At 48.4% G+C, this 69,943-nt stretch overlaps 4 protein-coding genes and 1 pseudogene across 6 annotated transcripts; 2 read left to right on the top strand and 3 right to left on the bottom strand.

Moving 5' to 3' along the window:
- The first annotated feature begins 16,238 nt into the window (after window positions 1-16,238).
- On the top strand, window positions 16,239-17,305 carry LOC120654232 (protein NOI4-like). Its single transcript, XM_039931753.1, has 3 exons — window positions 16,239-16,381; window positions 16,756-16,971; window positions 17,067-17,305. Exons 1-3 carry the CDS (start codon window positions 16,376-16,378, stop codon window positions 17,109-17,111), a joined length of 267 nt encoding a protein of 88 aa, XP_039787687.1. The 5' UTR covers window positions 16,239-16,375; the 3' UTR covers window positions 17,112-17,305.
- Window positions 17,306-33,237: 15,932 nt separating this feature from the next.
- On the bottom strand, window positions 33,238-37,441 carry LOC120657087 (annotated as a pseudogene).
- A 633-nt stretch (window positions 37,442-38,074) lies between these two features.
- Window positions 38,075-44,985, bottom strand: LOC120657085 (ribulose-1,5 bisphosphate carboxylase/oxygenase large subunit N-methyltransferase, chloroplastic-like). 3 transcript variants are annotated; one of them, XR_005668080.1, is made up of 13 exons: window positions 44,553-44,985; window positions 44,296-44,459; window positions 44,102-44,185; window positions 43,942-43,999; window positions 43,454-43,507; window positions 43,237-43,308; window positions 42,988-43,068; window positions 42,416-42,588; window positions 41,788-41,890; window positions 39,035-39,166; window positions 38,735-38,857; window positions 38,498-38,642; window positions 38,075-38,415 (listed from the first exon to the last, which is right to left on the bottom strand). XR_005668080.1 is itself a non-coding variant. In XM_039935339.1 (12 exons), the coding sequence occupies exons 1-12, from the start codon at window positions 44,931-44,933 to the stop codon at window positions 38,556-38,558; spliced, it is 1,512 nt and encodes a 503-aa protein (XP_039791273.1). In that variant the 5' UTR covers window positions 44,934-44,985; the 3' UTR covers window positions 38,075-38,555. The 3 variants fall into 3 exon arrangements, 1 of the variants encoding a protein (XP_039791273.1); XR_005668081.1 differs by having other exon boundaries at window positions 38,075-38,409; XM_039935339.1 differs by having other exon boundaries at window positions 38,075-38,642.
- A 539-nt stretch (window positions 44,986-45,524) lies between these two features.
- LOC120657086 lies at window positions 45,525-50,717 on the top strand. Its single transcript, XM_039935340.1, has 5 exons — window positions 45,525-45,972; window positions 48,213-48,298; window positions 48,388-48,693; window positions 48,821-48,904; window positions 49,947-50,717. Exons 1-5 carry the CDS (start codon window positions 45,565-45,567, stop codon window positions 50,353-50,355), a joined length of 1,293 nt encoding a protein of 430 aa, XP_039791274.1. The 5' UTR covers window positions 45,525-45,564; the 3' UTR covers window positions 50,356-50,717.
- Window positions 50,718-51,284: 567 nt separating this feature from the next.
- On the bottom strand, window positions 51,285-55,135 carry LOC120657084 (protein kinase G11A-like). Its single transcript, XM_039935338.1, has 3 exons — window positions 54,839-55,135; window positions 52,479-53,415; window positions 51,285-52,355 (listed from the first exon to the last, which is right to left on the bottom strand). The coding sequence occupies exons 2-3, from the start codon at window positions 53,285-53,287 to the stop codon at window positions 51,479-51,481; spliced, it is 1,686 nt and encodes a 561-aa protein (XP_039791272.1). The 5' UTR covers window positions 53,288-53,415; window positions 54,839-55,135; the 3' UTR covers window positions 51,285-51,478.
- Window positions 55,136-69,943: the final 14,808 nt, after the last annotated feature.

Here is a 69,943-nt window from a genome sequence, read left to right as displayed (position 1 = left end):
CATTGCCATTATGAAAAATTAAATATAAAATACTATTTAGCTATGTATTAGGGGCAAACATATACTATTAATAAAAAATTAAAGTAACAACAATCAATTAAAATAAAAAATAAGAATAATTATATGCATAATATTATTAAAGCTCGACAAATCAAATTATTATTATAGCTAAATCATATTTGAATTGTTTTAATTAACGATAAGGCAAAATTTATGATAATGAATAGGGTGATATATGATAAAAAAATAGTAGAATCCTTAAGTAAGGATACAACGACATGCAAATTTTTGAATTTTCAATACTAGCCGCGCAAATGCGCGGGCTATACGCCTAGTTATACAAATTTGAGATGACAGCTTCAGTTTAAACTTTAAAGTAAACAGAGGCATAACAAAATTTTCTTGTTCATAACGGCATGTCCAGTTATTCGGGTAGTCAGAAACTTTGATTGCTCTTGGATTTGACCGTCTTTTGCTTTCTTGGATGACATTTGGTATTCTCTAAATTTTTTCCTTGATTAGTTCAATCACAAAATTAGCATTTCTTTTTGAATTTTTTCATTGCTTGTTCCAGGTAACCAAATGATGGTTACTTTCTGAACTCTGGAACAGCAAATATTCTGAAACTGGATAGCTTAGGGTGTGTTTAGTTGGTGAAAAAGTTTGGGTTTTGTTACAGTAGCACACTTCATTGTTACTTGACAAATAATGTATAATTATAAACTAATTAGGTTTAAAAAATTCAGCTCGTGCTAATCAGTTAGACTGTGTAATTAGTTATTTTTTTCAACTACATTTAATGCTCCATGCATATGTCCGAAAATTCGATTTGACAAGTACTGTGCAAAATTTTTTGGGAACTAAACATGGCCTTAGTTTTCAAGGAGGTCAACTCAATAAGCCATCTTTCCAGTTACAATATGAGATGAAAGATCTTCTACCCAAGAAAAGAAAATCCAGAAGCAAAAACTGAACTCCAACTTTCTACAGCACTAGCCTATCAACTCATGCTGCCGCCCGAGCTAATTAGAAATAATATAGAAATAAAAATTATAGCTAATAATTATAATTATCTATCTCACATACTCTTTCATCTATTAAATATTCTAACACATACTCTAAAATACATATTTATTATTATCTAGTTACAATATATTTTATTTTACATCACACCTCCAGTGTGTTTAGTATACATTTAATTGCACCATTTATTTATAAATTGCTATCCTTATCTTTTTCATCATACATGACTACATGGTGACACATATCGTGGGCAATATCTTTATATAAGCAATAATATAAATAATATATTAATAATGATAGAATAGTAATTTAAAATTTTCTATTGATGCACTTTAATATTTTGTTATAATTATATAATTTAGATTCGAATTTAGGTGTTACTTTAAATTTAATAATGCTATAATTGAATAATTTATATATAAATTTAGGGAGTTATTTGTATTATTTTTATAATGACATAGTAGCTAATTTACACGAAGATTAGGGGATACTTTAGACTTTGTTTTATAGTCGCGGAGGTGGGTAATTTAGATACATATTTAGGAGTTACTTTAGTGTATTTTCATAATGATAGAGGTGAGTAATTTATTAGAAAAAATAATAGATCTTTTAGCTATTATTATGATTAAAGTTTTCAGATTGACGGTCAGATGTTTTTATTTTTATTAGAATTTCTAGGTGTCGTGGTGCTGCAAACCACAGCCGGGTGGCGGAAGGCACCCGCCCTAGCCCAGAGGATGTGTACTCGGGGGTTAGCTAGTCTTAGATCAATCTTCCTCAAGAACTCGATGAACACAGCAAGATTTAGAGTGGTTCGGGCCGCCGGAGCGTAATACCCTACGTCCACTGTGTGTTGTATTGCCTTCCCACGAGAGTGAGAAGGTGCGAGAGTTTCAGCCTGTCTGGATTGTGGAGCTTGTCCTGTGCACAGCGGGCACCTCCCTTTTATATCTCAAGGGGGCGCGTACACGGCTGTTGGACCCCCGACAGGTGGGTCCAACGATGCGATATAAAATAACGGGGTGTTCATACATTATGGCGTTGCAGGCGAAGGAGATCTCTCTCTTGGATTCGCTCGCCTGCTCCCGGAGCCCTCCGTCCATCATGTCTTGGCGCTGTCTTGTCGAGACGGAGCCCGACGCAGCTAGTAGCATCGCCTGTTACGTAGCTGAGCGGCTGTGTAGGGAGCGGCGTAGGTGGCATGATGGAAAAGTGCCGAGCCGTCGTATCCATTTAACGCGGCAGACGGGCTCTGCGCGGGCGCGGCTCAGGCGGCTCCACTGTGCTCCTTGGTAATACGCGGCGCGCAGCGGGGCCTGACAAAAGGCTGTCTTGTGTACCGCGGCGGCAGAGCACGCCTTGTCCATCGCATTAAATGCGGTAGGTGGGCGAGGCTTCCTGCGGAAGACTCGCGCACAACCCCACGTCTCCGGGACACGCGGCGGCTCCGGACCCCTACACGGTGAGGGGCGTCCGGACGGGCGCAGGAGGTCCCGGACCCTTCTGGGGGTCCGAGGCCTCGGCGGTCAGCTCGGAGCTTCCCTTTTGTGTAGACACGTGGCGTCACCGGACCCATCCTCAGGCGGGGAACGGTCCGGGGCCGTTGGCCTGGTGAGGGAAAAACCTGGCCTGTGGGGCCTGGCTACTCCATCTTTCCCGCGCAGCTACGGGTAACTACGCGGGTCCTGCCTTGCTGCAGTAAGAGTGGGTATCCCTGTCACAGGGTACCGACAGTGGCTCCCGGGCCCACCTTGGGAGAGGTACGAACCCACAGGTGGGGCCACTTCAGCGATTTAGCTCTGTATAGCTTGAAGCCCCTTTCCGCAGGGGTCTTGACCGGCTTTGACCACTCATTGGGTTGGTTGCTGCTTCATCACGTCGCAACGGATTACTGACTATGGGCCCCACGATCAATGGTTCACCTAGTCACACGCGCGACGTTCGGCATTGCTGCGGCCGGAGTAAACGGGTCATTTACCACCGGCGCAGCTCCCGAAAAGCTCGGCCACGCCTGCGATTAATGCGCGCACGTCAGCTCGGCTTTCGCCTTGCTTCACGCGCGCAGGCGACGGTTCGGATCCCGCCTTCTCGCACCCTCGTTGATTACCCACCCTCCCTGACATGTGGGCCTGGGCCCCCACGTCATGGACTGGGCGGCCAACTCCGGGTGCAGGCGTCGCTTGAGTTCCGGCGACGGTTCCGGGGCGCGCCGGTTGAGTCAGGCTTTATAACGGGGCATACCGCATTCCACGGTTGCTTTCCCGCATTCGTCTTCTTCCTCCAGCCTTTGCGCCCCTTTGCCTCCGAGCTTTCCTCGCCCTTCTCTCCCCCTTACACAGGCTCCTTCCTCACCCACCAAGAGATGGCATCCCTTGTTCATCCCCGTCGCTTCCAGACCGAGGGAGAGCTGAACACAGTGCGTCGCCTGCTTGGGTGGAGTGCTCAGGAGACCGGCTGGGGGGTGCGAGCAGGCTCGGTTCCCCTTAGCAACCTCCGCGCCGGGGAGTTCGTGCTATTCACCTCGCATGTCTCCGCCGGCGTGGGACTGCCGATTTCTTCATTCTTGCTGCTGCTGCTGGAAGACTTCGGCCTCCAACTTCAGCATCTGACGCCGCACTCCCTCCTCCTGACGTCCATCTTCGTGCACCTATGCGAGATGTTCGTAGGAGTTCGGCCCTGCGTCATCCTCTTCCGCTACTTCTTCATTCTGGTGAGGTCCGGAAGGAGCAGGGATGAAGTGGGAGGGTACATCCAGATAAGGAGCGACCTGCCGACTCCTTACATTCCCGGCCTTGCTGGCGGAAGGTGGGAGGAGTGGCGCAGGGATTGGGTGATCGCCACCACCGAAGCCAACGAGCGCCTTGCCCTGCCGATCGCGGGGCCCGCCTCCGACAAAGCATCCTGGAGGGCCAAGCCGTCGCTGCAGCCGGAGTTCGACTCCGTGCTGGACAAGATCAGGTCGCTGGCGGAGAGCGGCCTCACCTCATGGCACGTGCTCGGCGACTTCGTGAAGCGGCGGATCGCCCCCCTGAAGCAGCGGCCACGACCGGCGTGGAGCTTCACCGGCCTCAACGATTGCAGCAGGACCCACCGCGGGGAGGGAAGCGACCTGACCCAGGAGGCCTTGGAGGTCCTGGTGCGGAACGTGACGGGAGACACCTTCATCCCGGAGAACCTGATCCTCCCGCAGGGCATAGTCCCCCTCTGCGAGGACTCCGCGAGGGTGGCGGTGCTGGCAACCCTGCCGACTCTGGACGACGGGGGACTGGCCCCACGCCAGACCGGGGGCGACGCGAACCGCGGGCTCCGGATCCCTGGCACGTCCGGGGATCAGGCTACGCTGGGCGCTGCGGGGTCCGGCGTCACTACGAAGGGGAAACAGGCCGCGGCTAGCAGCGCGGCCGCGGCCGGTTCTAGCCGGGCTCAGAGCAGCTCCGGTGCGTCGTCGGGGGACGCAGGCCGGCGGAGGCTACTCCGGGGCGACGGGACCCTGGTCTCGGAGCCCGCCGCGAAGCGCCAGAGGTCTTCTGAGGGCGCAGGCCAAGGTAGCTCCCGGGCTGCCGGCCCCCACGGGTCCTCTGGCGCAACTGGACCACCACCATCGCCGCCGAGGAACTCATCGCGCCGGCAGCAAGAGCAGCAGCAGCAGGAGCAGCCGCAAGAGCAGCGGCAGCAGGCACGCGGACGGCAGCAGCAACAACAGGTGCGACCCCGGGTTGCGCCCATGCCGCAGCCGCAGGAACAGCAGCAACTGGTGCAGGCCCGGGTTGCGCCTGCATCGCAGCTGCACGGGCAACAACAGCAACAGCAACAGCAGCAGCCACAAGAGAAGAGGCCCGGGCTCCGGGGACGCTGGGTACCCGGTACTGCTGGGTTAGTGTCATCCTGCTCTCCTTGCCTGCGCCGGTGTTCTGTTTGTTTTTGTTGATGGCTTTTCTGCTTTGCTACCAGGGCTTCCCGCCCCAGCGGTTCTTCTACCACCGTTGGCACATCAGCAGGTGCCCGGGCGGCGGCGATCTCGGCATCGACAGCGACGGTGGCAGCAGGTGCGGGACCCACAGGTACGGCGTCCTGCTGCTTACTCCGTGGCACATGATGCGATGCTGACTGTCATGCCATTTCCAGACTCTGCAGTGCTCAGTGCAGCAGCGGCGGCGGCGGTGGCGCCGGTGCTGGGTGCAGCCGCACCCGACACGGTGGTGGAGGTGCCAGTGCAAGGCGCAACCGCTCCTGACGCATCGGTGGAGGGGGCACCCGATGCGGCCGCGTCCGCTACGGCGGCAGCGGGAGTGCCGGAGTTAGGCTCGGCCGCGCCCGACTCGGCGGCAGCGGGGGCACCGGAGCTGGGCCCCGCCGTGCCCGACTCGGCGGCAGCGGGGGGCGCCAGAGCTGGGTCCGGCCGCGCCCAACTCGGCAGCAGCAGCGGGGGCGCCGGAGCTGGGTCCAGCCGCGCCCGACTCGGCAGCAGCAGGGGCGCCGGAGCTGGGCTCGGCCGCTCCCGACTCGGCGGCATCGGGGGCGCCGGAGCTGAGCTCGGCCGCTCCCGACTCGGCAGCAGCGGGGGCGCCGGAGCTGAGCTCGGCCGCTCCCGACTCGGCAGCAGCGGGGGCGCCGGAGCTGGGTCCGGCCGCGCCCGACTCGGCGGCGGCGGAGGCGCCCGACTCGGGAGCTTCCGCAGCTCGGTCGAAGCTCAAGTCGGACCAAGAGGCCTACCGAGCCAGCCTTAAGAAGGTGTTTGACCGAGAGCTCGCAGTGTCGAACCGGGAGAAATCCTTGGCGCAGCGGGAGCAGGACTTCACCCTGGAGGTTGTTGGCTTCGCTGCTCAGCGGTCCGACCTCGAGGCTCACCTCGCAGTTCAACAGTCCGAGCTGGAGAGTCGCAGCGAGGACCTCGAGTTCCGGAGGCAGGAGCTCGACGTCTTCTCTGCGACTCTGCAGGGATGCCGCGAGCAACTGCAGGAGAGAGCCAGCCAGCTGGCTGCCGACGAGGCGGATCTGGAGGAGGGCCGGAAGTCCCTCGCCAAGCAGGAGGCCCACGCCACCGGCATAGAGAAGGAGCTCGGGCGCCAGCGAGAGTCGCTCAAGAAGCTGAAGGGATATGCGGAGCAGAAGGAGGCCAAGCTGGAGGAGCGGTCCCGCCTGCTCGAGGAGAGATCCCGCGAGCTCGAGGAGAGGTCCCGCGAGGTGGAGGCGGCCAAGGCGGCCTTGGACACCCGGGTGCAGGAGGCTGTCCGGGAGGCGGTCCAGAAGCAGCAGGAAGACCAGCGCGCTGGAGCCCAGCGGATCGCTGACTGGGCGGCCGAAGCGAGCCTCGCACTGGTGCCATTTGGAATGAGCCCGATCCAGGTGGCGGAGCCGCCAGCTTCGATAGCTGACGCCCTCCCAGTGTTGAGCTCTGCTTCGGATAGGCTCCAGCGCCTGGGGCCGGTCCTTACTGGACAGCTCGAAACCGAGGGCCGCGAGCTGATCCGGATGGTGGCGGAGCACATCCTGACCTGCCTCCGGAGCCACGACCCGGCCATCTCGCTGGCGCCCGTGGTCGATGGCCCTGTAGCAGAGACGGAGGCCGCCGCTCGGGACAGCGTGCGGGAGGTCGTTGACTTCATCGCCGCCTACTTCAAGCGAGAGCCTGCGGACCCTTAGGCTGGGGATTGTATCCTTTTTCCTTTGCATTATGTAACAAATATTGTATTAGTTGAAAGTTTTTGAAATAGAAGAAACTTCAACTTAGCTGTTTGTCGGTTGTTGATTTGCGGTATGCGGCACCCTGGCGCCCTGGCCCCCTGGCGGATAGGTTCAGTTGTTTGGACTTGTCTGCCACGTGAGCCGTAGAAGATACTTCGGACCTCCTTGGGCATGGGTGTCACATAGTTTGTAAGACGAGCAAGCGTCTTGTTCCCTGCATAGCATATAGAACTACAGAGAGAAGAATCAAATTTGCTTATATGGTAGCAATGATACTGCAACTTAGCTGTTTGGCGCATGCAGAATCCATTCATGGTGTCTGGGACAAGGTGGATGCTCGGGCCCCCTGGGAGATAGACTCAGTTGTTTTGAGTCTGTCTACCATTGAAACCGGACCTTGGTCTGCATGAAGGCTTTGAAGCGGATGCCAGGACCCCCTGGTAGGTAGGCTCAATGGTTTGAGGCTGGCTACCACCCTAGAGGCGGCTTAACCTGTGTACCACTTCAAATTCACAGCTTAGTAGCAGGCCCGCGGGACTCATCCCTGACCAGTGCCAGGCTGGTACAGGATCCGGGGCTCAAGATGCGCAGGCCCAGGTTGGTCAGTGCTTGTTACAGAGTGGTGGAGTGCGTAGGCTTAGGGTCGGAACCAGGCTAAAGCGCTACGCAGGGCTCCGGACCATTCCAGGAGACAGCACGATCTTTCCGGACCTGGCTTCACCGTCACAGACCCTTCGCAGCAGTGGGTGAGGTCACTTTGCTGTGCTCGATCCTTTGAGATATAGTGCTGGACATGCCGTGTTGGACTTAGGAAGCCAGCTCTTGAGTTGGGACGAGGTCCGGGCCCCTAATTACCCGGCTCCAGGTACTAGAGCACTCGTTACAGGGTGGTGGAGAGTGCAGGCTTTTGGGTACGGAACCAGCTAAGCGGCTACACTGGGCTCCGAACCGCCCCAGGAAACAAGTACCCGCTCCCCAGAGTAGGTCTCTAGGGGTCCGGACCCCTCTCCAGCAGCAAGAGGGTCCGGACCTGTACGGTAGTCCAGCAGCTCAATGCGGATCTTAGTTGCAGCAACAAGAGTGGAGGTCCCGCGGGGGTTAGAAAAAGGCGAAAATTCCGAGAATCGAAATGCGTAATTTAGCTTTGACACAAAGATAGAACTAGGAGAAATTCTTTCCTTTGCAATCTCGATGTACATGGCTTGCACGATGGATGTCAGAGGCCGGGTTTACGAGGTCGGACCTCTACCGCTTTGAGCCGCGCGTTAGCCGACAGTGCGATGGATGCCAGAGGTCGGGTTTACGAGGGTGGCCCTCGACCGCTCTGGGCCGCACGCTGACTCTATCTTATTACAAAGGAATAGTTATTTCCCTGCTCTGCCTAGGTGTAAAACTTACGCAGATGCTCTATATTCCACGGGTTGGGCAGCGGCACTCCGTCTTCTGTGGCGAGGCGAACGCATCCGGGCCGGCATACCTCCGTAACCTTGAAAGGCCCCTCCCAGCTGGGGGAGAGTTTGTGGAGCCCCGCTCGGTTCAGGATCCGCCTGAGGACGAGGTCGCCAGCCCGGAGCTCCCTACTGTGCACGAACCGTTGATGATAGCGCCGGAGCGCCTGGTTGTAACGTGCATTTCGGATTGCTGCTCGCCACCTTCGCTCGTCAACGAAGTCCACGTCATCGCACCGCAGCTGCTCCTGCATGGATTCGTCAAAGGCCTGGACCCGTGGGGAGCCTAGGTGAATTTCTGGGGGAAGGCATGCTTCGGCCCCGTAGACCAGGAAGAACGGAGTCTCCCCGGTAGCTCGGCTGGGTGTGGTCCGGTTGCCCCATAGTACACTCGGAAGCTCGTCAACCCATTTGGCTCCATGCTTTTTCAAGCAGTTGTAGGTGCGGGTCTTGAGTCCCCTGAGGATCTCTGCATTCGCTCTCTCAACCTGTCCATTGCTGCGGGGATGTGCCACGGACGCAAAGCATAGCTGGATGCCGATGTCCTCACAGTACTCTTGGAAGATTCTGCTTTTGAATTGGGTCCCGTTGTCCGCGATGATGCGGTTTGGGACGTCAAATCTGCACACAATGGACCTGAGGAATGCGACTGCAAATTTCTTAGTAATATTCACCACAGGAGTAACTTCCGGCCACTTGGTGAACTTGTCGATGGCGACATAGAGGAACCGGTACCCGCCGACAGCCCGGGGGAAAGGCCCCAGGATATCCACACCCCACACAGCGAATGGCCATGAGGGTGGAATCATCTGCAGGGCTTGAGCTGGGGTGTGTATTTGCTTTGCATGGAACTGGCATGCTTTGCAGGACCTTACCAGCTCAGCCGCATCCTGGAGTGCTGTTGGCCAGTAGAAGCCATGCCGAAAGGCCTTGCCAACAAGCGTGCGAGAGGAGGAATGACTTCCGCACTCGCCTCCATGGATCTCCGCGAGCAGTTCGCGGCCCTCTCCCTGGGAAATGCATCGCATGAGGATTCCGTTGGCGCCACGGCGGTAGAGATCCCCTTCTACCACCGCGTAGCGTTTAGCCAATCGGACTATGTGCTCAGCGGACACATCGTCATCAGGGAGGATGTTATCCTTCAGGTAGCCCCGGATCTCGGAGATCCATGCATCGGGAGCTCCCAAAGCAGGTAGGAGTGGCTCCGTGAGGACACCAGGTTCCTCATCAGAACACACAGCCCCGGTTGGGCACCATAGGTGGAATGCTGCCGGGACCGCTAGCTTCGAGGTGCCAGCTTGGTCCCCCTCACCCGGCTCGGCAGGCTGGGCGGTAGGTTTCAGCAGCCGTCTTTCAAAGACACCCTCGGGCACAGATGCCCAGGTAGATGCTCTCGCAGAGAGATCATCTGCTGCTGAGTTGTGCTCGCGGGGAACGTGTTGCAGTTCCAAGGCGTCGAAGTCCTTCTCGAGCTTCCTCACGTGAATGAGGTATGCCGCGAGCTGGGGATTGTTGCAGTTGCAATCCCCTCGGACCTGCTTGATGATCAGCTGGGAGTCCCCCTTCACCAGAAGCTGCCGGACCCCCAATGAGAGGGCTTGCGTCAGGCCGAAGATCAGAGCCTCGTATTCCGCCATGTTGTTAGTGGCCTTGAACTCAAGGTGCACCATGTACTTCAGCTGATCTCCGTTTGGGTCGATGAGGACCACACCAGCCCCGGACCACTTCTCGCGGGCGGACCCATCAAAGAAGAGTGTCCAGTGAGGCTCGGTGAAGACTGGTGTCCTGATTTCCGGCTCCGGGGGTCCCGCATTTATGACCGGACCCCCAGGGTTGCTTGGGGAAGGAGTCCACTCCGCTATGAAATCAGCCAGGATCTGGCTCTTGACCGCGTGGCGTGGCTGGAAGTCCAGTTGGAATTCTGCCAGCTCTGCTGCCCACTTGGCGATATTGCCTGTGGCGTTGGAGTTGTGTAGGATCGCTCTTAATGGGTAAGAGGTCACTACAACAACTCGGTGTGCTTGAAAGTAGTGGCGCAGTTTCCTGGACGCAATAAGTATTGCATAGATAAGCTTATGCGTCTCAAGATACCTGGCCTTTGCCTCGTGGAGGACTTCACTGACGTAGTAGACTGGCTTTTGGACGGTCCGGACCCTAGTTCCTGGGTCCGGCTCGCTCTTGTCCATCACATTTGTCCCTTGGGCCCCCAGTGGTTCTGGGTTCCCACTGGGATGAGGCTCCTCCGGACCCGCCTGTGCAGGGCCCGGACCTTCAAGCTGGGGTGAGGCTGACGGGCCCCCGTGTCCGGGGTCCGGCTCACCACCCTTGGCCAAGGAGTCCTTGGTGCTCCCCTGGGGAGTTTGCTCCATCCTTTCGGCGACCAGCACCATGCTGACCGCCTCCGCAGATGCAGCAAGATACAGAAACAACGGCTCACCGGGTTCTGGAGCCACCAGTACTGGCAGCGAGGTGAGGCGCTGCTTCAGCTCCTGGAAGGCTTGTTCAGCCTCTTCGGTCCATGAAAATGGACCGGACCTCCTCAACAGCTTGAAGAAGGGAAGGGCCCTCTCAGCCAGCCTCGATATGAAGCGGCTAAGAGCAGCGAGAGATCCAGTAAGCTTCTGGACGTCCTTGATACGGCCAGGAGGCCTCATTGCTTCGATCGCCTTGATCTTGGCTGGGTTTGCCTCAATGCCTCGATGTGAGACCAGGAAACCTAGCAGCTTCCCTGCTGAGACGCCGAAGATGCACTTCTCTGGGTTCAGCTTGGTGCGCGTGGCGCGAAGACGGTCGAAGACGAGGGACAGGTCCTCCACTAGTGTTGACCCTACCTTAGTCTTGACCACAGTGTCATCGACATAAACCTCAACAATATTTCTAATTAGATTACAGAAGGTTTTGTTCATAGCTCGTACAAATGTGGGTAAGGCATTCCTTAGACCATACGGCATGACAATGTAGCAATAAAGCCCATCTACTGTTACAAAGGCAGTATGCTTCCTATCCTCTCTAGACATCTAAATCTGGTGGAAACCAGAGTATGCATCTAGGAAAGACAAAAGTTCACACCCGGAGGTGGAGTCCACGATCTGATCGATACGCGGAAGAGGATAGGGGTCTCTTGGACATGCCTTGTTGAGGCTGGTGTAGTCGATGCACATCCGGAGCTTCCCGTTGGCCTTTGGGACGACGACCGGATTGGCCAACCACTCGGGATGGTGGACCTCCTCGATGAAGCCGGCGTGTAGGAGCTTGTGGACTTCTTCGCGGATGAAGTTCTGCCGCTCCACGGACTGCTTCCGAGGCTTCTGGCGCACCGGCGTGGCGTCAGGGTAGATCCTCAGATTGTGCTCGATCACTTCCCTGGGGATCCCGGGCATCTGTGACGGTTCCCAGGCGAACACGTCGACATTTGCCCGGAGGAAAGCGATGAGCGCGTCTTCCTATTTCTCCTCCAGGTTTCCCGCGATGCGGGTGGTCCTGGTGGAGTCTGTTCCAATCTGTACCGACTTCACGAGAACTTGGTCCGGGTCAGATGGTTGGACCTTGGGAGCCTTTGCAGGCGCCCTGGGTTGCGAGGTGGACGGATCCTCCTCGGAGCGTGCAGCCTCTGCCGCCAGAGTATGCAGTCTCTCAACTGCAGCGACGGCAGCGGTGCGGTCACCCTGCACGGTGAGGACTCCGGCAGGGGAAGGCATCTTCAGGACCAAATACCCGTAGTGGGCAATGGCCATGAAGCGGTAGAGTGCCGGTCGGCCAATGATGGCGTTGAACGGGAGGTTCACCTCCGCAACATCGAACATGACGCTCTCTGTGCGGAAGTTCTCCTCGGTCCCGAACGTGACCGGCAATGTGATGCTCCCCAGGGGGAACACCGGGTGTGGGCCCACTCCGGAGAATGGGCGAGAGGGAGTCAGCTTGGACTCTGGGATCTGCAGCTGCTTAAATGCTGCATAACTGATGACGTTGAGACCAGCTCCACCGTCAATCAGCACGTGGTAGAGCCTCACGTTGGATATGACAGGAGCGGTGACTAAAGGTAGCACACCAGCTCCGGCCATATTCTCCGGGCAGTCGGATGGCCCGAAAGAGATGGTGGTGTTCATCCACCTCTGGTGCGGCGCCGCCCTCGGGACCCCCGGCTTCACCGAAAGGACCTCCCGGCGAAGGGTCTTCACGTCCCGCCGGGAGACAAGCTCCCAGCTCCCGCCATACATTACGTACAGCTTCTTGCGGCGGTCGCCGTTGTCGGAATCGGAGTCGTCGTTGTGATAGACGCCCTTTAGCTCTCGGGCGGGGGATTGGTACCCCAGCTCCTTCTCCCCGGCCGCGGCCCCACTGTCAGAGGCCTTCTCCTTGCTGGCCCGCTGGCGAGGAGGGGGTGAGCCATCCTTAGAGGACTGCTCACGCCGCCCACTGACCCGTTTCGCGAGCTTTTGGATCTCGCGACAGTCAGCGGCGCTGTGGCGAGCGGTGGGATGCACTGGGCATGAACCTCCGCTTCCACCTTGCGGGCGAGGGTGTTTGCCGTGTGTATTCTGGCCCCCAGCCGCTGCAGCCGCAGCCGGCGCCGCTGCTGGCGCTGCTGCTGCAACGACGGGTCCGCCGGAATGCGGCTCCCCGCGACCCCGGTTCTTCTTCTTCTTCTTGCCACCGCCCTGAGCGGTAGCACTGGAGCCACCAGCTTTGGTGTCTCCATCTTGGGGGGCTGAGTGCCATGCACGGCCCTGGCACACTTGTCTGCCAGGGAGAAAAGCGTAGTGACGCTTTCCACCTCGTGCGTCGCCAGCTTCTCGAGCATCTTCTCATCACGCACCCCCTGACGGAAAGCAGTAATAATAGATGCATCCGAGATACGAGGAATGGTACCCCGTACCTTGGTGAAGCGCGAGATGAAAGCCCGAAGCGTTTCCCCGGGTTTTTGCCTCACGGCGTGAAGGTGTGCCTCCACACCATGCTGCTGGTAGGCGCTGGCGAAGTTCGCTGTGAACCTCGCACAGAGCTCTTCCCAGGACTGGATCGTCCCGGGTGTGAGATTCATGAGCCAGGTCCGGGCTGGTCCAGACAAGGCTACATGAAAGTAGCTTGCCATGACGGCGCCGTTGCCACCAGCCGCTGTGATGGCGGTAACGTACACCTGCAGGAATTCCGACGGGTTAGTAGAACCGTCGTACTTTTCCGGCAGGTGGGGGCGGAACTTGGGTGGCCACGCCACGGCGCGGAGGTGCTCCGCAAGCGCAGCACAGCCCACCCCGGCCACCGGTGCGCCCGACTGAATCCGGGCGTTCACCGGAGGCCTGGGTGCCGCCGCGTCCAGATCAGCATTGAGGTTGCGTCCCTCAAAGTTGAGGCGGCGCTCTCGCGCCCTCTCGACAGCGATGCGGGCATCCTCCCCCGCGCGCCGGCGGTTGAGCTCCGCCAGCAAGTCTTCTGTTCGTGCACCCCTCACGGTAGGGGAGCGCACAGATGCCGATGCACCGCCCTGACGCTGGTGGTAAGGTACCACCGCGTTGCCAGGCGGAGGTCGTTGCCCAGTCTTTGCAGAACTGGGGGAGGCCTGAGCCAGATGGAGGAGACGATCGACGTCGTCCCGCCACTGCCTCAGGGCGTCTGGCGAGGCTGCCTCAGCCGGGGGGTTGCGAAGCAACTCCCTAGCCGCTGCCAGCGCTCCACCGCTCGCAGCCTGTGAGGGGACCCTTGACGGGCGCCCTGACTCTTGCCGGCGGGCGGCGCGCGCCACCGCCAACGGTGCCTGCTCCACAGGCACAGTTGCCCCTGGAGCAGGAACGCGAGAGGCATGTGGCGTGGAGGACGCCACCCCCCTCCGTCATCTCCACGTCGTCTACGCGAACCATGGGGACGAAGAAGATGATGGTATGCGACCAGCTGTCTTCCCCTACCTGGCGCGCCAAATGTCGTGGTGCTGCAAACCACAGCCGGGTGGCGGAAGGCACCCGCCCTAGCCCAGAGGGTGTGTACTCGGGGGTTAGCTAGTCTTAGATCAATCTTCCTCAAGAACTCGATGAACACAGCAAGATTTAGAGTGGTTCGGGCCGCCGGAGCGTAATACCCTACGTCCACTGTGTGTTGTATTGCCTTCCCACGAGAGTGAGAAGGTGCGAGAGTTTCAGCCTGTCTGGATTGTGGAGCTTGTCCTGTGCACAGCGGGCACCTCCCTTTTATATCTCAAGGGGGCGCGTACACGGCTGTTGGACCCCCGACAGGTGGGTCCAACGATGCGATATAAAATAACGGGGTGTTCATACATTATGGCGTTGCAGGCAAAGGAGATCTCTCTCTTGGATTCGCTCGCCTGCTCCCGGAGCCCTCCGTCCATCATGTCTTGGCGCTGTCTTGTCGAGACGGAGCCCGACGCAGCTAGTAGCATCGCCTGTTACGTAGCTGAGCGGCTGTGTAGGGAGCGGCGTAGGTGGCATGATGGAAAAGTGCCGAGCCGTCGTATCCATTTAACGCGGCAGACGGGCTCTGCGCGGGCGCGGCTCAGGCGGCTCCACTGTGCTCCTTGGTAATACGCGCGCGCAGCGGGGCCTGACAAAAGGCTGTCTTGTGTACCGCGGCGGCAGAGCACGCCTTGTCCATCGCATTAAATGCGGTAGGTGGGCGAGGCTTCCTGCGGAAGACTCGCGCACAACCCCACGTCTCCGGGACACGCGGCGGCTCCGGACCCCTACACGGTGAGGGGCATCCGGACGGGCGCAGGAGGTCCCGGACCCTTCTGGGGGTCCGAGGCCTCGGCGGTCAGCTCGGAGCTTCCCTTTTGTGTAGACACGTGGCGTCACCGGACCCATCCTCAGGCGGGGAACGGTCCGGGGCCGTTGGCCTGGTGAGGGAAAAACCTGGCCTGTGGGGCCTGGCTACTCCATCTTTCCCGCGCAGCTACGGGTAACTACGCGGGTCCTGCCTTGCTGCAGTAAGAGTGGGTATCCCTGTCACAGGGTACCGACACTAGGATTTCTCTATTTTTTAAGTGTCCGCCTAGAATCCTAGATGACTTTAAGTGAGGCTTCAAATGAAATATTCAATTAGTAATTGTAACATTGTAACAAAGCATAGAAATGGCATGACACCGAAATTGATGTGAATGCATTAGCATGCTATGCAGTTCACACCTGCCAGGCAGCCACAGTGCTCCTCCTGCTGCGTGATATCTGTAATCTGTGTCGTGGGAAAACGGGTTGCCGTGTATGTTCCGTGGAAATTCCGCGCGCATGCACCGGGCTTTCGCTATCTGGCTTTGTTCTGCACCGGGGGATTCGTGGAGAGCGGCGCGTCTGTATATGCAACGGCGACGTGCGTTGTCAGGAGGCAGATTCCTTGTACGATTGTGCGGCGGTTTGCGATTGATCCACGGGTATCTTCTCTACGGTTTGCTCCCGGTCCTGTTCTTGCGGTCGTTAGCCACTTGGTCACTTGCCGGAGCACGCGCTAGTGCTCGGTCGCGTCTGCTTCTGTCCCGCTGTAGCGTGCCGAGGCCGGAGGGCTGTGCCGCCGCCGTCGAGAGGGACCACGGCGGTCGGCGGGGCGCGGCAACGAGGCGGGGTCGTCCGTTTCTCGCCCACGCTGCCTCCGTGCACGCGGCGCGTGCGACGGGTGGCGTGCTCGCTCGATCTGGCGCATGCCGCGACACATACATACTCCTTCTCCGCCGTACATCCTACACTGACGGCAGATGCTAACACTTTGGCATTTGAACATGCAGTAGCAGACTAGCAGGTGATGAACGCTACTATTTCAAATTCCAAACTCACCGGCCGTTTCGCCACGGGGCCATTTCCCTTGCGGGCGGAGCGGCGCCCAAGCCCAACCCAAACAAGCGGCCCATCTATCCATCCATCCCGGCCCTCTCTCTCTGGCCAGCAGGGCCAGGGCAGAGAGCGGCTGGGTGAACAAACAGCTCGCCAGCGCCGCTGGCTTTGCCGAAACGGAACGGACCAAAAAAGGAGAGCGGAAGATCGTTTAAAAAGCAGATTAATTTTAGGCAGCCGCTGCATGCAACACATGCCATGAATAGGTATATAAGATGAGACTACGCGCCGGAGGCTCCGCCGTTGCGCTCCGCTCCGTCGCGTCCTGTTGTCTGTGGCCAACCCTTCACCTCTCATCCCGGGGGAAATTTTGCCCCACAAACTCTAGCGCGACGGATCACAAGCGAGGGCAAAATTTTCTGGGCGATTCCGGCTGAAGGGAACTGCGGTATCATGTCGGTGAGTGCAGGTCTCCTTGCTGTCTTCTTTCAATGCAGCATCTGTCTAGCTCTTTGAATTCAAATTGTTAAACATAACGAACAATAATGATGCCTGATCCCTCGGATTTTGATATGAGCAATCCCATTGGCAAACGGTGCATACGGCGGAGAAACTCAGGAACACATGTTCACATTGGGGGTGAACATGTGATCATCAGCTCTCTGAATTTCTGCAAAATTTAGCCGCATAATTTGTCTTTCATTCCCCCCCCCACCACGATAGATCGACAAGAACAATGACGAACTCATGCTCCAATATAATCAGGAGACGATAGCATTCGCATTAGCATCCGTATCTGTGCTGATCATCAGCTTGCATGATTGTCTGTGAAGGACGACACCGGCCGCACTCTACCCAAGTTCGGCGAATGGGACGTCAACAACCCGGCCTCCGCCGACGGGTTCACGGTTATCTTCAGCAAAGCCAGGGATGAGAAGAAAGCCCCCCCGGCCAAAGGCCAAGGCCACATCAGCAACAGGTCGGCGGACATGAAGGACTCCTCCAGGGCCGACAAGGTGACCTCGTACAACTCCAGGAACAACGCATCGGTACGCATACCCATCTCGTAATTTTTTTATGGGCAATCCTGTGCTAGTCACCGATCGATAACCCTGGCTGTGTATGTGTTCTCTCCAATCGGCAGAAGAAATGGTTCTGCTGCGTCTCGCCCAGTCCCACACAATCCTGAGGAAGCTAATGAGCTGTGCAATGCAGAACGAAGAGGAATGCAATGCTGCAGCTTGGTGTCATTCTGTGATGGCTATGTGTAGCTCTGTTGCTGGCAGGCTGCCCATGAGCTCTTCAGATTCGGGTCCTGCCAGCCAGTGACACGAGCACTATGTGTAGCCGTTTCATCATATAAGAAATTACTCTGATGGGTAATGCTTATGACGTTCTTAGTTCTGTGCACCATCAGTTCAAATCGATGTCTGCTTGTGATTTTCTTTTATCTATCAGCGTGGCGCTTAACTTTGTTCAGTGATTGCAATTCTCTTAGAGAATTTGTTGCCCTGGTCCGGTAAAATCCGAGACCAATTCATCCTCCACCGAAGTTACAGCAGAAACAAGAACCGGACTGGGCATGCCAGATTTTAGGAGTAATTCAGTTTATTTTCTTGAAAGTACCCAGGAGCACTAGCCTATCATGCAAGGGTTAGGCATCCACGCTAACCCGATTCAATGCTGATGAGGCTACCCGAGTAGTCTCGGGATGCACCATATTGAGACACTCACGCGCGCACACACCCACACAAACGCCTCATCACCCAGCGGGAAATCATGCGTCGAGCAGAGCTCGACTGCACGATCGGTGCCCTCCGCACCTGGAGCGCTCACCAACCGAGCTCCGGCTCGACCGCTCGATTCCAGAGTAACATGTGAAACATTATTTACAACATTGAAACTTACCTTTTAATACATTCAAAATTATATATTGCAACATTGGAAATTACAAATAGAAAACATCGAATAAAAATTGGTCACATGTTGCCCTTCACCGGCCGTGGACATTATGACCCCTCACTGGAGCCCTTTGTCGGTCTCTCCAAAGACCCGCCGGAGAACCTTTCTACAGCATGGACAGCACCAGCATGGACAGGAAGGAGAACCTTCCTACAGCATGGACAGCACCTACAGAGGTGCTGTCCATGCTGCAGCTGACAACTTGGCTAGTAGAATTTCAGAAATCCTTCACAAGAATCGGGAAAAAAAAACCTTAACTGCTCCAAAGAATCGGGAGGAAAAGATCACGCTTAACTGCTCCAAAGAGGGACGGAGTCAGAGATCACGATGCAGATCCAGACCTTCTCTGAAACTGGACAAGCAAACTAGAGGTTCCCTGCCTGCACTTGATGCAGATCCAGACCTTCTCTGAAACTGGACAAGCAAACTAGAGGTTCCCTGCCTGCACTTGTGTGTGCCACGCATTTCCTGTTAACTAGCCTATCAACCCGTGCTTCCACACGGGCTAATTAAAATTTATATAAGAATGAGTTCAAAAATTATAATTATGTATCTCACGCTTTTTTTCATCAATTAAATATTATAATACATATTTCAAAATATATATTGATCGTTATCTAGTTACAATAAATTTTATTTTGCATCACACCTCACATGTATTCGATATATATATGTATATATATATGTATATATATAGTTAAACTATTTGTTTGTGAATTGGCAGTCTTATCTCTTCCATTGTACATGAATACATGGTGATACATATCGTGTGTAGTATATTAGGAATAATAGAAATGGTAATTTAGAATTTTATATTAATGCACTTTAATATGTTATTATAATTATATAATTTATATTTAGATTTAGGAGTAATTTAACTTCTAATAATGGTATAATTGGATAATTTATATGTAAATTTAGGGAGTTATTTGTATTATAATGGCATAGGTGGTAATTTAGATACATGTTTAGGGGGTTATTTTAGTCTATTTACATAATGGGGGAGGTGGGTAATTTATATATAAAAAAGATAATAGATGCTATGACTATTATAATTAGAATTGTTAGATTGATGGCTAGATGTTTCTGATTTTTATAATAATTTATAGGATTTCTCTATTTTTTTTTAGAGTATCCACCTCCAGCATAGTTTCGAACCATTCACGGTTAGCCATAGTTTTACCAGCTCCCTTATGCTTGATGATTTCTTCATCATCCCCACTCGGGTATATATAATATGCCTTAAGCGCTAAAAAGATAGCTTTATTAATCTTTTTTGAGTTCGAAATTCCCTAAGACAATAGGAGAGACATCTTCCTCTGGAAGACAGGATTTTATGACGATACTATCCGTATCAGTGTAGTAGCAATCCTCTCTGGAAATATATGGGAACATATGAATTCGGGCATAGGCCGTAATAGCAGCCGGTATTTGATGCACTCTAATATTTTATTATAATTATATAATTTAGATTTAGATTTAGGAGCACTTTAATATTTTATTATAATTATATAATTTATATTTAGATTTAGGAGTAATTTAACTTCTAATAATGATATAATTGAATAATTATATGCAAATTTAGGGAGTTATTTGTATTATAATGGCGTAGGTGGGTAATTTACATGAAGAATAGGCGGTTACTTTATATTTTTTTTATAATGACAGAGATGGGTAATTTAGATATATGTTTAGGGGTTATTTTAGTCTATTTACATAATGGCAGAGGTGGGTAATTTATAAGAAAAGATAATATATCCGATGACTATTATAATTAGAGTTGTTAGATTGATGGCTAGATGTTTCTGATTTTTGTGAGAATTTATAGGATTTCTCTATTTTTAACAGATTTACTCGTTTTAAGGTGACTTAAATTTTATATATGTGTAAGTCGATATTATGGCACGTTGGATTACTCATGGACGTACGGGGCTGATTCACGTGTGATTGGGTCCGCTTGCTGGGTGGAGGACCCACCCATTAGCTGCGTATATTCGTGGATCCATTCCAAATCCAACAGGTCCGTTCATTCTCCGTCGCATTTCGGCTCGCTGTAGGCTGCAAGCGGCAGCTCCCCTCCCCAAATCCCCAATCCTTCCTCGATACAGCAAGCGGTGCGGTGCGGTGCCCTTGCCGTCCTCTGCACCTTCTCGCGCGCATCTAGCCCTATATGTCTCCCCGCAGCGCGGCGCCCTCCTGTGCCGCCCAGAAAGGGGAGGTGAGATGAAGGTAGGTGAAGAGGGCAGCAATCAGGTTCGATTTTGATCCGCTAGACCACTAATTTTCGATTTTGGGATTCGTTGTCAGATTATTGTGTGTGACTAGTGTTCTATTATGTATGATCCAAGTATCTAGGGTACTATCTGGGATTCCTAATAAATCTGTATTGGGTTTTCTACATTTTACAGTCGATTAGGCATCCAGACGGAAGCAGATGCGAGCGAGGACGCTGTAACTGGACGTATCTGATGGACATGAGCTTGGATGGCTGGCCAACCTCATCGACAAGGTAGAGGCCATATGCTCCATTCCTCTCCATCTCTCGTTGCTTGCTTGCTTGTTTTATTCTGTGCTGGAATTGTTGTTCTTCGATCTGTAGTTCTAGGGCCTCTACGCTTTTGAGGGATCAGGTACTTATAATTGTGGATTTAGGGAGGCTCCACAATTAGCGACATCAAGTAGTGTAGTGCATGTTCATAGTTTGATTGTCTTTGAATTCGTGGTCCATTGTCTTCGATTGAGGCATGTTAGGGTTCAATTTTGGGGATGCCTAATTAACATGTGTTTGTTTTCCAAATCTTATGGTAGGTGGTGTCTGGCAAGCTATGTTTGCCTCTTTTACTTGTGGTTGTTGCCTGCTTGTTTATTCTTGTTTATGTGTGTTCTGTCTCAATTTAGGATGGATTAGCTGTGGCTGTATGGCACATTTTGGTAGCTGTTATAGCTAGTTATAATGATTCATGGCTTCATGCTTTATTGATGTAGTATAGCAGTGCCTCTAGTAACTGGTTGGCTAATTTTATTGGTGAAGATATGGATATGGTTTGGCAAGACTGCAGGACCATGCAAGCATCCATGCTTTATTGTGTTTATAGCCTAATTACACTCAATCTATAGTAGCTTTGTTTGTGGTTCTCAAGATAATAATTTTTCAAATTTGATTAATGAGATAGGCACTAAACTTTGACCTTGAATCCAATTGTGAGAAATTTGTTTATTACAAATTATTTTGTGTTTATATTTGAAGCGATTTTTTATTAAACTCGAGACAAAATGATGGATGTTGAGCACTAGCAATCTAGCATCATTCCTATGTTAAAATGTAGTTAGTTTATTTGGTTTCATTTCTATATGTTAGATTAAACTTATGCAGTTGTAGCCTTGTAGGTACCAATTACTCCTAATTCAATACATCTGTTCACATATCACGTATAGTTGCAGACATGTCACTGTCACTTCTTTCAAACTTGTTCATGGTATTTGTGGTCGTGGATCAATGTCGTGTGGATCAATGTCGTCTGTGGGAACAAACTTGTTGCATTTATCTTGGTTGTTAGGTTAGTGTTGGGTCTGACTCTCACGACTATTACCTCCTTGCCATCTGGTTCTATTTGTCGCCTTTTGAGCTTTTTCAGATCGATCTGTTCATCAGGTTGGTGCTATGATCTGATTTGGGTTCATCCAAATATAAGTCAATTTTAATTCTGAAATTTTTTTATCTTGTATTTGCTTTTATTCTTTTTTTTATATCTGTGCCCTATCTCATCCATTTTTTTCTGGTATGCTTGACCTACATTTTTTTTACTAGAATACATGAGCTATGTGAGAAGATTTAGTTTGTGTTGGGTAATTTTTTGTCTCTCACTTGTAGCTGGATGGAGGAGCCAATTATCATGGATGATGTTTTAGAAGCAAAATTGTGTAGGACTTGTTCAACATGGCCTATGTGTTCCGATGATCTTTAAAAATCAATTGTGTTCAACAGATTGTTTATCTGTCAGTTAAATTCATGAGCCGTTGAATTGGGTTAGGAGTGTTCATAATTGTCTCTAGTGTATTTGTTGGAATCTCATATACCTTTTTTCTATCACACTCTGACACTCATGAGAGGTTTTAACAGGACTGCCTTGCCTATGTGTGATAGTGTGAACTCACATGAGTTGGTAAATGTATTTTGATTTTGTACATAACTTCACACCTATGTTGGACTTGGTTTTTTCTTCTCCTTTCGTGCCGTCTCTTCTTAATCTACTCTTATTTGTAGTGTAATGTACGCTATGCATCTATATGTATTACTGAGTTTAAACTTAAAATAATGAATAATTTGTACTAACATTGTACCTAGGCATGCAAGTGTAAATCTTTTTTTTTTGTAATTTCTTGAAACTACCATGCCTAAATTCTTATATTTTTTTTAACATAGTTTGCTTCAAGATATTCATTTGGGGTATTGGGTTTTTTGTAGGTTCTTGTACAGGTTGCAAGGCTATCCAATGACGACATTGGATGCATCCCAGGAGAGGGAGCTGAGCATCCATGTGTACACTTCAGGACCTTTATGTCTCTCTTGTCTAGTAGAATAATTATTTTCTTTGTTGGATATAGTTCTTATGACAATCTTTCTAATAAGCAACATAGATGGTTATATTCATGTGCAATGTTTCTCTCTTGGGAGGAGCATCAGACATTGAATTCTGTTGAGAATTTCCAGTAGTTCTACCTCACAGTTCTATCGATTTATTCACTATAACTGCACCATGCGATTAGCATGATTATCCATTGAACTAGTTTGATCTGTAGTGAGTCATGTTAGGGTCCAATTTTGGGGTTTCCTAATCAACATTTATTCTTTTGTTGTGCAAATTTGATAACAGGTGGTGTCCAGCACCCAGATGTCTGATGCTGTTTTCAGGGAGTGGGAAATGTGATTTAAAAGATGTAGTTAATACAGGAGCACTGCCATTCTTCTGCAAGCGCAATCTTTTCCCTGATAAATCACTAGTAAGAAGTAGATTATTGATACCAGTGTTGAAACTCTATTTTTCTTGTATGTCCATTCTTTTCCTCGATATTTACATGTGATTTTTACACTCTATTATATTTGTGAGATATAATAGACAACCTGTATAGTACATTCATTAATTTTTCAAGTGTTGCAATGCTTTTGTTTCTTTGTGTATAGATTTCCTGGGAGGTTTAGGAGCTAGCAGCTGTGCTCACCAATTGTTTGATAAATTCCACATTTCCAAGCAGCAGGAGATAGGTAGGCTACTTGTTGATTGGTATGCCCATCATGCACGACCTACTCTGTTCGCTCTCATGGTTTTTTTTTCTTGTCTTCTTTGTGGAAATAAAAGCTAATAGCAGAACTGGCTGTCCAGTTGTATTGTCAGAGGCCTTGTTCTCTAGTATTCATAGGAAATTTTTCAGACAATGATTATCCCCTTTATGATGCTTCAAAGTTGTTCTTGTCTATGTTTAACTTCAAAGGTACTCACTAAGTTTGTATGTCTTGGCTAGCAATAATCTTTGTATTACTACAGAAATAATCTTCTTAAGTCATAGCATTAAGAATTATAGTCCAACTATGAAAAAATTACTATAGTATGTTATGATATAATTTTATAAATTCTTTTGTGTAACTGCAATAATTTTGCTTTCTTTACCAGTTTCAATCTTTCCCCAAGGAGCCCCTTATGTACCACCACAAAATTCATGTCTAGGTACCATTAGAGCCCACCAGATTATTATCGGAAATGTTGGCTATTCTTGATTATACAAAATCTGAACCTTATTTTGTTGATTATACAAAATCCGAACCTTTTAATCTGAGCTATCTTTTAATCTGAGCTATGTCGAGCTATGTCACTGTTAGATGTATATGTACCTTTTGTAGTTTTCCCATTATATAAGGGGTTTTGTGCATATTTTCTAATGTCTGTACATGTATATATTTGAGCCTAGAGCCCTCATATTAAATATAAGTGATATTCATAACATATATACAGAGCCAAAATTTAGGGCTAGAGTTCCGATTCTTCCTCGCACGTCGCACTTGCGTGCAAGTCGCCGGCTGCTTCCTTGTGCAGCTTCTCCATCGCGCCGTGCAAGTCGTTGGCTGCTTCCTTGTGCAGCTTGTCCATTGCGCCGCCGCTGGGATCCGCCCGCCCATCCGCTCGCCCGCTGGGACGCGCCCTCGCCGGGATTCGACCATCTGCCCGCTTGGACGCCGCCCGCCGTGATCCGCCCGGCCCGCCCGCCAGGACGCGCCCTCATTGCTGGGCCGCGCCGCCGCCGGCCTCCTCCGTCGGGCCGCGCCTCCGCGGGATTCGCCCGCTTGGACGCGCTGCCGCCTCGACTTGGGCTGCGCCCCCCCTCGGGACGCTGCCTGGTCGGGCCTCTGCCGTCTGATCCGTGCCGTCGTTGAAGCTCTGTTGGGGTGCTCTGTTTTGCCTTAAAACAGAGATGCGCCCCTCGTGTGTAAAAAAAAGAAAAGAAAGCAAAACTTGCGGCTGCTCTGTTATCTGTCTTCCTGTGCTCTGCTCGTGCACTCCTCATTCTGGTAGTGCACAGCCCGGGCTCCAGAGATTAGCAGCACGTAAGGCAAAAAAAAAGGACTACTATTTTGCTCTGGTGGCTCTCCTTTTGTCATTCTATTTTGCCCCGGACTCATCAGTAGGGTACTCGGAAAAAAAACTTGCTGCTGCTGCCGCCGCTTTTTGTTTGCGCTCTCGCCGTCGCCCGCCGCTTTTCTCTTGCACTCTCGCCATCGACTGTTACTGTTTGGGATGATGTATTCTTCTGTTCTGTCATCTGGTGGTGTGCAGATTATGCGATGTCCGGTGCTTTTCAATGGCACCAACTATCGCGACTGGGTTCCTTGTCTACGCTAGCACATGCGTGGTCTTCGTCTATGGGAGTTTCTTACTGGTGATACACCCTGCCCACTTCCTCCTGTTGTTCCTGTCAAGCCTACTATTCCTGATAAGGCTACTGATGATGTGAAGACGAAGCTGCTTGATGATTATGATGCTAGTATGGAGTCCTATGCGTCCCAGTTTGCTGCATACAGGACATGGTTGGATGAGGATGCTCGTGCTAGTGTTGTTCTTGTTGCTAGTATGGAGGAGCATCTTTCTGCAGATATTGTTGGTTTTGACCATGCACATCAGATGTGGGCTTTTCTTCGTGACCGTTATGAGCCCACCGGTCAGTCTACCTATATTGCTGCTCTACGTCAGGAACAGCTATTGCGCCAAGGTGATTCTACAGTTGATGATTTCTATGCTCAGATGTCTGTCGTGTGGCGTCAGCTTGATTCTATTGGCCCTCCACTATCACCCGGCACTTGTGACTCGTGTAAGGCTCAGAAGGTTGCTCTGGAGACTAGGCGCACTCATGACTTCTTGACCCGTCTTCGTGATGAGTTTGAGCAGCTTCGAGCTCAGTTGGTCTCTCGTGTGCCTTGTGTTTCTCTAATGGAGGCTCTTGCTGCTGTTCGTAATGAGGAGCTGCGTCTTTAGAATGCTGGTCTACTGCAGTCTTCTTCTTCTTCATCTTCAGTATTGGCTGCTCGGTCTTCTTCGTCTCCAGCTGTCGCCCCTCCACCTAAGGCGCCTCTTCCAGCAGCGTCTTCTTCTGAGGGAGGGGGGTGGTCGTCTTAATTGTAATTATTGCGGTAAGAAGACTCATGTGGAGGCATTTTGCTTCAAGAAGAAGGATCAGTCTTGCCGAGGTGGTAGTGGTCGTTCTTCACAGGATACAGGTGGTGCTGGTGGTTCTGGTACTGGAGGCTCTCAGCGAAGTTTTGCTGGTTCTGAGACACAGGAGAAGCTCATGTTGCTTCGTCGCCTAACTGCCTCTGCATCTCCAGGAGCTGTTGGTTCTGTTACTCAGTCCTCTGCACAGTTAGATGCTGCTACTGCTTCTCAGTCTTCTTCAGGTACTTTACCATGGATTCTTGATTTTGGCGCTTCTTTCCATATGACTCCTGATCGTACCAGTCTTTCTTCTATTAGTCCATCATCTCTTCCTATCACTGTTCAAACTGTGGATGGATCGTCTCTCTCTGTTGCAGGACAGGGAACTCTTTTGTCTCCCTCTTTTCATGTGCCTGCTGTTTGTTATGTTCCCAAACTAACCATGCAGCTTATCTCTGCTGGCCAGCTCACTGATCATGGTTGTCGTGTCATTCTTGATTTTGACTCTTGTTGTATTCAGGATCGCATCACGGGTCTCCTGGTTGGTACTGGCCCTCGTCGACGTGATTCTCAACGTCTTTGGGAGCTTGACTGGCTTCGTCTTCCTTTCGCTGCTTCTGCCAGTCTTGTTGGTTCTGCTGCGTCCACGTCATCCATATTGTATTTTGCTCAGTGGCACCATCGTTTGGGACATCTCTGTGGCTCGTGTCTGTCTACGCTCGTTCGTCATGGTCTTTTAGGGTCAGTCTCTGTTGATGTATCTCTAGAACAGTGTCAGGGTTGTCGTCTAGGGAAACAGCTCCAGCTTCCTTACTATTCTAGTGAGTCGGTGTCGAAACATCCTTTTGATCTTGTTCATTCTGATGTATGGGGTCCGGCTCCCTTTGTCTCAAAAGGAGGCCATCGATATTATATCATTTTTATAGATGATTTTTCTCGCCACACATGGGTTTATTTTATGAAAAATCGTAGTGAGGCTTTGTCTATCTATAGAAATTTTGCCACTATGATCCGTACTCAGTTTGATACCTCTATCCGGGTCTTTCATGCTGATTCTGCTGGGGAGTATTTATCTGGAGCCTTTCTTCAGTTTCTTTCTGAGCAAGGCACTCTTGTCCAATTCTCTTGTCCTGGTGCTCATGCTCAGAATGGTGTTGCTGAACGTAAACATCGTCATTTGCTTGAGACTGCTCGTGCTCTTATGATCACCTCTTCTATTCCACCATATTTTTGGGCTGAAGCTGTTTCCACTACCACTTATCTTATTAATATTCAGCCCTCATCCTTTCTTCATGGTGGGATTCCGTATGAGCGTCTTTGTGGCAAGCTTCCTGACTATTCTTGTCTTCGCCTTTTTGGATGTGTCTGCTATGTGCTTCTTACACCTCGTGAGCGCACTAAGCTGACCGCTCAATCTGTTGAGTGTATTTTTCTGGGATACAGTGCTGAGCAGAAGGGGTATCATTGTTGGGATCCTATTGGCCGTCGGATGAGGATTTCACGGGATGTTACTTTTGATGAGTCTCGTCCTTTTTATCCTCGCCCTTCTCCTGATGCTTCTCAAGCATCTGTCATTGAGCCACTCTCTTTTCTACTTTTTCCTAATACTCCTATTGCTCCTATGTTTCCTTCACACCTAGTCCCTTCTTCTGAGGCTCCTGTTGAGTTACCTATAGTCCCTTCACCTAAGTAGCCTTCTTCTGTGGCCCCTTCACCTGTGGTCCCTTATTTTTCGGAGGATCATCCACAGGTTCCTATGGGTACTGCTTATGATAGTAAACCGCCTGTCACACGTGTCTACACACGTACTCGGCGGGCTGTCAAATCATCTTCTGATGCGCTTTCTTCTGATGCTGAGACAGCTCCTTCTAATGCTGAGACAGCTCCACGATATGTTCTTCGTGATCGGCAGTCGCTTCGGCCTCCAGATAGGCTTGGTTTTGCAGGTACTGTTCTTTCTGAGCTGACTTCTTACTGTGATGCCATTCAGCATCAGGAGTGGCAGCATGCTATGGCCTAGGAGATTGCTGCTCTTGAGCGCACTGGCACGTGGGATCTTGTACCTATTCCCGCACATGTCCGTCCTATCACTTGTAAATGGGTTTACAAGGTTAAGACCCGCTCTGATGGTTCTCTTGAGCGCTACAAAGCTCGTCTTGTAGCACGTGGTTTTCAGCAGGAGCATGGTCGGGACTATGATGAGACATTCGCACCTGTGGATCATATGACCACTGTTCGCACTCTTCTTGCTGTGGCTTCTGTTCGTGAGTGGTCTATATCTCAGCTTGATGTAAAGAATGTCTTTCTTAATGGTGAACTCAGTGAGGAAGTGTATATGCAGCCGCCACCTGGGTATTCGGTCCCTGAGGGCATGGTATGTCGTCTTCGCCGCTTGCTTTATGGCCTCAAGCAAGCTCCTCGTGCTTGGTTCCAGCGCTTTGCCTCTGTTGTCACTGCTGCTATTTTTTCTGCCAGTACTCATGATCCTGTGCTCTTCGTTCACACTTCCTCTCGTGGTCGGACTCTTCTCCTTCTTTATGTTGATGACATGATCATCACTGGAGATGATTCTCGGTACATTGCCTTTGTGAAGGCACGTCTCAGTGAGCAGTTTCTTATGTCTGATCTAGGTCCTCTTCGTTACTTTCTTGGGATTGAGTTTTCTTCCACACCTCAGGGTTTCTACCTGTCCCAAGAAAAGTACATTCAGGATCTTCTTGATCGTGCTTCTCTCACTGATCATCGTACTGTCGAGACTCCCATGGAACTTAATGTTCATCTTCGTGCCACTGATGGTGAGCCCCTTGCTGATCCCACTCATTATCGCCATATTGTTGGGAGTCTTGTTTATCTTGGTGTTACTCGTCCTCACATTTCATATGCTGTACATATCCTGAGTCAGTTTGTTTTTGCCCCCACTCAGATTCACTATAGTCATCTTCTTCGTGTTCTGCGTTATCTTCGTGGGACCATATCTCGTCGCTTGTTCTTTCCTCGCTCCAGCTCTTTACAGCTTCATGCATATTCTAATGCTACTTGGGCTAGTGATTTCTCTGATCGTCGATCTCTTTCTGCTTATTGTGTTTTTCTTGGTGGTTCTCTCATTGCTTGGAAGACTAAGAAGCAGGTAACAGTTTCTCGTTCGAGTGTAGAGGCAGAGTTGCGAGCTATGGCTCTTGTGACAGCAGAGGTTACTTGGTTGCGATGGCTGCTTGAGGATTTTGGTGTTTTTGTTTCTGGGCCGACTCCTCTTTTGTCTGACAGTACAGGTGCTATCAGCATTGCTCGAGATCCGGTGAAGCATGAGCTCACTAAGCATATTGGTGTTGATGCTTCTTATACACGAGCACAAGTACATGATGATGTTATTACTCTTCAGTATGTGCCTTCAGAGCTTCAGTTGGCAGATTTCTTTACTAAGACACAGACCAGAGTTCAGCACAGGTTCTATCTCTCCAAACTCAGTGTCATTGATCCACCTTGAGTTTGAGGGGGGGGTGTTAGATGTATATGTACCTTTTGTAGTTTCCCCATTGTATAAGGGGTTTTGTGCATATTTTCTAATGCATGTACATGTATATATTCGGGCCTAGAGCCCTCATATTGAATACAAGTGCTATTCATAACAGTCACTACCTTGTTTATTGTACAATCTAAACCAAGTTTATTCTTTGTTTATTCATGGACTTATTTTGTGCTCTATTACTATGTACTTGTTACCTGATATTTCTAGCTACAAGTGATCTTTCTAGCTGTGGACTGAGTGTAGGTGTAGGTGTTGGCTGTATGGCAATTAAACAATGTAGGGTTTAGGGTTGTAGAGCAACATATGGTTGTACATAATTAATACTATAGTTTGCCCTTTGTAGCATGCATTCGTTTCCCACACTTATCTGATTTTCCCAAGTCATGTAGTACTATTGCAATGAGCGTTTTAGTCAATATAAACTCTTTTTTTAATATGCTACTACATTACTGAATGTTTTTCTTCCAGTCTATCCTATCCCTTCTATTGGTTTACCCATTCGTAGATGAAAACTTCTTTTTATTGAAACTTTGATCTGCAGTCCTGATATGATTCATTTAGCAATCAAGTAAATATGAAAACATGGCCTGAAATTTCAGAATTCTTATACTATAATTACACCATCATTTAGTATTGTAATTGTCTATTTTTACTGTAAAACATAAAATTGAGCATTGATTTTCTATTTCAAATTGACCCAAGCATTTTAGTTTCTTCCTGACCTTTACTTTCTGGTATTGTAGGAGCTAGGGGCCATCATGGCCATTAGCATCTTCCACTAAGGCCTTCTTTTATCGTTCCATATGTTAGAGAACAAGATAGTACCAAAGCTGTGGTTGCAACAAAAAACTTGTGTGTCTTTCTCTTTTGGTTTGGTGAGTTGAGAGCTTTTATTGCGGACTCAATCTGCAAATACACCCTCCTTTAGTGTTGTAATTTTGTAGTCTATTACTATAAAACATAATAGTGAGCAATACTTCACTAGGATTTTCGAAGCCAAATATACCCAAGTATTTTAGTTTCTCCCTGACCTGTTACTTTCTAGGATTGCAGGAATGGAGTTGATGAGTTGTGGAGAACTCAGGTGAAGAACTTCTCCTTCGCTGCAAATATTCATCTTAGAATTTAGAAGGCTTTTTAATGTTATATGAACATACTTTGAGTTTAAAAATTTTTCTGCACATACTTTAGTTTCAGAGTTTGGCATTTCTATTTTTTTTACCATAGAAGCATTTTTTAGAGGCTAGGGGATTATTAGTTTGATATATTAACTCTTACTTTTGTTAATGAGTAGTATGATATTACATACAATATTTGTTCATTGTGGTTGCTGATTGGTCACTTTTATTTTTGGTTAATTAGCACTCTTGATCAATGTCTAGAAAACTACAAGTAACTTATATTAGAATTACACTCTCGTTTAATACTATAATTTCCTAGTTTTTAGCTTTAAAATAAGATATATTGTACGCTATACATGTGAGAAGGCAGAGGGTCAAGGTTTTTTTATAATTATTTCTTTTTCTTCCCTATTTCTATAGTGCTAGCTTTCTGTGTACTGATCCTGCTGCTGATACAACAGAATTCGTTTCTTTGTGTGTACTGATCCTGAAGTTCAGTTTCCTGCTGATACAACAGAATTCGTTTCTTCTACCTGATGTATTCTTTTTTTTCTCATGGGCAACGGGTCTGACCCTGAACCCAGCTAACTGCCCATGACATTTTTTCCCTTGAAATTAGAATATTATGAAAGTGATTGTAGCAATGTTGTGCACTTGTGCTTCAACTCTATGGATGTCTTTGTCTGCCAGTTTGTCTAATGTTCCATGTTTCACTATTTGCAGACTTACACAGACATGTTTTGACAAGTGCATTGAGAAGAGGTGCACCTGATTTTATACAGACAAGTGCATTGAGAAGAGGTCCACCTGATTAAATATGAATTGTATGCCTTTGATCTTCTTTACATTAAGAATTTCATGTTCCTATTTTTTTGTCATAAAAGTTTCATTGAGCCCTAATTTGATCAAAGATGACTTTGATTTTCAAGTAAAGGTCTTGTTTGTCAGTGTCATAGGGAAAATTTGTATTGCTCTATGTAGCTCTTTTACATGTATTCCTATATGTGGTTGCTGGTTGGTCTTTTTTTGGTTAATTAGCACTCCTGATCAATGGCTAGAAAACTACAAGTAATTTATTTTAGAATTACACACTCGTTTAATACTGTAATTTCCTAGTTTTTAGCAGTAAAATACAACATATTGTATGCTATGCATGTGAGATGGCAGAGGGTCAAGTTTTTTTTTAGAATGGTTTCTTTCTCTTCCATATTTCTGCAGTGCTAGCTTTGTGTGTACTGATCCTGAACCATAACTGATCTTGAACCATAATACTAGCTCTTTTATATGCTATACATGTGTTCTTTGTCTTCAGCAATTCAAGCACCTATTCACCTACCTTGACATTTTTTTTGCCTGCAGTGAGGTTTGTTAAAGTTGCATTCAGGATTTTCTTTTGAGGTTGGCCCTTTGTGTGTACTGATTTGTGGTTCGATTGCTAGGTATGTAGTTGATTCCATTTTCTACTCTTTGTGGCAGCACCTATTTTGTTTTGTTCTGTCAGTTTCCCTTCCGCTTTTAGTCTGACGGCCTCATCATTCGCTGAGAGGCCGACACGTTCGTCGCACACTCGCACGCACGCTCGCACCCATGGTCGTTCACCGGTTGATTGTAGTGATGGACAACATAGGAAGATATGTGCATCATATTTTCTTTCTTGTGGTTAGCAAAAAAACCTTAGACATCACAAATGTTCAGTTGAGTGTTTTTTAGTTGAACCATCACAATGTTTAATTAGGTGATCTATCTTGACTGCAGTTATGCCCAACACTAACCACAAACTATCACATTATCTGTACTCCTACCTTTTTTATATAAAAAAAATAGAACCTAGAATAGTAATCAGTGAAGCTAGCGCATCTCCAGAGACATCTTACAAAGTCGGGAGTCAGCTGATACAGTTTTCTCGCTAAAAAACTGCCCTCAATTGTTTAAGATGATTTGATTTTGGTTCTGAAAACCTGAAGATCTTCACCTCTTGAGAAGAAGCTAACAGAAGCAAGGACTCCTGCACTGCTTTCCTTTTGTTATCTTATCTGAACTGTAATAGCAAACCGTTCTTCTACTATCTAGGTTGGCAGATAACAATATATGTAATATTTAAGTGCTACTTTTCTAAGGGTGTAATGAAATATGTCCTACTTTAGTTTGAGTCTACCATATGGATATTTATTTGATTATTTTGAATGTTGGAATGTTTTTTCTTTGCTTTATCATCAGTTTTTTTTTTCTGAAAGCCTTTTATCTGACCAGGTCCATTTCCAGTTAGTGTGGTTCATGATCTTTTATCTTGAGGCAAAATTGTTTCGTTTCATTGAACGGATCCATTTTCCAGTTGGTGTTTTTGAGCTCAATGTTGAACACACAACCTTTTTTGGCAGCTTTTATCTCTCTAATGTCATCAAAACAATTCATTGTGTGCTTTTTTACATGTTTCAATATCCTCTTCTGTCTTATGGTCTGACGCTGGTTGCCAAGTACACAGAAAACAACCCAACATGTAGAAGCCCAACAAGTCCGTTAGGAATAATAGCCCAATATTATGCAGCCAAAAATTACTGTAGCACTATTAGAAATACACAGAAAACAGCCCAATATGTAGAAGCCCAACAGACAGATAACTCATCAGACACATTAGTAAGATTGGGCCATTTTAATTTTTCTTTAAACACTTATTAGAATCCAATAGTCAAATTGAGTGACTTACGTGTAAACAAAAAATCAGTCACCAACAGGAGGATGTATTGTTGGGTGACTTACGTGACCTAATAGGGAGACGGACCCTTTTTTTTAAAGTGTCCACCCAGGATCTTAGGTGTTTCATGTGGAGATTTCAAAGGAGCCTCCAATTAGTAATAATAAGATAGTATGTTAATAGCACAGTGAGTGATTGAGTGGCTTTTTTTTACACCGGGTGCGAACCCTGCAATGCGGGCGGCAGGCGCTCCACCGAGCAGCCTTTACCAATGCGCTACGAGAGCGTTCGCTTTTGAAATTAACAAAGGAGGGTGATATAACTCTTTCAATTCTTCCCTTGGGAATAACATCATATATATTTGTTACATTTCACCAACTTAACATCTGCATATTGGTTGGCAGTATACAGAGTGGTAATACAATGCAGAATGAAACTAGACTGACAGAAGCTGGCAGTCTGCCACTGTCCTTGCGGAGGAAGAGCGCTTCATAGACCGGGAAATTGATTGCCACTATTAGCACACAGATAACAGCCTGCAGGAACAAAGACCCCAAGCCTGTTGCGCCTTCATGTAACAAAACTCTTGCCACTCCGAACACCATGCATGCCAGGTTGAGCAATGCGACAGTTGCAATGATCACAAACATCAAGGAGAAGGATCCGAAGTCCGAACTCCATCATCCCCTTGTACCTCTCCGAGGCCTGCATATCAGTCACCTTCGCCGTCAGGGCGAACCCTGACTCGGAGGTGCCCAGCATCCTGCGGATTGTGTCGATGGCTGCCAGGAGGTATGAGGAGATTCTTCTGAAAAGCCACATCCTTTGTGCGTTCCACCACTCTACAGCAGTGTCACCACATTGCAATGACTCCAAGCTGCATGAGTATGCAGCCATAATGATGTATGCAAATGGTACAAACCAGGGGCTGGTCATCTGAGTTGAGTTGATTGTAGATGCAAATTTTGTATCAGAGTTAGAACAAAGTGCATATAAATAAGCATCGAAATATACATTAACGTACCTCGGGGAAAAGGGAGATGCCATTGAGGAAGCAAAGTGAAGGGATGGTGACGTAGTATAAGGTGGGGAAGCTGTTCAGAGCCCAGAACCCACAGACGGAGTAACCCATTTGAAGGCCCAGCCTGACCTTCCTGTGACCCAATAGAAAGGGGCTGTATTTTGAGAGTGAGATCTGGAGAAACCCTTCTGTCCATCTCTTGTGCTGAACCAGAATCTGTCCCAGTGAGATAGGGGCCATGCCTAAGAAGCCCTTTTTTTCCGGGTTGTAGTACACCGATCTCCACCCACGACATTGGATTTGCAACCCTGTAATGACATCTTCCAGTGGGCAACTGTATCTGACTCCCTTCTGCAATTCAGCAACTCGAATTCAGTAAGATACACACATAAAATGAAGAAAAAATTCTGCAATTCTACAATTTCCAGGTATTTGTTCAGGGACAGAGACCTCGATTCCCCAAAGGGTGTTATGCTCATATGTGCAAGTCGCAAGTGACTTGGCCATTCCTTCCAACTCAACGATTCCTTCAGTTTTCCTCATCACCCTAGTCCAGTCTTCCTGGTAGTCTTGACTATATATCCGCCCACATAGTGCTTCTCTCCTATGGAAGCATCATGTTCCATAGTAACACATTCCACCCCATGCATCCAAGCAAGGATGATCCAACTGGAGACCAATTCAATCGAAAGAAAAGCAGGGTTAGGCTTACTGGTGCATGTTTCAGCTCATGACATGGGTACATCCTCCATTGAAATTTCAAGAGATGCAATGCTGAATTTTTAAATGACCTCATTCACAGTGTTTATGGGATTGCCATAGATGTCATTGTGCACCACATTTTCGAAGTTCTGAGGATACTGAATAAAAGCAATATCGTGGCCTTGCTCTTCATCTAGGAAGAAGCACAATGCATCTCTGATAGACCCTGAATTGTTGGAGTACATATCGCAGTCCAGATTCATTATGATTGGGCTGTTGCTTATCACTGACGATACCCTTATCTGCGCTATCAACCTTAGTTAAGGGATTATATAAACACAGAAAATATTGATTCAAAGGACGTAAGTGACAATCCTGGACCATACTAAAGAGAAGTCAAAATACCCACCAAAGCATTCAGTGATCCAGCTTTGAAGTGATGATGCTCATGAAGCCTCTTCTCACCTGCCATATACACAAGTGTTGGTAATGCATTTCCATTGATATCAGTTATCTTTCATTTGTTTCCGTCAATCAAAATCTAGCAACCGAGAACACTTTGATCAGAAAAAACCACAAAAAGATAAAAACAGGAAGGAATATTTCAGTAATGGGCGTTTTGTATCAACCATGCCAGGCTTGTCTTGCTAGACCCAAATATTTTAGGTAATGGAATAAAACATTTTCAGAAATGTGGTCTGCAGAACTTGTTGGAAAATCAACCAAAGGGTTAAATATAGTTTTGTAACATGAGTATTACAAACTTCCTAAAGATACCATATTAGTAAAATTTTGTAGTCAAATAACATATCATCCTATAAGTATGAGTATGCTCAGATCCCTTATGCTAAAACGTTACCTGGACTATTGAAGGGTGATCTGTGCAAGTCGTACTCGCATTCCATTGGGTGAAGTCCCCAACTTTGCATTCTGCAGCCTCAGGGATCTTGCCTGAATTTACAACTGAACTAACTCGATTAGTTAAATCTTTGTGGATCTCCTGCAAAACATATAAATGAGAAAAAAAGAAAGATAATAAGCACAAGTTTTCTGGTTTGACATTTTCAAAGAACATATATGGAGGGCCGCCATGGCAGAAAGTTAATGTGCCAGGTACTAGCGAAATAAAAATTAGATTGAGATGAGCAAGATTACAACAGAGTGCATAAGGAATTTTTCATTCCTACCTTCAACGCGAACCACTCTTTAGGGTTGCATGCATCAGGAGGGCTATCTGCTTTGGCAAAGTAGGCAGCTGGAGACCTGGGCTCAACCTTGTACTTCTTGCAAAATGGAACCCAGTGCTTTGCAAACTCAGATGCTTCGTACAGAGCATATAATGTTATAGCGGAACTGGTGTCATCAGACAAATAGATGTTCAGCTTCTCTGGCGGGTAGTCATAAGCCATAACAGATAGGACAGTGGAAATGACAAGCATTGGTGGCTCAAGAGTTGGGTCAGCTGTGCACACAAATATGTCCACCCCAGGAAGCTCCTCCTCCTTATACCTGTTTGTAGCCAAGGCTTTAGCGAAAATTTCATCATCGACATAGACGCAATTACAACCTCATGGAAAACACTACAATGTTAGCAGATTCGAATATGCAGCATTTCTACAGAAGTGCAGGAGGATTCATAAACCATAGTTAGCTTGATTGCCTCTATGAATATTGCGATCAATTATTCTAGCAGGTAAGCATCATATCCTAGTAGGGATGTAGTTGTTACTTCGTCTCCAGTCTCCACAACTCCAAACAGATAAAATGGAGAACATGGGGCTACTTCGGAGCGACTGAAAAAGCACTGATTCAGTTTCTAGCCGCATGGCAAACAAGGCGCTCCAGGTTCGGTACCTTCGGGCGAGCCGGTCGGGGAAGGTGCGGCGGTAGACGGGGCTCCACCGCACGGACAGCGTCAGCACCCAGTAGAAGCCGAACCAGAGCTCGGCGGCGGAGAGCCCCAGCCACGCCCCCCACCGCGCGCTGCTGCTCCTCGGCGGCAGGTGCGTGGCCCTGTACAGCCATATCAGAAGCAGCCCCGCGAGGAGCGTGCTCGCGAACAGCCGGTACGCGTACGCCGCCACCCGCGCTGGTTTCTCCGACGCGAACAGCGGCGGCCGGCCGCTGGACACGCTGCTCCCGGCCATGGCCACCGCTTGCGCCACCCTTGTTTTTTTTTTCGCGACCGGGCACGTTTTTTATTAAAAATAAAACAGTTACAGACACAAACACAAACTTGTTGCAGCCAAATAGAATTTGGCCACCACAAAAACACAAAGGACTAAGGATAAAGAAACACTAAAGAAAAAATACAAACGAACACACAAAACGGCCAGAGCCACTAACACAACAGGCGGACAGCAGAAGAAGCACGGAGGGGGAGGACACTCCAAACAGGCCACCCAGACAAAGGCCACCCGAAGAGCAGGACCTGCAAAAAAACTGTCGCCAAAGATGCCAAGGAAGAGCAGCACAAAGCACGAGATGGTGGCAAAGCATCGACCGAATAGCACGATCACGGCGGCAAAGCATCCGCCAGAGTAGAGGAACAGCGGCAAAGCACTCGCCAAACTTAAAGTAACCACAGGTGGCAAAGCATCCACCAGACAACACGATCATTGCGGCAAAAGCATCCGCCCGGGCCAACGAACCACCATCTGCAAGCAAACCGCTGCAGCCTAGACCTCCATGACGACCGTGTGAAATGAAGCAAGGCAGGTACACAAGATGAACCATCGACCAGGCGACCAGCCACGGAAGCACAGAGGGGATATGAGCAAATGAATGATGCCTCCAAGAAGGGAAACAGCGCCCACAGATGTCGCCATCATCAACCTGCAGACAGGCAAAGGCTTTCGCCTCAGCTCCACCTCAGAGCACCCGTCACCAGTGACGACGACCCACCACCGCGACTCCCAAGACAACACAACAACGCCTCCAAAAAGGAAACGACGCCTGCAAGCGCCATCATTGTTGGCCCAGCACAGCACCGGACAGAGCTTTTGCCCGAAGATCGTGAGAATGAGGCAATGGCCGCACGCCACAAGCCGACAGGGCCAACGGACGGCGCCCCAATCGGGACAGGCGACCACGGGGCACGGGCAGCGGCCCCCCGGCCAAGGGAAACGCCCATACCCCCAACCCCGCGGCAGCGGGGGAGCCCCCTGGGCCAACGCAGCCACCAGCGGCGGGCGACGAGCCCCGAGCCCGGAGCCACCCTTGTTTTTATCACGGAATACGGACGGGTAGTGGATGGTCAACGGAGATGGAGTTCAGTTCTGGAGTGGGTGAGTAGATGATGGTCAATGGAGCTGGAGTTCAGCCGCCTCTGCGGCTGCTAAGCTGAAAATTTTGACATCTTGTGGAGCGCCAACACTGTGATTCGCGTGCATGCTCAGTCAACTGACGCGCAGGACAGCAAGACCATCTTCTGTAGGCACAACTATTTTCAGCAGTTGCAGATACCATGGATTACAGTTTGGACGACATAAACATCAGATATGGTAGACTACATAGCAGGGATCAGAGCAGAACGACCGGCCAGCTCCTCTCGTAAAATCTGTCTTTACAGGCTACATGTAGAATTTACTCTTACATATATGCCAAGCTATGGGCTGTTCAATTACAATTCACAACTATCCTTTGTTGAACCGTAGCTCCTTTCTAGCATTTTGATGCTTCTCCAGATAAGAAATTTGTGGCTGAGACTGCAATCTGATCTGGTAATGAAACATCGGAGGCTCCAGCTGCAAGGTCAATGCACCTGAATCTGAACCAAGCAGTGCCCAGTGAAAAACACAGTATTAAGCAATCCAAAAGTGGTTAAAGGGATATGTAAATGACCGTGTTACCAGGGAAACCAAATTTATCCAATAAGATCCAATCCACCTAGAAATGTAGCCGATGCATTTATTTGAAGAGCTTTCTGAGCCCATTGAACAATGACAAAGCTCTAAGTTCACCACCTCTCATGTCCCTCAATCTTCTACGCAGTATCTGCGCAAATCAGTTGGAGGACATGTAAAACGCAAGAGTTGAAACATGGTGCACATGCAAAGGCAACAACAGCACAAACTTTTCTGACTTACATATTGTGTACGATACAAGATTCTCCGTTCACTGATGCACAGATCTTTTGCTAGCTGTTTTAGCAGTAAGGTCCTGTTGGCTTGCTTTGCATTTATTGAACCTTGTGGAGAGCCATTGCCACCCTGAAATATTATGGATCCACTTACTGACATTGTCAACAAATACTCAGGATGGACTGAAATTATTTAATCACAGTCACAGGACAATAATATCATAAAATTAGAAGGATGGCACGGTCTTCCTATCTCATGAGGTTAACTAGTGTGTTCTGCAAGAAATGACATGAAAAAGGACGTCACCTCTAGGTACTTGGAATACTTTGATATATTAGATTCACAGCAGTCCAGGATAAACTGAAGAGCCCGTTCTTCCAATTCAGGATAATTAAATCCAGGTTTGGTTGAATTTTTATTCGATGCAGCAACAGCCATCTGCAAGAAACAAGGCAGAGATCATTTTTAATAACTAAACATAACCTCAAGCTGTCTTGACTGTTAGCAAGGTAATTAGGGTAATGGTTAGCAGGCCCTGATGGGCCTCTGGTGGTCTTAGGCGCCAGCCCTGTTGGCTGTGTGCGCCGCCACCATGATAGGATAAATGGGCGGCAGGGAACCCACCGATGGTGCTGTTTCCATAAACCTCTTAGGGTTCCCTGCCTATATGTACAACCCCTGTACCCCTCTATCAATTCAATCCATTATTTCCCGGCAATCTCTATAGCTTACATGGTATCACGAGTTAGGGTTTCATCCCAGCTCCCTCTGCTGCCCAAGGCGCGCCACCTCCAGTGCCGCGCGCCGCGCCCCTGGCTGCGTCCCCGGTCACCATGACCGGCACTCCTCCACCTTCCCCGAAAGCCGCAGCCGCCGCAGCTGAGCGCGAGGAACGCGCCCTGGCCCTCAAGGCCAAGCGCGAGGCCGCGATCGCACGGGCTGAAGCCACGGAGAAGGAAGCGGCCGCCGCCGCGCGCGTCCGCGACGCCCACGCCAGGGCGGCCCGCGAATGCGCCGCCGCCGCGGAAGGCGATCCCAACGCCGATCGCCGCGACAAGGAGGCCAAGGACAACGACGACGACCGCGACTTCGACCACGACGGCACCGACCTCCACCACGCCGCTCTGGCCCATGAGGCCGCCGCCATCGTCAACCTGCACCAATGTTCTTACGGCGTTAAGGCGAATTGTGGCGAGTCACCACCGCCTAGCCACCTAGGCGGGCTAAGGCGACGCCTAGGCGGGCTAAAACGCCAAGGCGGGCCAAAATAGGGGAGCGCCTTGTCGCCTAGGCGTCGCCATAAGAACATTGACCTGCACGCTCAGGCCATCAGCGTGCAGAACATTCGGAGCCTCGTCCACGTCGTCCTCGATCTGAACGCCGGCAACTACACTCGCTGGCGCGATCAGATCCTCCTCGTCATCGGCAAGTACTCGCTTGACTCCCACGTCCTTGCCGATATCCTGGCGCCCGAGTTCCCGGACTGGACGCGCATGGATTGCGTCGTCAAGTCCTGGATCGCCAGCACGATCTCCCCCGACCTCGCCGAGACGGTGATCGACCGCGCCGCCTCCGCTCGCATCGTCTGGTGCGCCCTCGAGGATCAGTTCCTCGGCAACCGGGAGACGCGCGCCCTCCACCTCGACGTCCAGTTCCGCAATCTCGTCCAAGGTGATCTATCCATCTCGGATTTTTGCAGGCGCCTCAAGAGCATGCGTAGCAGCTTGCGGATCTTGGGGAACCCGTCACCGACCGCACGTTGACCCTAAACCTCATCCGAGGGCTCAACGAGCGCTTCCGCGACGTCGGCCGCCACATCCGTCGTGGCAGTCCCTTCCCCAAGTTCAAGGACGCCGTCAACGAGCTGATCCTAGAAGAGCTGACCATGGCGCATCAGCCCTCGGCTCCTACAGCTCTCCTCGCCGCTGCGAAGACTGCCCCACCAAGGGCACCGCCGCCGTCGTCATCAGCCTCTCGCTCCCCCCAGCAGCCCCCACGCAATGGGGGCTCCACCTCCGGGGGCGGGACCTCTGGCGGCAAGCCCAAGGATCGGCGTCGACGGGGTGGCAAGTCCCGATCGGGCGGGACATCTTCTTCCTCCAGCAGCAACCAGCCCGAGGGCGGCAAAACCGCCACCACGCCCAGCACAGGCGGTGCTGGCGGCGTCGCGTGGCCCTCCTTCCTCCACCCGTGGGCCGGCGCCATTCAGATGTGGCCCGGCCCGCGGGCCCTCGACGCCCCTTCCTCCGGCACCGGCGCAGCAGCAGCAGCAGCAGCAAGCGCTGCTGGTTCTGCAGGCCCAGGCGCAGGCGCATGCCATCCAGGCTGCCCAGGCGCAAGTGCTGCAGCAGGCACAGGCCGCCCAGGCTCCGGCCGCCCAGGGACAGATGGCGTACTTCCCTTGGGCGCCCGGTGTTCAGCCTCAGACCGTCTCCCCGGCAGGCTGGGATCAGCAGTCCCTGACCGTCTCCCTGAATCAGCCCGCCACTACTGACTAGTTCTTCGACTCAGGTGCTAACTCCCACATGACCTCCGATTCTTCCACTCTTACTCATAATTTTCTCTCGCGGTATCCCTCGTCCATTGTTGTCGGTAACGGTTCCTTGCTTCCCGTCACCTCCACTGGCACAGTAACCCTCCCAGGTTCCTTTTCTCTTAATAATGTTCTAGTTTCACCTAGTCTTATTAAGAATTTGATTTCTGTGCGCCAGTTTACTTCTGACAACAACTGTTTTGTCGAGTTTGATCCCGCTGGTTGTTCTGTGAAGGATCGAGAGTCTCGGAGAGTTCTCGTCAGGTGCAATAGTGCTGGTCCACTATATCCCCTGCGCCTGCCCCCTGCTAGTCACCCCGGTCATGAAGTCATGGCCAAGCTAGCTTCCGTCATACCTTCTTGTAATAAATAACTTAGCAAGTCCTTGTGTCATGCATGTCAACTCGGTCCTATCAATTCAATCCATTATTTCCCGGCAATCTCTATTGCTTACATTGACCATCCTCCTAGCTCTAGCTCTACTGATAATTTTTTCAACATTGAGTGCAGAATAACAGGAACGAACCTCCTCAAAGCGTTGACTCATGTCAGGAGGACTGACCACAAGGAAGGCATAAGCCATCAGCTCAACTGGCCACCCAGTAACCCGCAATGGGAAACTTTCAGATCTGTAAATGGTGATCAAAATCCACTTTTGTCAATACCGAGTATATAAATCTGATAGTATCAGAAATGTACACAGTAAGATGATCGTGTGGGAGATAAATAGACAGAAAAGAGTGATATGCATGATACTGAACTTATGGTAGCTTCGGTTTTCCCAAAGAAAACAATATGTGACATGCATCGCGAATCATGTACAGATCTATGGAAAAATGTGCTTAATCATGAACTTATTTATTCTGGTAAAATATCTCGCCGTCTCAATTTAATGCATTTTACACCCAATATGCAATCATGCTTTGTTAACATAATTTGTTCTCAGTACTATATGGAAGTAACAATAAGAAACCAATGATGCCAAACAATGTTCTAATCCAATCAGTAGTCGTTTACCAAGATTACAACAAGGGATGTAAAGTTCAAAAACAAAGCATTTCTTGTCTTGACAAAAAAAGATAATAGCATGTGGAGTTCCACATTGAAGTAACAGGTAAGGTGCACTTTTGCCCATAAGTGTAATGAGCACTTACGCTGACAAACCATTCCGCTTTAGTGCTTTTAGCTTCTCTTTGTAGCACTTGTCAGATTTATCAATAGACACCAGTAACTCAACTGAATCATTTGGGTTTGTCCCCTCTTTTGGAACAAAACCGTATGAAAGCAATAGCTCACCACTGGATTTCTTCCCGTAAGATATAAAAACCTGAAGATGTTCCAAATCAAAACAAGAAGTTTATTAGATAATATGTGATGGAACAACACCAGTTACCACTAGACTTGAGATACACAAAAAGAAGTTGGCAAACCAAACAAAATTCACATAACTGCATTTTCAAATAAACTGCCCTCGTAGTTGGCATAGCCTGAACATAATATCGAGATTGAAGAGGAAAGATGACTCAACCCTTAAAATAGCAGTATATTGCTAGAGAGCAATGTGTGTCCAACGTGATTAATGGTAACTAGATTTCAGCAAACCACAAATAAATATGCAGACTTTACTATTGAAAACAGCAATACCATACTGATAGACCTTTTGATGATTAATTTGCTTGATAGATAACTGAGAATAGAGCTAAGAAGCATAAATGAAAAATGTTACCTGCTCACCTGGTTGATATGCACGGTCAGTGGTGAAAACTATTCCTTGCGATGACTTATCGAAGTCCAAGAATGTTTCCACCTGGAAAATTTAATTACCAAAAAGTAAATGTCATGAGCACTGAATGTTAGGAAGACATCCAAGAGCGTAAAAAAAGGTGCTTAATTTTGAGGACTATTAAGGATGGTTCTTTGCTCAATTCTGAGCACTATTAAGGATGGTTCTTTGTAAAAAAATAAAATATTGTACCTCAGGGCTATGGTTAAGCATATCTGCCCAAGGAACTAGTGCAACCCTTCCATCCATTGATGGCAAACGAACCTGCACAATAGATCAATGCACATTATTGGTTAGCTGAAAATGGCAGCAATAGCAAGCAAAGGAATTTGTAGCCATCATGAAAAGGGCTACTAGAGATCTACAAGTGAATCAAGGTTTGAATCATATTAGGTAAATCCAGCCTTACCAGGCGTGAGAAGAGAATGCCAAAGGACCATAGAAATGTCTCTATGTTATATACCTAAAATAAAGATTGAGATATACTGATCAGGTTAAAGTATAAATGAAAAATTAATAAAAAGACTAGCATCGACATTCAAGGTGTAATCAGATTAATATATATAATCAGTGACAGAGCTACTAGGGGGTGCTCATAATCCAAAATTTTCCATGGGACCTTTGAGGTCAGGGATATCCTAGGTCATATTACCACCCAATCTAATCTTCTGATCCTGGTTTACGTCACTGTACATAGTTCCTAATATGTGACCCATAACGACTTTGTTTCAAACTCAAAGCCAAAAATATGCTCTTCATGCTCCTTCTGATATACTATAGCCTCAAGATCTGAAGAATTGTATCTATCTGTGCATAGGATTGAAGTTGCCTAAGCAGTCTTGTACTCGTAAAGTCGTAAGAGTAAACAAATAATATAATGATGTTTGCGCAACAGACCTCTTCAGGGAATAAATCTGAATGTTTAGAAAATATACGATCTCGAAGGTCGTTGTATCTGCCAAAAAACAACAAAGCAAAATACCAGTGTGAGCTCCAACAGTCAAGGAACTTAATTTGTTAAACTACCACCAGTAGAAGTATAGGTAGACAATCTTACGTCCCAATCACATCAGTTATCCTCTGAACTGCACGTTCCCTGATTGGCGAAGCCACCAGGTATGCATCTAGCTCTGCACGAGTCCTGCAATAATAACACATAAAGGCTGTACAAGATTGAGAATGCATGTCATAGCCTCCCTCCCCCTTCCACTCAATACAGCAATAAGCCTACTATAATCCTGTGGGCCATACCAGTACAAAAGCGAGTAAGGCTGCCTTGGCAAAGCTGCTATGTAGCTGCTCCACCTCGACGATCCCTCTAAACTGGCTTCGCTTATGAGATAAGTGGCAATAAGCGGCCAGTCAGGCACGGCGTTCCTCTTCATCACCTCCCCCACCTCTGGGCGGCTCCACTCCTAGTATACACGAACACAATAGAGTACCAATTGTAACAGCACTATTTGAATGAAAATGAACCACTGGCAGTGAGAGGATAAGTGTTTTGCTACCGAATCGGCAGTGATGACGAGGGCAGGCGGCACGAAGAGCAGCTTCTCCCCCTTGCGGATGTTCTTGAGAGCGGCAAGGCCGCGCTCGCCGACATCCACGCGCTGGATAGCCAGGCGTTGCTCTGGGAGGCCCGAGTCTATGAGCCACCGCTCCAGCGACGCCGCGCTCTCCAGGGACTCGATCTCGCAGCCCCACGGGACGCCCGCGACGGCCTCCTGCTGCGCGGGCGCGGAAGCGGACGCCGCTGAGGCTCGGATGGTAGTGCGAGGGCGAGCGCGGGCGAACGAGGAATACGAGGAGTGTGGGAGCGGGCGGCGACGGGCGGGAGCGCGCAGCGGTGGCCGGAATTGCGGGTGGAGCGCGGTGGTGGAGGTGGCCATGGCGGAACCGCGGAGCGGAACCGCGGAACTGGCGTGGACGCGTGGTCTGGTCCAGTGTGCGGGCGCCGGAGGCCGGACGGGGGCTTATCCGCTTGCGTGGCCCTAATCCCCATGGGCCGTGGCGGGCTTGCTTTTTTTTATTCCTGGTTCTTTCATATTGGGCTTCGAAGAGTTTTGCTTAGTGGGCTTCACTGTGTGGTGGTGTTGGCTATGGGCCAAGACTGCGAATTGGCTTTTAGTCCAATCGTAGGACGGTCCAGTGGGACGCTATCCACCGACTTCGGGATTTTTCAGATCTGCCGGTGCTCAGTTCTTTGGAGGTGTTCATAGAAATATAATTTGTGTATATGTGTTTATAGAGGTGAGTGTGATTGGATATTGTGAGCGTCTTCGTTGTAGAGAAATACTGGGACTCACTGACAGGTGTACCCAGCTAGACCAAAGCCTCCCTCGTGGAGTCGTGGATGGGTCCCCAGGCAACAATTAATAAATTGATTGACAAAATAGAAACTCTCACCGACAAGTGGGCCCACAACTACGTCGTGGTCTCGACTATCGTGGGCCGTGGCAGTGACTTTCCCCCTTGAGCAAGAACAACTCCCCCCTCCTGCTCGCATAAAACCCCGAGGAGATGCTGAGCATTTTCCCCAAACTCCCCAAGCAATTTCCATTTCTACCACCACTCTTCTCGCAGCGCGCACCAACCCGCCGCCGCCTACTACCACTCCGCCTCCTCATGGCCTCCCCCACGGCCGGCGACGCCCCCCTCGCGGCGCCCGCGCCGGCGGCCGACGCGACGGACGCGGCCCTCGCCGCCGCGGCCGCGGTACCGGATCCGGACGCGGAGTTCGGGTTCCAGCGCCCGGAGGTCGGGAAGGAGAAGCTGGCCGGGACGGTGGGGTTCCACGAGCGCCACGTGTTCCTCTGTTACAAGGGCCCGGAGGTGTGGCCGTCCCACCTCGAGGCCACCGAGTCCGACCGCCTCCCCCGCCTCCTCGCCGCCGCAATCAAGGCCCGCAAACCCAACCTGAAGAAGACCGTGAGCATCCGTCTCTTCTCCGCGTGATTTTTGTTCTGCTCTGAAATTTGCTGGTTAGGTACTGTGATTTGGTGTTTGGTACGTATTTGGTTGGATTTTTGGTAGTTGATTTTTGCTGGAAGTGCGAACTGGAAGCTGGTGATTTCGATTTTTGAGCGTAGTTTTGTCAAGTGTTCCAACTAGCTCGAGCTATCAGGTGATTTATTGTAGTTTCGTTTATGACTTTGTCTGCATACGGCAAGGCTAGTTCATGTGGGGGTTTTACAGTCCTTGCTCACTGATGAGTCGATTTGATGAGTGCTTTGGCGGATGTGTTGTTTGCTTGTTATTTATGATTTTCGTTTGTGAACTATCTATAGAATCTGGATGGATCTATCTTCATGTAGCTTAGCGATGTTGATATTTTGATGCTTTATGCCAGTTCTAAGTGCAACTTATTGTCTGCATCTAGAAGGCCTTAGTTCTTTTCGCCTCATCTGTAGCTAGGGAATTGATGAAGATTGGATTGGCTCTTGTTGATATATTAGGGAATTGTTGATATATTAGTATATTCTGCTCGGTATCTGAATCGTGGCTTGGGGTTTGAGCTTGGCACAGGATTCACTTTGTGCTATTTGGCTTTGCGAGTCTAGATTTAGTTGCAGTTTGGCGCTTTTGCTTTCAATTTATATGTTCTGGTTTTGGTTAACTGGACACAAGTGCCCATGAATTATTTGATTTAACACACCCATCTGCCAATTTGGATTGTGCTTACATGGTTTGTATGATTGTATCCGTTTTGGTTTTCAGATCCTAACATTTAAAATGTATTTGCACATGAAACTTATATGGCTCCTCTGTATGGTTATTTGCTGATTCTATGGTTCCTTCTGGATCCTTGTCATGAATCGTGTTTTAGTAGTGTCTGTAGGACACCTGAAACGTGCTTTGAGCATTTTTGGACATGGTCCAGGAATTCACTTGAACACTAGTGAGATCTGTGAGTCTAGATTTTCGTTCTGGTTTAGTTTTTATTCTTTAACTCTATATGTTCTGATTAAGTTTAACCGGATAGAGCCCAAGTGCCCATGAATTTTGTACTGTAATTTAGTTTTTTGTATGGTTCCTCTCTTCTATGTAACTTACATTTTGCTTGCAAGTTGCGCACCCATGGTCCATTTCCATGCTTAAGTTTTGGGGTAGTTATATAAATGCTATATGTTTTTCTCCTCTTTGTAGGGTTCACACACTGACACAACCCCACACCACACTACACACGCATTTACTTGTGATAATTATCCATATGTGATATTCTATTCTATGTCTGTTGATACATGTGCGCATGCCATCTATCTATGTGATTACTTACTTTAGTTGGTTTAAAAGCCACGCTCATGTTCCTTTGTTGGCATTGTTGATATTCCAAATGTTCTTCTATCCTAAACTGTTATATGTTTTATCCATGATTTGAATGGTGTAACATATATTTGTTAAAAGCTAGGTTTTATCGTTCCTGATTGAATGCTGTTTTCACATTCACATTTAATTTGTTATCCTCTCTGCCTTTGTGTACTTGGTAGAATTTGTAACGTGCATATGAAACTTCACGATTTATATGCATCAGGGCCTCTGTCTTAGGATGTTACTCCTTGTGTGGCTAGCATTTTGGCCCTAACTATAAACTTTACTGCCATTATTTCATGAGTGTTGCTGTTTGTCATATGATATGATGTACATAGCTCATGTTTGGAAGGAAGGTAACAAACAAGTTTCATTTCTCTAAGATGTTGCAGAATCAATTGCCGCTGTGAAAGTGTTTTTCTGCTCTGCTATACAAAGTGGATGGTAGGATTTGAACTGTTTTAACCATGAAAGAAACTTGTAGAAGTTCGTATCGCCCCATACCATATAATGATTTAGGGGCACATTTCATGTGGTTGCCAAGTTATTGAGAAGTGCACCAAACTGATTTTGACTGTTGTATCCCAGATAAGCAAATATTCCTTTTCTTATATGGGCTCCTTGATTTACGAGCTAGCATTGCCCTTTGGGAGCATGTTATTCTTGAATAGTTGCAACTTTCGGGAGATATTATTCAGTATTAAGAAGATTGCTTAGCTTACTGTGCGTGACTTGCTTATGTTCTTTGTTTTTTTAAAAAAAAAGTTTGCTACCAGGAAAAGGTTGTAATTGAATTCAGCAGGTTTTTGCTAATTGATTTTGTTTATTGCTAATGACTGGTATATTCTACCATGACACAGACCAAATTGACCATCTGTGAAAGAGAAGATGGCACTGCGTCATCTAATGGAGATGTGTTGATCTTTCCAGATATGATCAGATACAAGTAAGCTGCAAGCCTTCTAACTAATAAGCTTGTTTAGGCTTCAAAGCCAACTGCTGCTTATTTTTCAATTTGTGACATAATGCTTGCAGAGGTCTGACTCATTTTGACGTCGACAACTTTGTTGAAGAAGTACTTGTGAAGGATGCTGAGTGGCTTCCTGGATCTCCTGAGGCTATCAGCGAGTCCTATGTCTTTGTTTGCTGCCATGGAAGCAGGGACAAAAGGTGTGGTGTTTGTGGACCTGCTTTGATTAAAAGGTTCAAGGAAGAGATAAGTGGGTTGGGACTTGACGGTCAGGTGGCTGTCAGTGCATGCTCACACGTGGGAGGTCACAAGTATGCAGGGAATGTCATCATTTTCAGGTCTGATGGCAAGGGAGAAGTGAGTGGCCATTGGTAAGGACTGTAACTGACGTAACATGAATTCCTCATTCCCTCTGCATTGTGCGTTTTTTTTCTTTTGCAGATGCATATTCTTGCTTTCTTATAAACCAATTCATACTTACTACAATTACTATTCTAGGTACGGCTATGTTGTTCCTGATGATGTGCCTGTCTTGTTGCATAAACATATTGGACAAGGAGAAATTGTGGACCACCTGTGGAGGTATGCTCCTTGAACTCTTGCTGTACTCATTTCTTTACACCATGGGTTGAGAACTTGAATGGTTGGGATGTTTTTACATATCATTTATATCATATGACGTAGAGTCATGAATGACTAGAAACATGTCAGTTGCCAGCCTATTATATAGTTCTTTTTTTTATCCTGGGAACTACATGCTTTATGCCAACATGTCTTAAAGTATTACTGTTAGTAATCTAATAGATCTTTTTAACAATGATTAAATTAGTTTGAACATATATCATAATAGTGTTTATTGTTGGAGTCTTCATTTGATTCATTTGTCGTGCATTAAACTAAAGTTGTTCAAGACAATGAACTATTAGCATGCATGAAGTTGTGTTCTTGTATAATGGATTTTTTTGTTCAGGCATGCTCATGGACATGAAGATGATTTCCTATATTATCTCATTTGTATTTCAAGTCCTTACTAAATTATTCTTCTTGGCGTGAGTTTATCAAGAATTTCAATGTTGAATTTGTCTGCACTATGTCTAAGCTTGCGCTTTGTATGAGTTAATCTGATCATGAGGCTGGTCAAGAATAATATTTCGTTGAATTTCTTACATATGTAAATATCATTTTACGTGTAATTACAACAATTTAAGAACTTAAAGAATGACCCTTACACAGCATCTGTTCGCAGTTGTTGCATCAAACGATGGCGCTTTCTGATTTCAATTATGCAATTTCCTAATTCCTGATGTATCAACTTCGATGAATTTATGAAATCCTATAATGCATGATAACCCACTGAAACTAAATTCGCGCATGCGTTAGATGAGTATTTTTGAAACATTTGTCCTAAAATGTTCTGTTCTTGGTTCAGATTTGAACTAATTTCGTTGCAAATAGTTCACATATCCTTTTAGTCTTTGTACTTGTGCACAAGGCATAGGGGTGACCAAATTAATGCTTTACACCTCAGTTGCTATGTTCAAGTGATCCTATAATTTATATGGCTGAATTAGCTGAATGGCCCTCTTTGACCTGGGCTTCGTATGTGCTCTATGGTGCCTTGCAGGGGGCAGATGGGTTTATCTGAGGAGCAGCAGAAGCAAGCTCTTGAGCTTAGGAACATGACAAATGGTGCCAAAGAATCCCTTGAAGAAACTGGAACAGATGGTGCTTCTTGCAACCCTGCAGCAGCTGGTGGATGCTGCCAGGGCAATGGTGGCTTCACTTGCTGCCAAACTGACCTACCAAAGGAAAAACAGGACAAGAGCGTTGCAGCTGAGCAGAACCAGAAGGGCTCTCAGCAGGAGAATGACAAGGAGAGCGGCACCAGCAGCAAGAAGGGGCACATGAAGACATGCTCGATGCCCATCTGGTTAGAGACCTGGGAGAGGGCTGACACCTATGCCGCTCTTGCTGTTGTTGCAGCGGCTGCCTCGGTGTTTGTTGCTTTCAGAATCTACAAGAACCTCAACTGAACTTGAGATCCTTGAAGAAGTACCCGAAACAAGTCTACTGCAGTAAAACAGTCAGTGAGGTTTCATAAAAAAAAAGTCAGCGATGAGAATAATATACTTGTGCATAGTAGTGCGAGGGTTAGAACCTTAAAGTAGCTTATCTGGAGATGGTGATGAAAAGGTGCTGCGCCTACTGTTTCTTTTGCTAAACTCCATGTGAAACTCCACTGCGACCAAAGTTTCAATTGCCTTAGATGCTGTCTATCTTAAGCTATATTTTGTTTGGATTTTGGATGTTCTGGAGCATATGGGTTGCTAAAACTATTTGCCAGGTTGATTGGCATATTGTTCATCTTAAGCAGGAGTTAACGCTTTTCTTACAATGCATAGGCGTCAGGAGCTTCCTCTATGTGCGATTTTTTTTGTGCATGAGATATGTTTCAATGGTGAACCTGGTGGTGTTGCTGCTCTGTTGCCTTTCTGATGTGAGCTTTTCCGGCTCAGTATTCACTTTGTGCTTGATAGTGTGGTGATTTTGTTGTGCATGGCTTGAATTCTTAGAATGAACAATCACACAGATTCAGATAAGCTAGATAGTAACGCTACTGAGGAGATTGCACAAGCTGCGCATGTTCAATGCCGGCAAAACCATTGAATCACATGACTTGTTGGCATCTTTGTTCGACCCAAGAAATATAGGAGACGTCATTGGACTTGGAAAGTAGGCATGAAGCCAAGGTGGCACCCAAGTGCTGAATATTAAATCAGTCAGAGATATGGTGTGCAGATTCAAGATTGACATGCTTACCAGTAGCCTTTAACTGCTGACAATAATCAGTGAAGCTTTTGATTACCAGTAAGTCACCTATAGGCTATAAGCACAACTATGATTCAGTTGCAATGTGATCACCAAACCAAATGACCCTTAGGATTACTGTCCAGGCTACTGATGACATGTAAGGAAAATCAATGCAGAAGATCAGCGTATTAAGAACATGTTGAATTACAAATGTAAACTTTAAAAGGTAGCAGAGAAGAGAAGCAGGTTGAGACAAATCTACAGCACCAACCATTTGCTGAAAACATAACATCTGAAAACACTACATCCAATGGCACAAACAATATAGTAAAACCCACATGTTTGCTAGAAGAAATCAAACTCCAAGTAGCCATCAGAACCTTTCTGGGGTGCCCCGCTGGAACTGTCAGCAGCTCCCGATGGTGATGAAGGCAGCTTTGATGGCCTCTCAATCTCGACGGGCTTTGGTACCTCCGGTGGGCTTGCACACCGAATCAGTGCCCAGTTCACACCCTCGAAGAAAGGATGCTGCTTGATCTCTGTGGCACCGCGCTTGTAAGCTAACCGTTGCTGGGGCTCCTTCACAAGTAGACCCCTAATCAAATCTCTTGCTGAGAAGCTCACAACTGGGTATTCAGGAAAGCGCAATGGCTGGCCAATGACATTGAACAGTGTAGCCCTGTTGCCGGATCCCTTGAAAGGTGTCTTCCCAAACAGCAACTCGTACAAGAATATCCCAAAGGTCCACCAGTCAACAGCACTGCCATGGCCCTCGCCTTTGATAATCTCAGGGGCCAGGTACTCGTGTGTTCCGACAAATGACATGGATCGCGCATCACTGGGCTCTGCTATGAGCTCAGGCCAGGGGTTGATCTGGGTGGCAACTTCAGTTTTCGGTTTACGATCTTTCTTGGACTTGGAGAAGAAGCGTGGACCCAAGCAAGTGGTTGGGGCTGCACATGATGGTTGAATTATGCAGGAGGGCTCCACACAAGCTGGTTGAACACAGTAGCCTTGGCTGTTCTTCCTGAGTGCTTCTGTATCAGGGTTCGAAGACTTAATCAGTGTGGGACTGACTGCACACCGAAGGGAGAGGTCGAAATCCGAGAGCATGATGTGCCCATCTTCCCGAACAAGGACATTTTCAGGCTTAAGATCACGGTATATGATTCCGAGCATGTGCAAGTATTCTAGTGCCAGGAGAACTTCTGCTACGTAGAATCTGCAATGTCAGAATGTTTCATTAGTAAACCACCTAATTAGATAGAGGAACAAGGCAGCAAGCTACAAACTTAATTCGGTCATGATGATTTCACAATTAAGGTAAAATACAGATAACACATACTTGACTGCTTGCTCTGGAAAATGTTTTCCAGGCTGCCTCTGTCGAAGGGTGTGCAGGTCTCCCCCAGGGCAGAACTCCATTACTAGGCAGGAGAACTTGTCGGTCTCAAAGTGAGTGTAAAGTGTAGGAAGGAAGGGGTGATCCAGGCATTGCAGAATCTCCTTCTCCGTTTGAGCTCGAAGCAACTTTTTACGGCTTGCTAGCGATGCCTTGTCCATAACCTTCATTGCGAAATAGCTCTTTGTCCCATTCAATTCAGAGAGATACACACTGCCAATATCACCACAGCCTAGCCTCTTCAACAGCCTGAAATGACTCAGCCCAAGGATCCCATCTCTAGTCCTGACGATCTGAATCGCCTCCCATCGTGAATCATTCGCTTTGTGAGGCTTCGTGCTGCTAGTCTTGCTGCTACATGAACTTTCATCGCTGACATCACTGCTAGTGCTAGGCCTGCATCTTCCACTATTGCCTCTGTCACCAATCTCTGATGGATCGGTCAACCTAGCACTTGAACTAACCTTCGGTTGATTACTACCTTCATATGTTTGAAATGAAGTGGAGCTTCCATTCATATTCCTGTGCTCCACAACAGATTCTTTGATGTGGTGGTCTTGTTTCTGCTCCTTCGGCTCCGGTTTATGGCTCAATTTGCTCAGGTTAGCTGTTTCTGGAGGCGCAGTTGGTGTTGAAGCGCAAGAATTGTTTGCCTGGGGGATCTCCAAAGGAGATGGGCTCTTTGAACAGTGCTTCAGTTCTGGAATGCTTGAGATTTCTGGGAGAATTTGAGGCACCGCTTTGGAAGCCATTGCGGCAACAACTGTCTGTTTATCAGACAAGACGACCAGAGACTGCAATTAGCTGAATGCTTGGATCTGGTCAGTCAGGAAGCAACCTTGGCATCGTGGACTACTGCATTGTAGGCTTCATTCACGATCTGCAAAAGGGGGAGAAAACCTTCGATTAGACGCAATCATGAACAAGGTCTCGCTAAGTGATTGAATGTACAAATTACAACAAATATTTACCCACCCCAAAAACAAAGAAACAGGAGAACTGAAGTGGCCAAACAACATAGAACTACTGATTGTGACATATTAAAGGCCCTGTTTAGATCAGATCCTGTAAACCCCGTAAACAAAAAAACATCACATCGAATATTTAGACACATGCATGGAGTACTAAATGAAGTTTATTTACAAAACTTTTTACATGGATGGGCTCTAAATCGCGAGATGAATCTAACGAGCCTACTTAATCCATGATTTGCAACAGTGATGCTACAGTACCATCAGCTAATTATTAATTAACCATGGATTAATTAGCATCATTAAATTCGTCTGGCAATTTACAACCCATCTGTGCAAAAAGTTTTGTAAATAGACTTCATTTAGTACTTCAAATTAACAAGATTCCATCGCAAAAAATTTTGCTTTCATCTAAACGAGGCCTAAATAATAAATCAAGAAAACGGCGGCCATATTCAGCTCCATCGACCTCCCACCATGGACGCTCATCATTGGGCGCTCAATGTGCGGCGCACTTGGGGATTCATCTGTCCAGCTAGGGAAGCTAAAGCTGAGGAGGTCTCATTCCGATGACCATCAACTGTGTCCAGGTCCAACCCCCCACTAAAAGCCCAATCATGCAACGCTACAGATCTACTCCCTCCTTCCCCGTTTATAAGGCATGGTGGAACATGACACGGTCTTCTAAACAACACTTTGACCATTTATTTATCATATATTATATCACTTTTGATTATAAACTTATAATCATTGTAAAATATATTTGATTATGAATCCAATCATATGAAATTTGCATTATAAAAATAAAAATTTAATAGTCAAATTATTGGTCAAAGATGACAAGATTTGAATCTTGATATACGTGTATGCCTTATAAACAGGGAAGGAGGGAGTAGTATCTAGCATCCTCTTTGGCAATAAACAAGTGTTTGATCAGCAGAGAGAGCTCGCGAAAGGCGCCATCATTGCTGCTCAAAAAAGAGAAAGTCGCCCCCCAAATGAAGGCCTTTCGTTTCACGCAAAGCTCGCCAGTTGAAATCGGGGCACATTGCAATCAGTTTCATCATTTCAAGGATGATGCAAAAAAAAATGTCAATTTATATATATATTTTTTGCGCTGGCTGCAGAAAGCCGAGGGGAGAAGGAATCAATAACCCGCCAAAAGCAAGAACCATCTTATCTTTCTGCGAAATGCAGGACAGCAGAAGAGAGCAAAATAATTCTGGAATCCAAGCAAGACAGATCTATGACCAAAGCATCACGAAAGACAGCCAAATCAGGAGCCAGGGAAACCAAAAACAGCGGGAAAATGTGCTGCGACAGAAATCTCACCAGATTGCGCAGAGCCTGGAAGCCCCTGGAAAGCTGAATCTTTCTGCTCCCAAGAACCAAACAAGCAAGAAGGCGCCGAGGAGACGGGATTCCGGAGCCAGCGCTTCAGTCAAGAGTCAAGACAAGTCCTCCCGAGCTCTGGCGCGTGGGGTGTGCTGCACGACGTGTTCTGTGGAGCAATGGCGGAGGAGGGGAAGGAGGAGAAGAGGGCAGGAAACTGGAGGTGTCAAGTATTAATGGCCTGTCTTTCTGCTCCCCGGCCCGTCAATTGGCCTTCTTTTTCTATAGTTTTTGGTAATCCATTTCGCAGGCGCAATGATCCGGTCTCGTGGTTTCAGTTTCAGGGTCCCTGGAGGCGTATTTCTCGAAAATGACATAGGCCGTGTTAGGTTTTTTACCGGCACATTTCCCGAGAAGAAAATCTCGTATGCATGCATGGAGTATTAAATGAAGTCTATTTACAAAACATTTTCAAGGATGAGTGTAACTTTCCGAGACGAATCTAATGACGGTAATTAATCGATGATTTGATACAGTAATGCTACAGTAATTATTCTCTAATCACGCGGTCAAAGACCTCATTAGATTCGTCTCGCGATTTACAGGGGGTTGTGGAGGTAGTTTTGTAATTAGACTTCGTTTACTACTCTAAATTAGTAGTCAAAAGTGCTACAGTAATTTTATGTTTTTTAACCAAACACGGCCATAGCCGACTCAGTCCTCCGTTGATCCCTCCCTACCATAAGAAAGTACTGGAATTAGTTTATAGTTTCTCTACGATTTTACAGTATTAAAAGAACAAGCCTATATCAACAGAATAGTTTTTGTCAAAATTCAGAAAATTCAGCATACACGCGTTGAGATCCTGAACAGATTTCAGAAATCAATTGGCTCCCAATCGAATAGCAAATAGCTACACCTTCATAAATCATAAATGAAGTGAATCTAGGCTGATCCGCGTTGCAGTACAAGATCGTTTTAACCCTGTACAAACCGTCCTGCAGCGAACGTTGCAACTTACCATAACTTGCAATACCACCCCATCACGGTAAAGAAAGGGAAAAGTCCTATTTTCAATTCTGAACTATTACGAATCAGACATTCTGCATCCTCGAACTAACGAAACCGTGCAAAATACCCCCCTAAATCAAATCCACCCCGATTTTCAGTCACATCACCCGTCCACGTGGCTCCAGCGGCCACGTCAGCTACCCCATCCTCTCTCTTTCTCTCACAGAAAGGTGGGCCACCACCTCTCCTCTCACTTCTGTCTTCCTCCTCGCACCCCCTCCTCTCCCGGCGCACCCCCTCGCCGGCGCCGCTCCTCGCACCCCATCGCCGACGCCAGGCGCCGCCCTCACTCTCCTCTCCTCCCCGCGGGGCCATAGCGGGCCCCCCGTCGCCGGCGCCAGGCACCGCACTCACTCTCCTCTCCTCCCTGCGGGCCACGGCGGAGCTGGCTCACCGGCCCGCGTGCCGGCGGCGGCCAGGCGCGGCGCTAAGCGTGGCGGAGCTAGCTTGCTGGCCCGCGCGCTGGAGACGGCCGGGCGCGGCGGCCAGATCCGGCCCCCTGCCGCCGCCTCCTTGCCACACGGAGGGGCGCGCGGAGCTCCGCCATGGCGTGGCGGAGACGCACGACGGCGGCCATAGCGGGGGCGGAGGCGCGGCGGACCATGGCGGGCCCGGCGACGGCAGTCCCATGGGGGCCTCGGCGGGCCGCGAGCTCGAGCTCGGCTCCGGTGCGACGGCTCGCACCTCCATCCTCCCTCCCCCTCCTGCGGCTCGCGCGCGCCTGGCGCGGCGGCGGGCTCGAGATCTTGCGCGCGCCGACCGCGGCGGCGGAGCTCGAGCTCGCGCGAGCCGTCGGGGCGGCAGACCTCGAGCTCGCGGAGGCCATGGCGCGCGCTACCCCTCCTCTTCCCTCCTCCTTCCCTCTCCCTCTCCCCCCTCCTCGCCGACGGTGGTTGCGATGGCGGAAGAGGAAGACAGAGCAGGTGACGGCAACGAGCAATGAGAGGAGAGGTGGTGGCCCACCTATCTGTGAGAGAAAGAGAGAGAGGAGAGGGTAACTGACGTGGCCACTGGCGCCACGTGGACGGGTGACGTGGCTGAAAACCGGGGTAGATTCGGTTTAGGAGGATAATTTACACAGTTTCGTTAGTTCGAGGGTGCAAAATGTCTGATTTTGGAGTTCATGATTGAAAATAGGACTTTTCCCGTAAAGAAATCACATCGGCAATCAATTGGATGCGACAAAACAGTCCTCTCTCGAGTCACTTCAGTGGAGCGAGCGGCCATCAACTTTTCCTTGCTTTTCGAGAAGGAATCGCCAAGCGGTGCCAGAAAAAAAAAGAAAAATTTACTGCTGCTACTTGGGCGGCAATCAATCTTCTTCGTGGTCTAGGTAAATTGGAAAGAAAATAGCAGAGCGTAGTGAGCATCTTTTTTTTTAATCTTCGGGCTGCCAAACCGAAGATGTGGGGACCGGTAAAATTTTGTCTGTAGGGAGGCTAGCGGCATTGGGTTTTCCCACGGCTACATTGTGATTACACTAATCAGAAGGCCTTTGGCTCTAGATAGAATAGAATGCCACAAATGACCAATGAGTTAGTAGACAACATTGACTTTTGTCCCGAAGTACCGGTTCAAAATTCATGGCATTCTGTCCCTAACTTTTTTTTCTTCTTCTTGAAAGTAGTCTCTTCATCAATTAATCCTACTACGCGTACGGTGCTTTTGAGATCGTCTAGGACAGTGAGGCAGCGCAAATACGATCAAGCCTTTATACCCATCCCAACCGTTCTGAGACGTAGCGGTGCAACTAGCGGTTTAAATTTCAAACAAATATCTGTTGCGCTCATAAAGTGATGCCAAATACAATACGTACATCGTCATTCGGTGCCAATTTTTACCGACGATTCAGTTTCAGGAGAGTGACGTTCAGCGGCGGTTCAGGGTAGCCCGTAGCCCACCACCAGACCACCTCAGCTTGCAAAGATGGCAAGTTCACGTGCGCCACGACGAGCTCACGGCCACGGGTGCTGGCGAACCCACGGTTCTTCTTCCCGGATTTGCTGGTGAACTCCGGTGGATCCCATCCATCTCGTCCCGAAACGAGGCTCGATCGAAACTGGTATACAGCAGCACGTGTGTACACGAAACTGGACGGGTTCTAGACGTCGTCCGTAGCCGTAGGTGGTGGTCCGGCATCCGCTGGGGGGACGGGCGTGGACCTGCGGGGAACGCATGGCTGGCCGCGGCCGGTTCGGCGTCGGCGTCTGCCGTGCGGTGCAGTCGCCGTCCTACAGCTACGACGGCCGCCGGGCCGGGGTCACCAGTTATGGGACGCCATGAAGGTGCCGGTCTGCCTCGCTGTCCCGAGCGCCGAGCGCGTTCTCTCTCTCTCTCTCTCTCTCTCTCTCTCTCTCTCTCTCTCTCTCTCTCTCTCTCTCTCTCTCTCTCTCTCTCTCTCCAAGCGCGAGGTGAAGTGCATCGGCATCGATCGCAGCGCTGCTGGTCGCCGGTTAACCCTCCAAGTGCCAGCCGCGCCGTGTCGTCCTGGAGCCAGGAAACCACCGTGCCCTTTGGGTACGCGTTGCTGCCATCTCGTTCCAAATCGCCTTCATGCGCTACCTTACCGGACGTTCAGTCGAGCACAGGGAGAAAAAAAAGGCTTTCTTTTCTTTATCTTCTTTATTTATTTCTTACTTTATTAAACATAGAAACTACTAGTGTATGTGCATGCCACGAAGTACAGGCGTGTGTCCACGAACACCGGTATTAGGAAATAGGAATGCGTCCTCACTCCAATGTCAAGGCGAGATCACCGGGCCCGCATCATGGATGCTAATCATCTCCGGTATTCGGAATCCAATGCAAACGGCTGGCGATTAGCATAATTGCGCTACCGTACTAGATGCCGATGCAGCCCGGCCGCCAGGCCCTTAGACCAGATGCACACACGTGCTCTTCTGTTCTGCCGATGCCATCTCAGAATCCACGCGAGCAGTTCCTGCCTCCTTGGTCCAAGATCTCAGCGCTGCAGCTAGCCTGCAACTGCAATTTCGTCCAGAAGAGATTGATTACCGGGTGTCCATTCTCCGTGGAACAAGCTGCTCGGGTTTGCCGAGCCGAGAGGAAGCATCACGTGCGGAGCACATGGCGCGCCGCTCTCAGGAAGCATCCGCGGAGCAACAAAGATCTGCCACACTGTTCTCCTGTCACGGCCGGAATCTCAAGCAAGCAGGGCGGCTCTGCACATTGCTGTCCATACCAACCAAGTTCCAGGTCCAGGATACGTGCTCTGGTGGCTGGTGCGATGCACGTTCCGACGAAGCTCGCAGCGGCGCCGCCGCGTTACAGGGGCCGTGGCGCGTGCCCATCCAGCCCGCACTGTCGCCGTCGCCGTCGAGGCGTCGAGACGCAGGGGCTCCGAGCTGAAATTGAAATGATCGTCGTGTTACCCGTCAGCAATAATCGCGGCTACAGTGAGCCGTAACCGTCTTCATGCGGACAATTACCGTGGCAATCATTTTCCCAAATCAACAATTCGCTTCTTCTCCTGGGGAGCAAGTGCTATAACTGGTCAGAAAGAACACGCAGCTTGTTTCTGTGTGACTAGGGGCGAACCTGGGGACTGAAATTGAGTGGCAGCCCGTTACTTGTGAACCTATACTGCTAAAGGAAAACGAGGCCCAACTCTATAGGTATGTGGGCTTTGAGTGGCGGCCCGTGCCGCCGCTGGGCCTATGCTGGGTCCGCCCAGTGAGACCATATTATTAGTACCATGTAATGTACAAATAAAATAGGCAAAAATAGTCATAGACAACTAAACCCAGCTGGCATTTTGAACCGCAGGGAAGTTGTAAGTTTTTTGTGGTTTGCCATTATTATGATGTAGGAGAACATTTTGAAGTATACCTTTGACCATTTGCCTATCGGGTCCGATTAAATCCTCTTGGTATAAGAGCTAAAGAGCAGCAGCAAGTTCTCTCCTCCTGATCTGCAAAGTGCAAAAATTGCCATTGAACTTAAAAACAAAAACGTTTCAGTTCCAAGCAAGTGGGTTAGGCTACCACTAACTTAAATAAATAAGGTACATGGTAAATTTTATCAAGAAGAGCAGAATCTAGGCAGATATGAAGCAGATCGATAAAAACAGTAAGCCAATAACTGTGTGGTACCGGTACCATTCATGCACATTCAGAATGACCACAAGCAGTATACCTTTAATGAATTTGTTCGCAAGCACTCAGGTGGTTTTTTTCTCTCAAAAGCTTCCAGTAACTCAACAAGCTAAACAGCAGGAAACATCTGCACAGTTGTAGCAGGAAATATGCTAATTGCAACAACTATCTTGACATAAAGCTGACTTCAACCAATACTTCAATGAGAAAATCGTTATCCATAGTACGACATGATGCCAATTTTAAGCTGATTGACATCATCTTTCGTGGGACATGTTTTGGCCTCAGCTTGTTGAAGTTTGAGAGCACTCGGACAGGTAGAGAAGAAAACTGTTGTCCATGAAGAATGCCATGCATAGGTAATAGTACTATATACCCTGGATTTTACCATTCTGATAGTGGCATTGTGGAAAATATAGAAAGTCAAGAAAACTGGTACATACAAAAGGTTAGATGAACGCACTCTCTAATATCCTCCTTTTGACATTTGGTTGGTTCGGTGGTAAATGTGCCCCTTCCTCCAATTCCTCAGGTGAGTTAAAAATGCAGCGATGGTATTCTGAACTAACAATGAACAGAGAGAATGGGAATCTAAGGGAGATAAGCAACCTCCTCGTCTGCGTCTTTTTCTGCCTTCATCTTCTGTTCATCAATTGCTCGAGATTTAGTGTTTTTCTGCCTTCAGCTTCTATTCATCAATTGCTCGAGATTTGGTCTCGAGGTCACAAGACTCCACTCGAGAGCCACCACCCTCTTCCGTCTGTGAACCTAGCACATTGTGATCGGTAGAGCGATTAGAAAGGTGCAAATTCAAATTCCAGCATTGCAGTTGTATTTGTGTATGGACAAGCAATGAATGAATTTCTACAAAATACTGGATTAATGGGGAAAATTGAACCTGCTGAAGCTAACTCAGTTCAGTGTATATGCAATCACTTTGTTCCGTATCTAGTACTAGTAGCCTTGTGATAGCAAATTACCGCTTCCTTTATCACTGCCAGAGAGGAGCGACCTCGCTTGATAACCGCCAAATACACAATCCAGCTGTTCTGATCTCATTTCCCCACACTCTCCCTCCGGCCCTTCCCTTGCTGAAATTGAAATTTACCCCCACCCTTCACCATCGCCACCCTCAACCCTCTCCACCCTGCCCCTCGCCAACCACCCCAACCCCCCATGGTGGATCGTAGCCTCGCCGAGCCCGCTTCGCGCACAGTTGGCGGACAACGCCGTCGCACTCCTGCGTGGGCGGTGCTCGACCAGAGGCCAAAGTTCATTGAACGCGCAGACCTCCCAGCAGTGGGCGTTGAGTTCGCCGTCAGCCACGCCGTTCCACCGAGGGTAGCCACAATCCTCCTCAGCGTGTGCTTCTCCCTGCGGCCGATTGCGATGGCCACGTCGAGTGCGCTGATGGAGACGGGAACATGCTGCTCTCGGTGTGGTCGATGCCCTGTGACGGGAGGCGTTGCTTCCTCATCTGCCGCCCCGAGAGCGGCAAGGCGCACATACTGCCCGTGCTCCCGCACGATCTCGGCATCCTCTGCTACGGCCCCCACGCATGCACAGGAATCCTGCCCGCCGGTGCTGGTCTAGGCAACGGCCACTTCGTCGTCGCTCAGCTTGAGCACGCTATGTCGGACTCGGCGTCACGTCGCTCGTCCTCCTCTTCGGCGCCCACACCAACCCGCCGCGCCTGGTGCTTCTTCTCTTCGTCTTCATCCTGGACCAGCATGGATGTGGCAATCGGGCTTCCGCCGCGCTTCGAGGCGCTGTCTTCCGACGACGAGAAGGCTGGCGTGAAGGTGGAGAAGATCGCTGGGGAGCAGCAGCTCGTCATCTTCGAGCCACAAACAGTCATATGCCACGATAAAATGAGAGAGTGTGTTCATCGACCTCGAGCGTGGGCTCCTCCTCATGTTCAACCCAATGGTGGCAGGCGCGACGAGGATGGTGGCATTGCCTGCCTCAGAGGATGGCGGCCTGACAGCGCAGGCCGCGGCGGATGTGCGGCATGCCGCGACGCGCCACTACGTGGGCTTCAGCCAGGGTATCATCTACGCTAGGACCGTAAGCTTGTCGTGCCTCCGTGAACACGACGAATGGTTCACCACATTCCGGATTGGAATGGACGAAGCATTCTGGAGCAACCCAATCATCAGCAATCTTACGGCGTATGCAGCTGCAACTCTTGGACCCATCGATCTGACCAACCGGCACAAGTTAAGCTTCTTCATCCCTGACGCCAAGGTCGGATTCACAGTGGCAGTGGATCCGTGCCAGACGTTTTCGCGACGCGTGCAGTTTGGCGAACAGGCCGACGCGGTTGTAGAATCCAGGCTCGAGGCAGTTGTGTGGAGGTTCCATCCGACCTGTTGGGAACCGAAGTGGCCCTAATACCCACTAAGCTGAGTACCTACACCTAAGACACACCAACTCACTCTAGACTCGGTTAATCTTTTTCAATTTCTAGCTACTTAGTGTATAATGTCCTTTCGACGGCAGAGCCGCCTTCTCGCTTTCGAGTGGCAGAGCCTACCAACATATGAAACTGGCTTCCAGGAGGCAGAGCCTTCCTAAAATGAAGCCCAGACCCTTTGTGATCCTAGGTGGCAGAGCCAGCATATGATAGATCATAACTTATACACTAAGTATTTAGAAACTGGGAGACTAACACTTACAAAGTAAATCAAATCCTTATTCATAACTCAACTTGATACAACATGAGATGACACTTACATTCTTTATGTGGCTACCCTACCACGACACTACATGACAACCTTGCCATCTTCTATTTGAGACCTCTTATGCCATGGTATGGCAAGGAGGAGGGGGATACCCCTATTTATAGAACTTTATGATTCATATGGTGTTACCACATTTCCACCTTCTACACTTTTCTATATTTCTAGAGTTCTCTCCATCTTTATCCTATCATACAAATATCTTTCCTCTAGAGAGTTTTATACTTCACCATTAAGCATGATAACTATTACTCATATTTACTCTCCACTTTTCTAGAATGTTCCAAGTATGCATTGCATATTTCAACACTTCCCCTCAATGCATACTTGTCTCTAGTGATTGGACCACTACGCGCCGCCCCTTGCATCATCTGTGCTCTACCATTCCGAACCTTTTTCTTCTCTTGTCCTGTTGACATGATTTGATCTTCTTTCGACTCATACTTCTCAACCTTTAGTTGGAGCTTCCTTATAGTCTTCGTGTAAATATGCATCTCCTTTTTCTTCTTTACTCTTCTAGTTGTTTGCCCTCTGAATGCTTCCTTGTATGAAGGCAAAATAATCTGAGTTCGTGGTGTATTAGCATACCTGAGATCTTTGCAACTATATCCTTCCTGAAGGTTCTTCACCTCATCTCGTGTTTTTAAATCTTCATGGATCACCAGTGCTCCTTCTATGTCTGCCCCATACTCTTGTGGCTCATCTTCATGAAGACTAGGCTCTATCTTCATATCTCTAGTATTTTCCTCCTTGTCGCTCTCCTTGTGGGTCTGCCCTATACTCTTTACTCTTGTGGCTCATCTTCATGAAGATTAGGCTCTATCCTACCTACCTATCTATCTATCTGGAGCAACCTGCCAGGTCATAGGAACCTGCCCATGATTCGTCACGGCACTAGTGACACAGGTCCACCAAAGTGAGGTTCTTGGTCCGTGAAGAGACGGCGAAGTTGACCCAAGTGTCGATGTGACGGGCTAATAGGCGTCGACAAACTCCTTGTTTAGATGCGTAAAAAGGAAGCTGCAAAGTATTGTAGCATTTTTATTTGTATTTAGTAATTATTGTTCGGTCATGGGTTAACTAGGCTCAGAAAATTCGTCTTGCAAATTATAGACAAACTATGTAATTAATTATTTTATTTAGGTGCATTTAATACTTTATGCATGTGTTCAAAGATTCGATGTGACGTGGAATCTTGTAAAGTTTTGAAAATTTTGAAGGGAATTAAACAAGGGGAAAATCGATTCTGACTTCAAGTGTTTCAACCACCCTGCCGTGGTGCCTTTGCACGACGTCGTTGACCGCAGCGATGAATTGCTAGAATCTCCTGCGGAAATCCTTCCTCGAGCATCTGCACATGGTGACAGCATCAAATGTTAACCTGGGGCACGCTGACCTCATCACGCATCTCCACTCGCTTGACAAAATACTAGTTCTTGCACATTCTTTTGGTGGCAGCTTCGATGCAATTCTATACACTACTACAGAATAGGCCTTCGTTCCAGGCCATTTGTCCCGGCAGCCTTTGGGCCCGGGACAATAGGTGACTTTTGTCCCGGGTCCAACGGCTAGCCGGGTCAGCGGGGGGGCCAAGGCCTTTTGTCCCGGTTGGAGACACCAACCGGGACAAAATGGGGGCCTTTTGTCCCGGTTGGTGGTTCCAACCGGGACAAAAGACCCGCGTACCCTTTTGTTCCGGTTGGAACTACCAACCGGGACAAAAGGCCTCCATTTTGTCCCGGTTGGTGTCTCCAACCGGGAAAAAAGGCCTTGGCCCCCTTATCCCCTTCCCTCTCCCCCCGCCCGAGCCATTCAGCTCACTTGTTTCATGCTGTTCTCGGCTCGGGAGAGGGAGGAGTTCTTGCTTATTTCTTCACCACATTTGTGAAGATCTTTGATTCCCCGTCCATCCATCGGCGCTAAAGGTTTGGGGCTTGTTTTTCTCTTCTTCCTTGGCTTGTATAGCTCATTTCATGCTTTAGAAATAGAGAAAATGTGTAGCTAGCTCATTTTTTGGACATTTAGCTAGATTGCATATGTAGGTGTGATTTTCTTTTAGATTTAGATGAGTATGTGGATAGTAGAAATTTTTAGAATGAGTGTAGACACTTCATGTGATGTACTTGTATACATGACCATATTGTGGATAGTTGATTTTTGTATTCATGAATGAATTAATGAAATGAGTATATTAGAATTTTTTGTAATATGAATGAATTATTCATGAATGTATTTATTCAGTACTCTAGTGTACTCCTGGAACTGAAGGGTGTCAAAGTAATTAGAAGTTATAGAGAATTCTTTCAATTAATTAGAGATTTCTTTAGGATTAATGATACATTTCGTCTTTTTTATATGATTTCATTGTTATTTGCAAGAGTTAGTAATCTGATCATTGTAATTGTAATAGTAAATAATTTTTGCATTGTAATGGTAAGAATTTATAATTATGTGGAAAATAAAGGTATTTTTCAGTAAAATATGGCTTCAGCAGCTGGAGAGAGTGGCGCCGGTGGGGGTGATCGTTGTCCTTCTGGAGAGAAAGGCACAACTCGAGTAGGTCGTCGGTCCAAAAAAACCTAGTGTTTTTCATAGGACAGCGCTCCGTTATTTGGAAAAAGAATATAGAGAATGCATGGCAAGGGGCAAGGAACCTCTGTTTGATCTTGAGGATTTATTGCGGCGTTACGGTTCGTCACCACCAAACTCGGAGGTTTCAGCTCCGCCATCTTCTTCTGCGCCAGCAAGAAATCCGTTAGAACATTCTGCGTTCCAACGCAAGGACGGTTGAAAACCTATGTGTTGTTGACCGAATTTTTAAATTTCATGTATAATACTCCTTTGTTAAGTTCTGTAATGGATTAAGTACTCCTTTTAATTAATCAAGATGTATGATGGATATTGCATATCTTTTAATTATTCATGTTATGTTACATTTAGTTTAATTTAGGTTTGATATATTTTATTTATTCGATACGTGTAAAGAATTCAAATCGATTTATTTAAAATGCAGATGGACCGGCAATGGATGTACAATGCTGACCGACGTTCGAAAGAATTCATTGATGGCCTGCATTATTTTTTGTCTGTGGCTGAGGCAAACAAGCAGAATGGTTTTATGTGCTGCCCGTGTGTTTATTGCAACAATAACAAGGATTACTCATCTTCAAGAATCCTACACAGCCACATTTTCGCAAATGGTTTCATGAAGAAGTATGTTTGTTGGACGAAGCACGGAGAACAGGGGGTTACCATGGAAGACAATGAAGAAGAAGATTTTGACGACCACTTTCCCGGGAATGCTGGAATCGGTGCATTCGATGACAATATTCCCATAGAAGAGCCCGAAGTAGATGTAGCAGAAAATGATCCCAGCGACGATCTGGGGCAGGCATTGCACAATGTGCAGGCAGACTGTGAGAGTGAAACGGAGAGGTTGAGGTTCCAGAAGTTGTTAGAGGACCACCATAAGTTGTTGTACCCAGATTGTCAAAATGGATTTAAGAAACTTGGCACCACCTTGGAGTTGCTGCAATGGAAGGCGACAAATGGTGTATCCGACAAGGGATTTGGTGAATTACTCAAACTTGTTAAAAAAATACTTCCTAAGGACAATGAATTGCCTGCCACAACGTATGAAGCCAAACAACTTGTTTGCCCTTTGGGACTGGAAGTGCAAAAGATACATGCATGCCCCAACGACTGCATCCTCTACCGAGGCGAGTACAAGAATTTGGATGCATGTCCCGTATGCAGTGCATTGCGTTACTGTCACAGGACGGTCCAAATAATACCGATCAAGTGCACTATTAACCATTTAACGTAATCCTCCGCTACTGCACTTCACCAGTACACTCAGACTGCCTGCTTTAACCAGGATCGATTACACAGGAACTCTCGCCAAAAGACGAGCACAGATGATTACCGGCAACAAAAACGTTTAAAGCCATTTACAAACCGAGTTTAAAACAAAAGCACCAATTTAAACTACAACAAGTGTTTACAAGTCAGTTTTACAATTCAAAACTCAGAGTTCAAACGCAGCGGAAAACAATTTAGAGTTGAAAACAAGCTTTAAAACAATACGATAGATAACGTCGACGACAGAAGACGAACTTCACATCTTGCCCACTGATGTGAGGCTCACCTGCCTTCACTTCACGGAGAAGACGGGACCCACTCGACCGTCCAACCTGGAGGAAGAGGCTGACCACTCCAGGACACACTAATTTCCTCGAAGACTTCCGGAATACAACCTGCTCAAAAGATATGGCAACAACAAGCCTGAGTATTCTAATACTCAGCAAGACTTACCCGACCATGGGTATACTTAGCCCATTAACTAGACATGAAAGGCTTTTTGGCTCTGGAGTTATTTTGCTGAAAAGCAACTAGCACTGAATCCTTACTTTCAATATTTTAGCGCCAATTGAGTTGACCCTTAAACTTAGGTTTGCCTAGTACTCTAGAGCATACATGGTTGATCACATTATCTTTTCAGCTTACCACAACCAACATTCTCAGCTCAGACTCATTCCACTTCTTTACTACGATGTGACAGAGAGATCAAGGTTCTCATATCCGCGAGTCACGGCGAATCGATTCGATTTAACCTTGCAAGGTGGACCTAACCAACACGGCACGTATAGGCCCCGTCGGACTATACACACCAACCCTTCACATATGCACACCGAATAGGCGAACTGCCCTGCGACCCGGGACTGCTAGCCCCACCGATACCAACGAAGGGTCAGCCATGAGTTTGTATACTAGCTCCACTGGTGAAGACAGTATCAAGTCCGCCTACCGGGGCACATATGGTACTGAGCTTACCGGTTTCGACTACCTCCTACTCCCGGCATGCGGTTAGTACTGTTCAATCCTCGATCAGTAGTGCCAACAACGGTACGGTCCTCAATCGACACAGGCGGAGGCTCACTTCCCATAACTTCCATATCCATAACCAATCCATCTCCGCCCGGTCTCCATTTTTCCTTTCTTTTTCTCAAGATTCATTCTCCAGCAACTTTTTCATAAGTAACAAGACCTATATCTCGCGAGTGACAGGAATCACTCGTCTTCTACCGAATCTTAATTAAGCATTGCAGTACTAACGACCTGTATACTAGTAGAGGGACTGAGGAAACCTAGGGATCATGCATCTAAGGTTCCAATCAACTCCTAGAAACTTAAATGCACAATAATTATATAACGATTATTGAATACTGAAATTAAGGGTCATGCACCGGGGCTTGCCTTGCCAGTCAGCGGGGTTAGCGACTTCTGGATTTGGCTCGACGGCTGCTTCGGCGTGCGGTTCTCCTGCGGAAGGCTTCTGGACCGGCTCGGCAATCAGCTCGTATGCGACTTCGGTTTCCGCGTCTATACGATTAAAATATGCCATGCATGAAACTCATGAAATGATGCGACGCAATGCAATAAACATACAAGAATGCAGGGATAAATCGATAACAACAACCCTAACTATGGTTCAAAAGGGATGGTTCAGCGCTGATATGAAGTCCTGGTCCAAAAGTCTTTTAGCCTGAAGTGTTTCCTTTAAAACAATTACTATAAAACTCGCTTAGAGCAGCATGGATTGAAACAGAAGCTTGCTTTGTTGAGGCTACACAAGCATGAAACAATAACTAACAACATTTGCTAACAGCATGGATCGAGAGCAGTCACTTTAACCCTGTAAAAGAAATTAAACAACAACAGATCCACGCACAAGCACATAGGCTATGCACCTGAAATTTTTACAGAGGACTACACAAATAAAGAGTAAACCACTGAGAATTTTTCATAATTTTTAGAGCAACAGAACAACTGGCATAAAATAAACTAGGTTAAACCCAAACTGAAATTTTAGCAGGGCAAAAGTGACATTTCACCTGCACAAGTATTTTTCTTCAAAAGATCTAGACTTAAGAAAACTAACAAAATTTGGTTTGCATTTTTCGCAATTTTCCTTGATTTTATACAAATTTTGCAAATCTCACTCAAATCAAATAAATAGAAAAACAAAACCCACCCCTACCCCCACTGACCCGCGGGCCCCACCCGCAGAGCAACAGAGGGAGCCCCTGCTCCTCTGCTCTGCCCCGGCGGTGCGCGGAGCGCGCGCACGGCGGCCGTTGGGGCCGGCCGGCCAGCTGGGCTGCGCGGCGGCTCGCGCGCAGGGGGGGCGTGCGCCTGCGGGCGAGCAGGGGCGCGCGCGGGGCAGCGCACAGGGGCGTGCGCGGGCTAGGGCGGCGGCGCACGTGGCAGAGCGGGGGGCGGCGCGAAGCAGAGCGGTGGCCGCGCGGGGGCGCGCACGGCGACGCGGCGGTCCGGCCCGGCCGTGGCCGAGCGGCGGCGGAGGCGGGGCGCGCACGCGGCTAGGGGCCCAGGCCACCCCCGGGAGCAAGGCGGCGTCGGGCGAGGCCGCGCAGAGGTGGCCCGCGGCGGGCGCAGCGGCGCCATGGCGCTCGCGGCGGCGTTCCGCCGGCGGCGGCGCTAGATGGGGAGGGAAATGAGCTCGGGGAGGACGAGAAGGCCTCGGGAAAGCTCACCATGCGGCCGAATCGAACGAAGGGAGGCCGGGAAGGGGAGCTCGACGAGGCGGGCGGCGTTCCGGCGGAGAACAGGGGTGACCGGCCGGAGCGGGGTTTGATTCGTCCGAGGGATGGCCCAAACGGGCTCAGGGACGGGCGCCGAGGGTGCAGGGCGAGGCTGTGCAGCTCGGGGCACGAGGAATCGAAGCGGAGCGGCAAGGGTGGTCGGCACGACGGCCGGCGGCGGTCGCTGCTCGCTCGAGCTCGGGCTCGGCTTGACGAGGTCGCGAGGAAGGAGAAGAGATGAGGACGAGAAGGCTCCCAAGCTCGCGAGCGGATAAGGGCGACGCAGCGCGGATGGCGAGGATCGCCGGCGCGTGCGACGCGTGGAGTCGCCGGCGGTCGTCGCGGTATGGGCGCCGACACAGTGACGAATAGGGAATCAACAGTGGAGTTTCAACAAATTTTGACCCAACTTTGATCAGCCGAAACTCAATTTTTCAAATGGGAACATGAACTTTGGCCAAAATAAAAGTTGTAGAGGGCTAGAAGGTTTACAACTTTGCTTTAGGGCGAAAATTGATTCGAAGCCCGGATTAAGGACAAAAACGAGATCAAACGCGGCTAACTCGAAAGTTACTC

Source organism: Panicum virgatum, chromosome 1N (genome assembly GCF_016808335.1).
Source record: "Panicum virgatum strain AP13 chromosome 1N, P.virgatum_v5, whole genome shotgun sequence".
NCBI classification, from domain to species: Eukaryota; Viridiplantae; Streptophyta; class Magnoliopsida; order Poales; family Poaceae; genus Panicum; species Panicum virgatum.
The sequence above is the reverse complement of the archived record's forward strand: the minus strand, read 5'-3'. Positions and strand labels throughout refer to the sequence as shown.

Excerpts from the sequence above, each read along its gene's own strand:
- LOC120654232 (XM_039931753.1), top strand. Across the intron at positions 16,972-17,066 it reads ACTCCAGGAACAACGCATCG|AAGAAATGGTTCTGCTGCGT; the intron begins GTACGCATACCC and ends TCCAATCGGCAG.
- LOC120657084 (XM_039935338.1), bottom strand. The coding sequence starts at position 53,287 with ATGGCTTCCAAAGCGGTGCCTCAAATTCTCCCAGAAATCTCAAGCATT. Across the intron at positions 52,356-52,478 it reads TTTCCAGAGCAAGCAGTCAA|ATTCTACGTAGCAGAAGTTC; the intron begins GTATGTGTTATC and ends CTGACATTGCAG.
- LOC120657085 (XM_039935339.1), bottom strand. The coding sequence starts at position 44,933 with ATGGCCACCTCCACCACCGCGCTCCACCCGCAATTCCGGCCACCGCTG. Across the intron at positions 44,000-44,101 it reads ATAACTGATGTGATTGGGAC|ATACAACGACCTTCGAGATC; the intron begins GTAAGATTGTCT and ends GTTTTTTGGCAG. Across the intron at positions 41,891-42,415 it reads AAGCGGAATGGTTTGTCAGC|ATCTGAAAGTTTCCCATTGC; the intron begins GTAAGTGCTCAT and ends CACCATTTACAG.
- LOC120657086 (XM_039935340.1), top strand. The coding sequence starts at position 45,565 with ATGCTGAGCATTTTCCCCAAACTCCCCAAGCAATTTCCATTTCTACCA. Across the intron at positions 48,299-48,387 it reads CCAGATATGATCAGATACAA|AGGTCTGACTCATTTTGACG; the intron begins GTAAGCTGCAAG and ends TAATGCTTGCAG. Across the intron at positions 48,694-48,820 it reads GGAGAAGTGAGTGGCCATTG|GTACGGCTATGTTGTTCCTG; the intron begins GTAAGGACTGTA and ends TTACTATTCTAG.